Source organism: Azolla caroliniana, unplaced genomic scaffold, assembly GCF_043228905.1.
Source record: "Azolla caroliniana isolate FFs.n. ecotype wild unplaced genomic scaffold, voAzoCaro1.0.p SCAF_14, whole genome shotgun sequence".
Lineage (NCBI taxonomy): Eukaryota > Viridiplantae > Streptophyta > Polypodiopsida > Salviniales > Salviniaceae > Azolla > Azolla caroliniana.
Window position 1 is genome coordinate 15,525,406 of NW_028230449.1, and position 72,089 is coordinate 15,597,494.

The following is a 72,089-nucleotide window of genomic DNA, read 5'->3' on the forward strand; positions in this document are numbered from 1 at the left end:
TAAAGCCACATATTTCCTCAATGAATTAGATGGGACAGAAATTCGTATCCCAATTGCAGGAAAAAGGATTAAAATATTTAAAAGGAGGGAGTCATTAGAGCCTGAATTTTATGAAGAAGTAGAAGAACTAAAAATCGGAAGAAGTGTTGGATGAACTCTGCACAACCAATGTGCAAGTTCAGAGGGGGTGGGTGTCGTGAAGAATGTGCTTCACGATATAAAAATGAGCTTAAATGTTGTATTTAATAATATTTGAGAGACTTGAACCCACATCCTTATATACGATGTACAATGTACATACCACTAGGCTAGGCTATTTATTTGTAAAAGTGTGTAATAAATGTGCTTCATGATATAAGAATGAAGCTATATATTGTATTAAGTAAAATTGAGGGACTTGAACCCTCAACCTTGTATACCAAGCACCAAGCATACACCACTAAGCTAGGTTAGTTATTTTAGAATGCATTTTCATCATTATACTTATCCCATACTATTTTCATACATACCCATCATTCATCACATGCAATGCATGTGCGCCAAATGGCGATCATGCATTACATGTAACTCATGCATTGCATGCATGCCATGCTCCCATACATTACCATATGCATGGCAACACTTATATAAGGAGGGGAAAGGGAAAACAAGGGAAGGAATCAAGAGAGAGTGAGAAAATAATACAATCAATTGAAGAAGACTAGCTCATTGGGTGGGTGGAGAACCTCTCGTTTCGAAGTTGAGGTCGAGGGTTCAAATCAAGGGTCGGTATTGAAAAGATTCATCTTGCGATCAAGGATTGTAAAGTTGGTAAAATATTATATTTTTAATATACATCATGTTTATATCATATACTCTTGTTCTTTGAATCATACTTTGTCTCAATCTTCTTTCTAGAATCATACTTTGTCTCAATCTTCTTTCTAGAATCATACTTTGTCTCAATCTTCTTTCTTGAATCATATATTGTCTCTATCTTCTATCTATTCTCGTCTCGTCTCTCTCTCTCTCACACACACACATTACTCGTAACTCTTCTTCTTACTATCCTTAACCATTCTATCATCACCATACAAGCCTTATTAAAAGTTAAGTTCCTTCAACTCCCCTTAACCTTAGTCCCCGCGACTTCGCCGCACGAACCACAACTACCCCGACACATTTGGTGAACCCGACTTGAAAAAAACAAGGTGGTAACGGGGGCATCACGAATGATGGATGTGATCTTGGATGCACACGACTTAGAGGAGTCGATAAGAATAGAAGGTGGTCCGAGGCTCATGATGCTTCCATTTTTAAGGAAGGCCGTCGAAATGATGTTTCATGATGATAAGGATAGAGCAGTGGAGTATCTCAAGTTGGCAAGGCAAATCGAAAGACTATATCCAAAAATTCCGGATTGGTACAAAGCGGTTCTGACGTCAAGATTTGAGCAACAACCTTTTCATGGTTTACTCAACGGTGACGATGATGAAGATGATCTAGATCGGCATAGCTGCGGTCGTGAAGAGACATGTGACGAAGAACAAGGCTTTGAAGAGAGATATCCAGATCAACATGCCTATGGTCATTACGAGGATTGTTGCAAACTCGACAAAGGAGAAACATGTGACGAAGAACGCGATCTTGAAGGGAGAGGTTATGGTTGTCATCATAAAGATCATTGCGCACTTAAGAGAAGAGAGAGATGCACTGAAGAAGGATGTGATCGTGAAGAGACATGTGATGAAGAACATGGGCTCATGAGGGAAGATCGAGAAGGATGCGATCATAAAGACACAAGCAATGGAGAACATCGGTTCGAGGGGAATGACAAAGATACTCAAGAATGCAATCGTGAAAAGACATTTGACAAAGAACGTGGGCTTGAGGAGACAGATCAAGATCTACATGGTCATGACAAAGACAAAGATCATTACAAACTCACAAAGAGTGCTCGAGATCTACAAGGTTATGATCATGTCAAAGATTATTGTAAACACAAGAGGATAAATCAAGGTCGAGCTCTTCATGGTTGTGCTAATGAAAAAGCACTCGATGAAAGTCGTGATGGTGAGAGTAGTTGGGATCAAGAATCTCATGGTCTAAATTTTGATGACAAGTATGATAGGTTTAATGAGAGCCATGAACAAGAGAAGAAGTTAGGAAGAGACGAAAACTTTACATTTAAACATAATGATGGTGATGATAATAATGATACGCATGATTTAGGGCTTGAGGATAGTAAGGGAGAGTGTATTATTGATGGTGAGAGTGAGTGCCATGAGAAGAATGAGGGTTATGATAAAAAGTTATGCAGTTTTTGTGGATATGGTTATGCTAAGGGTAATGATGAGGGTGAGAGTGACGAAAAGGATTTTTGTGTTTTAGGTTGCGTTGGTTTTCTTCGTGATAGATTTTTCACTAAATCAAATGGTGACATTCATGAGGACATCCATTATGAAAATGGAATAGGGTTTTGCGATGATGAGGATGTTCTACAAAAATATGTCCATGATAATGTGGGGTTACATAATGATCACAAGGGTATAAGTAAGGAAAATCTAGAAAATGCAATGATGGTTTGGGATGTGTTTAATGATGATGTTGGTGTTGTGAGTATGTTCAAGAAGGATGAGTTTAGGGTAAATGAGATTGAATATGACGGTTATCTCGTGATAAATGATTTGATGATTAAAGATGTAGTTAACTCCAAGGATGATTATAATGATGATGTAAGTATAATTAACATTGAGATTGGTATCAAAGAAGATGATATGATGTTAAAATGGATGGTTATTACTTATAAAGAAGAAAGGAAAGAAGTGATTATAAGGACTACCCAAGGGAAGGAAGGGAAAGATGCATCAAGATGGTGGGATGTTCAATTAAACATAGGAGGTTGTATTGCCAACATTTCCATTGCCCATCTCAAAGAAAAAGATTGGCTAATTAGAAGAAGCACCCGGTTTTTAGATTCGTTTCGACAAGACATATCGACAACACCCCAAGAAGATCAAAGAAGAAGGTTGGGTATTGGTCTACAACAAGAAGGTGGTTCGGATCATATGTGGAGCTAGACAGATCAAGGTTGGCCAAACCCATTACGGGGAAAAGAGTAAAAGACCTTCAAGAAAAAACAAGGCGAGGGTTCCCGAACTCGATGATCTCAACAATGAAGATAGTAAGGCGTAACCCACAAACATGAGCGAGGTCAACGAGGACATGGAGGAATCTCACACCGTGGCCGAAATCTCACATTCTCTTCTTAGCACGTACTAGAGGACATGCGGTTTGGTGGGGGTGGATGTTGTGAAGATTTTCGGCAACGGTGTGAAAATCCCATGGAACGAGGAAAATCGAGAAGGTGCAATATGCACATGTATGAAAGGGGTGATGGTTAATGTGCACATGTAATCCTTCTCGAATCCTTCCGGTTGCTGCATGTAGATCTCTTCTTCGAGGTCACCGTGAAGGAATGCCGTCTTCACGTCCATCTGTTCTACCTCGAGGTCCATGCTTGCCGCTATGCTCAGCACCGTCCGGATGGAGGTCATCTTCACTACCGGGGCAAATATCTCGTCGAAGTCGACGCCCTTCTTCTGCTGAAACCCCTTCACCACGATCCTGGCTTTGTATCTCGGGGGGTTTCCGGCATCTCCCGGTTTCAGCTTGAACACCCACTTGTTTCGAAGTGCCCGCTTTCCTTTCGGCAACTCCACAAGTTCATATGTGTGGTTCTCATGCAGGGAATCCATCTCGTCCTGCATGGCACTCAACCACCTGCGGCTCTGGGTGTCATGCTTTGCTTCTTCAAAGCTCTCCGGCTCCCCCTCGTCGGTTAGTAGCACGTGCTCTGGTTCCGGAAATCTCCGGGGGGCCCTTCTCTCTCTTAGAGGATATCTCCGTTCCGGAGCTTCGGTAACCGGCTCCTGCGTTTCTTCTTCATCCGAATCCATTTCGGGATCGGGGCCGGTTCCGGTATCATTTTCATCTTCCTCGGCCGGTTCTGTTTCTTCACCGTCTTCGGCCGGATCTTCGAGTGTTAACCGGTCCCTTGCCGGTTGGGACTGCTCCTCGTAGAGTTTATCCTCACCGGTCGACTTGGAGCTCTTCATCTTCTTCTCCGACTCCCAGTCGACGAGTGTCTTGTTCTCCATGAAGATGATATCATGACTCCGGAATATCTTCTTGTCGACCGGGTCCCATACTCGGTAGCCGAACTCGTCATCGCCGTAACCGAGGAATATGCATGGCCGGGTCTTTGGATCTAGCTTTCCTCTCCGGTCCTTTGCCACATGCACGTCTGCGAGACACCCGAACACCTTCAGATGCCGGTAGGATACTTCCCTACCGGTCCACACTCTCTGCGGCGTGTCTCCGTCCAAAGGTACTGAGGGTGATCTGTTTATCACGTATGTCGCCGTCGACATCGCCTCAGCCCAAAACCCTTTGGGTAATTCTGCATGCGCCAGCATACTCCGGACCCTCTCCATTATGGTCCGGTTCATCCTCTCGGCCAGCCCGTTCAGTTCCGGCGTCTTCGGCACAGTAAACTCGAGCCGGATTCCCTTCGAGCGGCAGTACTCCGCGAACTGCCCCCGGTATTCCCCTCCGTTATCCGCTCGTATCGCTTTCAGCTTCTTGCCGGATTCCCTTTCCACTCTCGCGTGGAGTTCTTTGAAGACGCACAACACTTGGTCCTTTGTCTTCAGCGGTGCCGTCCACAGTTTTCGGCTATGATCATCTATGAATGTTACGAAGTACTGAGCTCCGCCATGTGACTTCGTTTCTACCTGACACACATCAGTGTGCACCAACTCCAATGGTGCGCTACGTCTCGTCGGTGGCCTTGAGTGGAAGGAGGTTCGGTTCTGCTTACCGGCCAGGCAATCAGTGCACTTCTCCAGGTGCACATGCTTCACTGGAATAAGGTTGTCTTCTGCAAGCCTCTTCATCCCCTTCTCACTCATGTGGCACAGTCTCTTGTGCCACAGCTCACCGGCAGTGTCGGCTGCCACGTTCAACTCTTCCGGACACAACCAGGCATTCATAAGGTACAGTGTGTTGACTTTCCGGGCCTGAGCCACTATCAGGCTCCCCTTGCTGAACTTCATTACGCCGTTCCGGATGCTACCTGTGTAGCCTTCATCGTCTAGCCTCCCGGCCGAAATCAGGTTCAATCGAACCTCCGGAACGTGTCAGACATCCTTCAGCAGCATTTTGCATCCGGTCGAGGTTGTCAACCACACGTCTCCTATGCCGGCAATCCGGCACGTACCTTCATTTCCCATCCGAACACAGCCATGCTCACCGGCTGTGTAGGATGAGAAGTATCTTCTCTCCGGGGTCAGGTGGAACGATGCTCCGGAATCGACCACCCAGGTCGTCTCATCGCCGGCAATGTTTAGTTCACCTTCTTCGGTGATGAGCATGATTTCTTCCTCACTTGCCGCGAGTGCCGTCGTTCCTTTCCGGTCCTGCCCTCGCCGATCCGGACCTCTCCGGTCCGTGGCTCCCCGGTATGCACCGTTTCTCTCCGGTGACTTCTTCGAATCGGTGTCGTCGGCTCCGTTGTCCTTTCGGTAATGCCGACAATTCTTCCGGAAGTGCCCCGGCTTCCCACAGTGGAAGCATGTGGGTCTTCCTCTTGACTGCGACCGGGTCCCCGACTTCTCCCGTCTTTGCGGACTCCGGTTCCATTGTCTTCCCCGTTCCGATTCGGTAAGCAGCGCCTTCGAGTCGGAGGCCGGTTCTTTATCTCTCCGACGCGCTTCTTCGTTCAAAATACTTGTCTTTACCGTTTGTAGGGACAAGTTATCTTCCGTGCAGGAGGTGCTGAGAGTCACCACCAAGTTCTCCCAGCTTTCCGGCAATGTACACATCAGAATGATGGCTTGCATTGCATCCTCCAGCGGGAACTTGATCGCCGCAAGCTGGTTCACGAATCCCATGAACGTGCTTACGTGTTCCACCATACTCTCGCCGTCCCGGTACTTGAGGTTCACTATCTTCCTCATCAGGGAGGTCCGGTTCAACGCATTCTTCCTCTCGTAGAGGCCCGACAGCTTCCGCCACATCTCATATGCGTTGATATCGTTCGCCACATGTTGTAGAACGCTCACGTCGACGTATTGCCGAATGGTTGCAACGGCTTTCCGGTTCAGAAGCCTCCATTCCGACTCAAGTACCCCCTTCGGTATTTCCGACCTGTCAATCGGTTCGTACAGGTCCCGAACAATCAGAAGATCCTCCATCTTGATCTTCCAGTCGGCGTAATTCTGCGCATTCAGCACCATCATCCCCGGCTGCCCGCTGCCGCCGCCTTCCATTTTCTGCAGCAGCCTGCTCTGATACCAAATTGATGGAAAAATCGACACTTTCCAAACTCCACCTCTCGGCCACAACCAAGGAAACACACGAATCGTTGTTGCAGAAAATGGGAAATGCAAAAGTAAATAAGTGGACACACGATTTAACGTGGAAAACCCTGTACGGGAAAAACCACGGGAGTACAAGACTCCGAACCAAAACTATGCACAGAGAAATATACAATGGCGAGCTGCAAGGCGACGACCTTGAGCTCGCTGTCCTCGCCACAGGCGGCGGAATTACACAGAGGCGTCGACCTCTTCCTCTCTCACGCTCTATCTCTCTCACGGCTGCTCTCTCTCTCTCTCACGGCTGCTCTCTCTCTTCACTCCTCTTGAGTGGAAAAACAGAAAAATGAGTAGCAACATTAAAACTGTTTGCCCTAAGTCATATTTATACACATATGACTTTAGGGCTATTTACAACTATAGCCTCAAGGGCCCTTGGCAAACATATTCACAGATATGTCCCCGCATCCGGATCTCTCTCCGGGTACATTCGTCATCCGGCTCCGAAGCCGGGGTCTTCATCATCCGGTTCCGAAACCGCAACCGGGCTTGTCGTCATTCATCTCCAACATCCGACCATCCCATCCGGAAAGGGACCGTAAACCCAACAGAGATATATCATCCCCTCAGCCAGACCAATCGGCATCTTTCCTGAGGACCAAATCTCTTGGAACCCGACTTCCAAGGACGGGATAACACATTCCCAATGAATCTCAAAGAAATCTCGTGAGAGACCATCGGGACCGGGGCATGCACCCCTTCGCAATCCCCTAAGTGCCTCCGAGAGCTCTAAACGAGAGATGGGACTATCGAGCACAACTTCCATCTCTTGGGTTACCTTGGGGTGAATGCAAGACATCACTCGATCAGCCAGCTCCGAGTTTTGCCGCACATGCATAGGTGCGAGGAGGTCACGATAGTATTGTGTTGCCATTTCCAGAACCTCAGTCTTGTCCTCCGTTATTGAGCCGTCTGGTTTTCGCAGCCCGTGTATACGTCCACCACCACCCTTGGGTGCCTTGTAGTGAAAGAAATGTCGGTTGACCTTGTCGTCTTTTCTAGCCCACCATGCTGCGTTTCTTCGAAACAGCATTCGGTTCTTCTCCAAAGTCCTTTCATGTACCTTCATCTTTGCTTCCTCTAGTTTAGCTCTAGACCATTTGCAACCAGGGTCTACCTGTAACAACCGTTGCGCTGCCGCAACGGCCTTCCTTAATTTTGTTTCAATGGCTCTAACCTGTTGGAGGGCGCGCTTGGTCTCTTGTTGTAAAAAGGAGGAGGAGAGGGCCAATTTTTTCTGCAGATCTTCGCTGGCTGATTTACTGCCCATGGTGTCTTGCCATATACTCTGTAAACCGGCCTTCACCTCTTCACTCTTCATGATCTTTATGGGGATCTTTACATTGAGACTGCCCTTGCTATCGATGGGTGGGTTAAGGTCTAGTCTCACCGGCTGATGATCTGAAAAGGTAAGGCCTGCCAAGATAGCAAAGGAGCCCCCGAGCTCTTCGAGGGATGAGCTGATGTATATGCGGTCTAGCCGTGCAAGACTACCGCCCCTAGCATTCCCGGCGGCTCTAGAAAAGTGCAGCGAATGAGAGCTTCGCCTAAGGGAAGAGCCCCATGTATCCTTCACCCCGATTTTGCCAATTAGGAAAGCCCATGAATCCAGCTCCGCACCATAAATAGGCCTCTCGGTCCCTCCTTTCCTATCTCCCATGTGTTCAGTCATGTTGAAATCACCTGCCATTACCCAAGCCTCGACATTAGGTAATGTTGTCGCTAGCATCCTCCAAAAGATTGCTCTCTCGGGGGCTGAGTTAGGGGCATAAATGTTTAGCACCCCAATCTGTAGGCGATTCCATTTCAGAAGCACGTATAAGGCCCGACCCTCCACCAGCGTGCCAGATGATGTTACTTCGTATCGGGCCTTATCGCTGATCGAGATGCAGACCCCTCCTCTTCGGTGGAGGTCACCCTGCGCAGCCGACCACCATGTGGTCCACCCACCCGACAAGGGGTTTACTAAGCTTTGAGTTCGCTCTTGCGAGAGGTGGTGTTCCTGCAAAAGCAATATGTCAATATGGCCCCCTATATTAAGGGGATTCAACTCCTCCTGAAGTCTTCTACACTCTTGGTGTTGTCGGCCTCCACCAAGGTCCTGTACATTCCACGTTAGGATCCTCATCCGAAAACGGTGACGTTGGCGCCCATGTTCGGGCCGATCCCCATGTCATGGGGCAAACTAACACCTGTTTCGGGGGGTATGGTCTCCACTGCAGGCTGCAAATCCCCTACAAGATTCTCAGCCGGTCGTTCCCGACCCGCTTCAAATAGATCCCGCGATACATTTGTGCTCCGAAGCGGTGGCACAACTTGCACCCCTCTATCTAACAGAGTCGTCGCCAAACCAGGTGTTGGTCTTCCTATCTTACCCTTTTCTTTGTCCTTGAGCTTGCCCGTCCGGATCCACGATTTCACTAATCTGAGGCCACTACCACATTCACGTTCCAACGGGAGGGGGGGCTGTGCCAACTTCTCTTCCGGGGTGGACGGTACAAGTTGGGGTTGCATCTCCATCGGGGTGGAGAACACGAGTTCGGGCTCCCGCGGGGGAAGGCATGAGGAGTCGCACGGGGACAACATTGCTGCCAGCGCTGCTGGGTCGCCATCCCCTAACCCTTGAAGAAGTGTAAATCTGTTGGAAGCTCTCACCTGTAGGTCGGGTGCCTTGGCACTCCCGGAGAGGATCTTTACTCGTTTCAAGGGTTGCTCGTCCACGCTTGCTGGTGACAAGGTGGCAGGACTTCTTTCAAGGGGGAGGTCATGAAAAAGGGCGGGAGAGGAGGCACCTAGGCCTCCAAGTTTCCCCTTCTTCTTAACGGGTAGCCAAGGAGCTTCTTCACCCTTGGTTGTCCCGACTTTGCCCGAGGGTCGTGGTCCCGAGCTTCCCTTTCCAATCTTACGAGGACACTCCTTAGCTAGGTGTCCTGTCTGTTTGCAAATGAAACACTGCCCCGGGAGTCCCTCAAAAACCACTTTTACCACTGTGAGGCCTAACTCCTCAGAGTAGAGTCTAATCCTTGATGGAAGTCCATGGAGGGAAGGCACCAAGATACGCAACCTGGGCACCTCCGCGACTGTGTCTGCCATTGACGCTTTTTGAGGGCATATCATCCCTACTTGTTCGCCAAAAAGAGGGAGCAGATGGTACAAATGTGGAGGGAGGCCAGGAAATGTTGCGGTGATCACCCTAGGGTTGTTGAGTTTCCGTAACTCTTCGATCGGGTTGAACCCTGGTGACCATGGTTGGAGCAACACCTTGCCGTACTTCAGTTCGAGTACCTTGAGCTCGACCAATGGCTGCGCCAGCGAGTCATTACCTAATTCAATGTGGAAGAAGTTTTTCCCTAAACCCATGACACTCTTGATTACCGGCATGTTCTCCAACATAGCCACCTGAAACATGTCCCGAACCATGCCCCGACTTGGTCTACCTGCCAAAAACCTACATACGAAGGAGGTACGCCGTAGGCGTTCGATTTCTTCCGCTAAGACACGGTTAGCCTCGGGGGACAGGGTAATGGCGAGATCTGATCCACCTTCTTCATCGAGCAAATTGGGCGCTGGTGGAAGCTCGATTCCTCCCATCGTAGCGAGTTATGTGTCTTGCGAGCCTAGGTTGTATGTGTTGTTCTTCCCTTCCCCCTTTGTTTTGTGTTTTTTTAATGTGTTACTTTGCGTTTTCTGGTTGGGGGAGGGAGGGAGGATTGTGTGTGAGAGTACCTGGACAGCAATTGGCGTTGTGCTCCGCCTCTTACTCTGTTGGACAGCGTGCGTGTTCCTCAGTGTGCACCTACTCCTGCTCCTGCACGCCTTTTTCTGCTGCTCCCACTCCGCGCTCTGCTGCGTTTGCTCCCGCCAACGCTCTGCTGCTTATTACCTGCAGTTCTCCAGTGTGACGGCCTGGACAGCAGTTGGTGCCTCTTGCTCTGTTGGGCAGCGCGCGCGTTCCTCAGCGTGCACCTGCTCCTGCTCCTGCACGCCATGTCTGCGCGCCTTGTTCCGCTGCGTTTGCTCCCGCCATCGCTACCTCACTATTATCTCTAACAATGATATATAAATATATTATTATATTATATATACATTTCATAGTACATACATTATACATATATGATATATTTATATGATAATATGTCACACATATATACTATGTATGACATGGAAAATAGAATTTTAGTATGTCATTTGACATGTATAACTTTTAGGGGCTTTTCACATGAAAATGGAAATTGAAACTTTGTATGTCACTTGACGGGCATTTTTACAAAGTGTATGTTTTTGACGGGCAAAATGGCCTTTGACGGGCATGACACCCGTCAAATTTTGCCTTGATTCCATTTTGCAACCTCTTCAATATTTGTTTTGAAGAAAATGGGAACCACATGAATTACATGGAACCATTTGGCCACCCCTAAGCTCTCGGTTAAACTTATCTATGAAAGATGATGCATAGATTTTCTTTATTGTAAGGCATGGGAGGATGGTGATTTACGAAATCTTTGTGGAATTACTTAATGAAATACTTCCACTTAAATATCCTTGTTTTTCATGTGTTTCATGACATTACACATGTATTCCTTATTCGTATAGTAACTATCATATGGTATTGAGCATTGTAATTCTTTGCAAATACAGTTGCTAATGTCTTCTCAATTATTATGTTGCCTTGAAAAACAGTATTGCATTTTGAGTTTTATCATTTGTTTCATTTGGAGGTCAAAGAGGTGGGAGATGTAGTTGAGGTTCAACGTTAAAGAATTTTGGAGTTTGTTGAAGTACAAAGTTTATTTTGCATGCTCAATTATAAGTATATTTGGCAACAACTAAAGAATTTCATAGATGCAAGGTCCCTTGCATGTATAAACAAGAGAGCAATTGTGAGTTTGATTGGCGTCAATGGGGTCAGTCACCGTTTTTACAAGTGACTACTAATCTCTTGTAACTTTGCTACGTTGAATCTCTTTGATGACTATCATTTAAGGTTGAGCAAGAATTGAAGATATGTCACATTGATAATGGATGGTGGGAAATCTTGAGAAGTAGTTGGCATTCTAAAGTTGTAGTTCTAGAGAAGGTCTTCATTTGGAGATATGTATTGATTAAAGGTTGTCTTTGGGATTAACTATAAAGAGAAGTGGACTACCAACTTGCAATTAATGCTTTTACATTGTTCAAGTGGAAGATAGTACTTGAGATATGGGAGAACTTTCTAACACTAGTCCACGACCAGTATGACAACGTGCAGGGTTCACCAGAGACTGTGAACAAGAAAAGAAGAAGTTTCTTCACTTATGGAAAAAGTTACCCTTGTTTACAGTGTCAACTCAAGGGTCTCAATGGAACTATCAACTTCTATGGACCTGTTCTTGAATACCAGTGAATCATGGCAGTGCAACAACAAATTCCAACACCTTTTACAAAGTCCTATCTTTGGTCTTACGATTACTGTACATCATTGTACATGAAAAATTGTAAGCTTTTGGGCAGACAAGCTCAAGTTGTAGCATTCAAATGTTTTTTCTTAATACTACTAAAGAAAATCCTTGAGGGAAAAAAAGGAATAAAAAAAAGTGGAAGATAGTACTCATCATTTCATACAATATGTGATTGCTCATAGATATGGGGTTACATTTCTAAGATTTGACAATTTTATTATGTTCTTATTTGACATCAAGATAGTGGGCGTTTACCCAATTCACACTAATTGACCTAAAATGAGAGGTGGATATCATTTTCCTATTTTTGAGCATGTCGAAATCCACTCGGTTGTGATATCACTATAGTGCTTTTCACACACAATTTTTAATATAATTGTGTCTTTTCAACACACACACACACACACACACACACACACACACACAAGATAACATATTCCTACCTAGTTCCTAAAGAATAATAGAGTTATCGTAGCATAACATGATTTGAGCAATACATTATAGTGCGGAAAACTTTATGTTCAAGCTCAACAAGTTTAACAACAATAAATTTGGGCTAAATAAAACACAGATATTGCATGACATTGGAATCAAATTATAGCTAGCTAGACATCCACTTACCTTTTCTGAGCAAGATGTGCTAGAGTTTGTATATTCTTAGATCAAGTGAGGTTTTGCACATTTTTAGATGTACAATAGTCTAAATTTGGCTTTATATTGTTCATTAGAGAGGGATGGGGGGAATAAGAGGATGAATTATATGTTGCATATCATCATCTACAAACCAAGCATAGAAACTTCATTGTACAATCCTTATTAATAGGCAAGCGTAGCCCCACATATTGGCTCACGTGATTCTAAATCTCCACCTTGCCTATACCTTGCAACCTTCCTAACTCAAGATATCAATGCATAACACGTGTTGTCCTAGAACAAGCCCTTCATTATTCATCATTCAAGTCACACATTCATTCCTTCATTATGTTAACCACCTAGCCCTACAAGCATTGAAAAATTACGATGTTATGCACCATGTTATAAATAGCACCACCATATTCCTTGCGCATCATTGGTTTACTATGTCTAAATATGCTTTATGCATTGCACAAAACTAGTTATCTAATGTCTTTGTGGCATCTTCAACCATGATCCAAGTAGTGCACTGAGAAGTTATTCAACTAGTAGATGTATCGCTTTGCAAGACCGGCATTAAGAATGGCGACATTTAAAATGTGCTTTTTGAAATGCAAATATATTGCACAAGAATTCATACATGCAATACATATCCAGAGTATAATCTAAAAAGGATACCTAAACATAATCTAAAATGGTTTATAATCTAAGAATAAACACTACACAGCTTAAGGATTGTGCCACCTTATACTTTAGTAAAAACATACACAACTTACAGATTGTGCCACCTTATACCTTAGTAAAAATATATGAGGGTGTTTAAGACCAATGCATATGATTCATGAAGTCATATAGTTGTGAGAAATCCCTTGTGAAAAAAGAACAAGTAAAATGAAGTAAAAAAGAACAAACACAACTATTTATGATAGGATTTGAATATTTGCATTGTTGATAGGGCTTTAAACTTCTCTAAATTAAGCCTTTAACATACTAAAAAGCTACATCAATTAAGTATCAGAGTCCTAACCAATTCATGACCATGACCATGAGAAAATTTATGTTCATACATGACCATTTTAAACAACCCTTGGTGATGATATTTCCTCCACTTGTCATATTATGCATTTCTTAAAATGCTCAAGTGAAGGGTAAAGGAAGCACATGCATGGATAAGTGATATGTTTAATCATGCATTGCAACATGGCATGTCATATGATTGGACTACAAATTGGATCAAACCTTTATATAAAGGTGGAGATGGAAATAATGTAGTTAACTATCGAACCATCATGGTTGGCTCGCTATATGCGGATGTAGTACCTTTTACAAATACTTCAAGAGATGTACAAAAGCTTATGAAGGCATTGCAAAAATTGTGCATGAATACTAAATTAAGCTTCAACAACTCTAAAACAAAGATTATGCTTGTGATGAGCCAAAAAAAGAAAGATAAACCATGCATTATGTACAATAATGAGCCGCTTGAATGTATGGAAAGCTTCAAATATCTTGGTCTTGAAGTTCTTTTTAAATCATAGATGGAATGAATGTGCTACACACCGCTATCGCGAAGTTTCACACGTGTGTTACTTGGGCGGGACCATGGGGGTCTTGGACTAGGGAGTACTAAAGGGATAGAGAAGACCCGAGGTTTGCTTTACGACAATACTACTTCCCAACCCCTTCTCGAGCAAGGGCTCGTTGCCCCTTTTTGTGAGGCTGGTGACTTTCGTTGATCACGACTCGTCGATTTTTCGAGATCACCGCACAAGCCAAGTGATCAAATGGGTACAAACAAAGATGAGCACGCAAGATGAATGCACAAGGGGACGATAACACAAACATGAATGCCCATAAGTCTTTATGAGGAGGAGAGGTGCATGGGCACGCTCGAACGCTCCCTTCTCACAAGATGTTGAACGTACAAGGAAGACACAAAACACACGCACAAATGCTCGTACGCCTTTATGAGGAGGAGAGGTGCATGGGCAAGCCTGAATGCTCCCTCATCACAAGATGATCGAACATACAAGGAAGACACAAACACACGCACAAATGCTCGTACATCTTTATGAGGAGGAGAGGAGCATGGGCACACCCGAATGCTCCCTTCTCACAAGATGTTGAATGTACAAGGAAGACACAAACACATGCACAAATGCTTGTACGTCTTTATGAGGAGGAGAGGTGCATGGGCACGCCCGAAATACTCCCTTGTCACAAGACGACCGAACGTACAAGGAAGACATAAACACACACACACAATGCTCATATGCCTTTATGAGGAGGAGAGGTGCATGGGCAAGCCCGAACGCTCCCTCGTCACAAGACGACCGAACGTACAAGGAAGACACAAACACACGCACAAAATGCTCGTACGCCTTTATGAGGAGGAGAGGTGCATGGGCACGCTCGAACGCTCCCTTCTCACAAGATGTCGAACATACAAGGAAGACACAAAACACACGCACAAATGCTCGTACGCCTTTATGAGGAGGAGAGGTGGATGGGCAAGCCTGAATGCTCCCTCGTCACAAGACGATCGAACATACAAGGAAGACACAAACACACGCACAAATGCTCGTACATCTTTATGAGGAGGAGAGGTGCATGGGCACACCCGAACGCTCCCTTCTCACAAGATGTTGAATGTACAAGGAAGACACAAACACACACACAAATGCTTGTACGTCTTTATGAGGAGGAGAGGTGCATGGGCACGCCCGAAATACTCCCTTGTCACAAGACGACCGAACGTACAAGGAAGACATAAACACACACACACAATGCTCGTATGCCTTTATGAGGAGGAGAGGTGCATGGGCAAGCCCGAACGCTCCCTCGTCACAAGATGACCGAACGTACAAGGAAGACACAAACACACGCACAAATGCTCGTACGCCTTTATGAGGAGAGGTGCATGGGCACGCCCGAAATGCTCCCTCGTCACAAGAAGACCGAACGTACAAGGAAGACACAAACACACGCACAAAATGCTCGTACGCCTTTATGAGGAGGAGAGGTGCATGGGCACACCTGAAACGCTCCCTCGTCACAAGATGTCGAACGTACAAGGAAGACACAAAACACACGCACAAATGCTCGTACGCCTTTATGAGGAGGAGAGGTGCATGGGCAAGCCTGAATGCTCCCTCGTCACAAGACGATCGAACATACAAGGAAGACACAAACACACGCACAAAATGCTCGTACGCCTTTATGAGGAGGAGAGGTGCATGGGCACGCCCAAAACGCTCCCTCGTCACAAGACAACCGAACGTACAAGGAAGACACAAACACACGCACAAATGCTCGTACGCCTTTATGAGGAGGAGAGGTGCATGGGCACACCTGAAACGCTCCCTCGTCACAAGACGGCCGAACATACAAGTGGACGAGAACAAAGAAAGAAAGAAAGAAAGAAAGAAAGAAAAACACGAATGATATTGGCCAAAGAAATAAATACGTGTTCGATTCTAACGCAAGAGGACCCTTTATAAAATAGGGTTTGATTACAATGTGGCAACTTCTAGTTAACCACAGATCAACAAAACATAAATACTAAATGCCCTTAGAGATGAGCAAATCCGAACACGATGAAGACGAACACACAAGCACCACAAAAATGCCAACCCCAACGAACCATGACCACCCGAACGGCGAGCACATGGGCTCGCAACGATGAACGGGGCTTGCAACGTCGAACCAACGAAGCTCGGGCTCACGAGCACTTCGAGTGCCAACTCGAAGAAGACGAGCACGTGGCGATGAGGGGATGAAGAGAAGTGGTGAAGAAGAAGATGAAGAGCTCCGAAGGAAAAATGGCGATGTCTCTTCCTCCCAAAACGTCCTCCAAAATGAGACCCCCTCGACCTCCTTTTATGGGAAAAAAAGAAAGGGGGTCGCCAATTTTGTTTTCAATGAAAAAGGAAAATTCCTTAAATCACATTGCATTGTAAGATTGGATTTGAACCAATTACCTCTAGCTAGAAGTCAATGTGACTATCCTCTAGCCAATTAACTCTCTCTCATATTACATATAATTCTATATCTACAAATTCATAGCATGTCTCCCCTCTACTTTTTATCTCTCCTCTCTCTTACTTTTTACACGAGCTTCTATACCTCCTTTCCACCCTTTCTTTTCCCTTTTCTTTTGCATGTGCACCATTAATTGCCTTTGTGTGCACACACATTGCACATGCACATTTTGACCCCCCCTTTCGCCAGTTTTTCCCACTCTCGAGCGCGCCACATCACGACATCCACCCCCACCAAACCGCACATCCTCTGGTATGTACCAAGAATGGCGGGTTGAGGGTGGTCAATAGTTCATTTCCTCCTCCTCATTGACCTCGTGGCTTGTTGTTTGCTCGCTTTATCTTCGTCAAGGTCATCGAGGTTTGGCTCCCTGTCGTGGCATTATCATTTGCACTCGTTACCACATACGACCCGAACCATCGCTTTGTGAATTTCCGCATTGAGCTATGTTGATTGTCGAGACTGCTTCATACACAATCACCTAGTCTCCTTCTTTGATTTTCTGAGGGCATAGTCAGTGTGTCTTGTTGAACTGGGCTTTGTTACTTAGCCTAGCTGCTTCTAACCTCTTCTTTTGCCAACTCCAAGTCTTTGGGTCTTCTCTCAAGTTGCCTTATCCTTGTTGCTAGAAGCTCTTCTTGACTCATCTCGTTTTCCCACGGCATCGCTACCCATGACGTGATCGTGTCTTCAATGGGCATGACTGGCTTTTGTCCGTACATGAGTTCAGTTGGCATGAAACTTGTAATTGAGCTATGAGTTGTTCTGTCGGCCCACAAGGCATAAGGTAATAACCGAGCCCAGTTCCTAACTTGCCTATCACAAGCTCTTACATGGTTTTTACAATAGGCTCGTGTTCGCGTTCTATCTTTCCATTAGCCTCTGGGTTATCGACGGTCGTTAGAGAGAGAGCTTCATTCCAAGTCGTTCAAAGAGCTCTATAGCTTCGTGAGCGTTCAACTCTCCTATGTCGGCCACTATCTTTCCCACACATCTGTACTGGCAAATGACATCCTCAAGTAAGAATTTACACACCCCCATCGTCGTTTTGTTTGCTAAGGCTTGCCCTTCTACCTGGTTTGTTAGGTCTTCTCTTGCTAGCACCAAATATTTCTTTTGGCCCACTCCCATCGGCATCGAAACCAAATCTACCATCCATTTGAAGTGTATGGTGAGTGGGTAGGTCGGGTGCAACTCTTCCCTATGGCGTATGTTTGAGTGTATCTGGCAGCTTTCACACGTCCCCACGAAATGGGCGACATCCTTGTACATTCCCGGCCACCAATACTTCTCCTTTAACTTCTCGAATGTTGCCCACGTTCCTCTATGGCCCGCACACTAGTCCACTAGTCCACTAACCACTAGTCCATTAACTCTCTCTTATATAATATATAATTCTATCTCTAGAAATTCATAGCCTGTCTCCCTTCTACTTTTTATCTCTCCTCTCTCTTACTTTTTACACGAGCTTCTATACCTCTCCACCCTTTCTTTTGCATGTGCACAATTAATTGCCTTTGTGTCCACACATTGCACATGCACATTTTGACCCATCCTTTTGCCGGTTTTTCCCACTCTCGAGCACGCCACATCACGACACCGCTTAGAGGCGGGAATGAGAGCATATTATGCATTTGAGAACACATGTAATCATGGATATATTGAGTGTTGGGTCCTCAAGAAATACCTTTTCGACACTTTGGTGAAACCAATGCTTCTTTATGGGGTGGAAGTATGGGGTGGTAGGATCCCTAAATCCATTTAGAAAGAGTTTGAAAATATCCAAAAACATTTTATTATAAAGTTTCTACAAGTTAAGAAACAAACGCCATACACCCTCTTTCTCCTCAAGACGAGATCACTTCCCATTGAGATCATGGGAATACATGCTTAAGGTTCAAAGAAGCCCCTCACATCGACTTTCTAGAATCATTGTCATGGGTAGCAACCAAAAAGATCCAAAAGACGCATAAAAGGTTGGACGCAAGATATGGAAAAATGGTTTGGTAGATAGGATGCAATATACTTGCGTCATGATGTATCACAAGATTCCTTTGTAGAGGCCTTTTTGGAATGCCAATGTATCATGACATGGGACAAATGTGGAGGCACACGCTTCACAAATTATATTATACATGTTGCACAACTATAAGACCATATTTTTTGTGGAATACGAAAACCGTACACATCAATACATGTTAGAGTGCATCCTATTGTCTACCATTCGAACCATTGCTTCCATGCAACTTAGCTCACATGCATTGCAATGTGAGACAAGGCATTGGTGAACAATTGATGAGAGTGGTTGACTATTCACACTTAGCCCAAAACAAGTTCAAATGCCTGAGTATCACATTAAAATACAATGTTTTGCCTTTAATCATATTTGACCATGCTTTCCACACATCTTTAGCAAAGCCCAATCCTTGCACACATTTCTCTCACAACCACAATGTGTAACCTCAATTGTAACATTCATTGGTGAAGTTCTTAAACATAAAGAGTCACTATTCACTTTCATATGTATTACGAGAAATGTAATAGTTTTGGTCTAATAAGTCATATTTGATCTCTAGGGACAATAATAAAATCTATCTACCTATTTCTTAACATAAGTAGTTTAAAATATAATTTGTCATAACTAACAAGACAATAAGACACTTCAACAATGAGATTATGAAGTTTCTCCACCAAATCAAAGATATACTTATTAGTATTAACAAGACACAAATCCTAAACTTGTTGCTAAGTTTTCCTAGTGTTTTAAAGTGACTTGCAAATTGTTGTATATATACATTGTGGTTAACACGAAAAATAAGGTTCAGAATTCCAAGGAAAACTCTCAATAGCATGTACATACTTTATAATCAGCAAAAATTCCATAAAAGCAAAATCATATTTAGTCAAAAATTTCCACAATAAAGCATTCTTGAGTGAAACACATGATATAGATGGTCATCCACATATGTGAATTATAGCTTTTGATGTCTAAACATTTCCTTGGTGGTCCTAGGTATTTATGATGAGATATATCTGGCTTATTCTATTAGTTTACATTTTTCTGTTTTTAGTTTACCTAAAGTGTACATCTTTATCAGAGTGAAGGCTGTAAGAACCCCATCAAAAATATAAGATCAAGATGTTATTTTTGACTTGCTGTTTTGCTACTAGCAGAGGTTAACTCGTATAGAGTTGTCAGTGCTTCAGATACATTCCTCGATATGCGATCGTGTATCGGCTCCTAAAAGAAAGAAAAGGCAAAGAAATGCAGAAGTCAGCATCTAGATATAGGAAAGGATTGATTTAGCAATGCATGTTGAAAAATCAAAACCAACAGAACCTTTGTCTCATGAAATTCAAGCTTTTTTCCTGTAATGGTGTCATGCAACAATATATATCTGCATCAAAGCTCCATAGGTAAATATACATACCTTGCAGAGAAACATTACCATTATCTAACAGAAAAACATGTGTACTACAAGATTGTACAATTAATCCTAGGTTCTTTTGTCTACAAAATTATCATCAGTATAATGCCTCCAGTGCAATTGAATGTGATAAAAACTCGCCAAGCTTGTTGATGTTTGCTAGTATTACAAACTAGTAACCAAGTGACTGAAGGAGTTTCCTGGATGTATGGATCAATGCACCTGTTGGGAATAAAGGGCCATCGTGCCTTTTATTAGTGCACGAGTGTGAACGCACTCGTACCACTCTTTTGACTTGTACATACATAATATCTAAAAACCAAAAAAAGAGGACAGCGTGCATCTCTCTCTCTCCCTTTGTCTCTCACTCAAACTCTCTCCCTCTCTGTTTTTGACCTAAACCCTAATCCTCGTGCAGCCATCAAACTGGTATCAAAGCTGAGTTTCGGGTTTCTTGCAGAGCTGAGTTTAGGTTTCCTTGTAGAGCTGAGTTTAGGGTTTTTTGTAGAGCAGAGTTTAGAGTTTTTTGCAGAGTAGAGTTTAGGGTTTTCTGCAAAGCTGAGTTTAGGGTTTTCTGCAGAGCTGAGTTTAAGGTTTTTTGCAGAGCAGGTCACGTTTTCTGCAAAGGAGGTTTGGTCCTCCGTTTGGGCTAAGAAATCATGACTAGCAATAGTGACAGTAGCCACCTTATGCACATCAAGAAGCTTGAGGGTGCACATAACTTTGCAGTTTGGAAAAAGCAGTGCTACAACATCCTGTTGCAAAAGAAGCATGCAAAGCATATAAAAGTCAAAGGGTAAAGCCTACAGATATGGACCAAGATGATTGGCTAGAGTTGAACGAGCTTGCACGCTCGACTATTGAGTTATCAATCTCTAATGCCTTACTTTATAATATCGAAGGTTTGGACTCCGCCTATTCTATATGGACTAGACTAGAGGAACTGTATGCCCAAAAGACGGCGGCTAGCAAAGTTTATTAGCTTAAGAAACTTATGGATTTGTGTATAACAGAGGGCACACCCATGTCAACTCACCTCAGTGAGTTCAATTCCATTTTCAGCCAGATGGTTGCCTTGAAACGTGATTGTTTCAAATGGAAGAAAGAGAAAGGAAAGGCCAAGAAGAAAGATGATTTCATAGAAGAAAAGAGAGACATGCAACCTAGAAAAGGCAATACTAAAATTGAAGAGTTGAATGTAGTCACTCATGATAGTGATAGTGGAAATGATGTACTCTTTGTTTCATCATGCCATAGAGAACATGCTTCACTTGCAGATACGGATGGTGACATGCACACTTGGATACTCGATTCCGGTGCTTCTTTTCACGCCACCCCTCATCGTGAGTGGTTTTCAGATTACACAGGGGGTCGACACAGTGTTGTCCATCTTGGGGACAACTATGCATGTGAAATTGCAAGTATTGGCACTGTGCAATTACAGTTTCAGCATGGTTCTGCTTTCACACTTCATCATGTACGGCATGTACCTCAGCTCGAGAAGAGCTTGATTAGCACAGGACAGCTAGATGATGATGGATTTCACACAACCTTTGGTGATGGGAAATGGAAGATTTGTAAGGGATCTAGAGTTGTTGCCAAGGGTAGTAAAAGTGATACTTTGTATCCTCTCCATGTATCTAGTGTGAGTGATCATGTTGTTGCCATAACCGAGCAGCCTAGTTTTTCATTATGGCATGGCCGGTTGGGACACATGAGTATTGTCTCGTTTGGGTTACTTGTCATGTCTTCGTTATGCTGATTTTGAACATTGTGATCATTGCATTTCTGGTAAACATGTACAAACATCTCATAAAAAGTTTCTTTCGCTGAAGTCGTCCCCGCTTGAATTAGTACATTCAGATGTATGTCAGATGCCGGGGCTATCATTAGGGGGAAACAAATACTTAGTCACTTTTGTCGACGATGCTACACAGAAGGTATGGGTTTACCCTATTCGTAGCAAGGATGAAGTGCTCGACAAATTTCGAACATTTTTGGCATTAGTTGAGAATCAAATTGATAAGACACTTAAGTGTCTTCGCTTTGACAATGGTGGGGAATATGTGTCCAAGGCTTTTCAAGCATTTTGTGACAGAGTGTTCAGAAGGAACTCATTGCCCCTTATAATCCACCCCAAAATGGAGTTGCAGAGTGTATGAATCCGACTATTCAAGATAAGGTCCGTACTATGCTGTCTCATGCTGCGTTACCCCATGGTTTTTGGGCAGAGGCTGTTATGACAGCTGTTCACTTGATTAATCGGTCACCTAACAGGTCTTTGGGAGGGGGAATACCCCAAGAAGCGTGGTCGGGCAAGCCACCGTCATATGCACTTGAGAGTGTTTGGCCGTGAGGCTTTTGTGCAGATTCGTAAAGAACAACGTAACAAACTTGAGCCAAAGTCGTGCAAATATATTTTCCTAGGATACGGTAACGACGGTGAAATGGGGTATAGATTGTGGGATCCCGAGAAAAGAAAAATAGTACGCAGCAATGATGCTATCTTCCGGGAAAATCGCATGCATAAACAACCCGAAAAGACTGAGGAAGCACGTAGGGTTGTATTCCGAGAAGAAATACCTTTTAGACAGGAAAATGTGCCTGCTGTACAGCAGCAAACACCTGCTGTAAACTTACCTGCAAATGGAGAAAATGAGGTTGGAAATGATCAGCCAGCCTTTGCCAATAATGATGAGCCACCAAATGTGCAGGAACAGCTAGAACAGCAAGCTGTGAATGCTGATTTGCAGGCTGAAATGCCTGGACTGCAAATTGAAAATGATGATTTGCAGGCTCAACAGCTACCAAACAATGAGCATTGGGTTAGGAGATCGTCTACAGTTACTAGACAGCCTGACAGATTTGTTCCTGATGCAAACAATGTGGCTGATTATGTCATGGTAACTGATTGTGGCGAACCGACTTGCTTCAAGGAAGCAACGGACAGACAGGACAATAAGAAATGGTATAAAGCCATGCTGTCAGAGATGGAATCTCTTGAGAAAAATGACACTTGGGATTTGGAGCAGTTGCCTAAAGGGCAGAAAACACTTCCATGCAAATGGGTTTATAAAATGAAGGTCATTTCTGATTCCTCGCCAAAGTACACAGCAAGATTGGTTGCAAAAGGATACAAGCAGGAATATGGAGTTGATTTTGATGAGATCTTCTCGTCTGTGGTCAAGATGACTACATTAAGAATCATTTTGGGCTTAGTTGCAGCTGAAGATATGGAGCTCATACAGATGGATGTGAAGACCGCCTTTTTACATGGCGATCTGCATGAAGACATATATATGCAGTAGCTTGAAGGTTTTTTGGCTAAAGGCAAATAGAAGATGGTTTGTAAGCTCAAAAGGAGTTTGTATGGGTTGAAACAAGCACCAAGAGAATGGTATCATAAATTTGATGCATTTATGCAGTCTCAAGGTTTTCGTAGAAGTCAAGTGGACCACTGCTTGTACACCAAGAAGGCAGGAGATGGCAGCCTGATTATCTTGGTTTTGTATGTTGATGATATGTTGATTGCTGGCAAGGATATTCATGCCTTGGATTCATTGAAGCAAAGCCTTCATGGCAGCTTTGATATGAAGGATCTTGGTGATGCAAATCACATCCTTGGCATGGGAATACTCCGAAACCGATCGAAAGGGGTACTCTTTTTATCTCAGCAGGAGTATATCTCTAAGGTTTTGCAGCGTTTCAATATGGAAGGGGGGGAAACAATTGGGGTTCCATTGCCTCCATATTTGAAACTCAGTGCAGAAGACAGCCCTACATCTGATGATGAGAAGGCTGAAATGGCTAAGGTTCCATATGCTTCTGCCGTTGGCAGTTTGATATATGCGATGGTTGCTACACGGAAGGTATGGGTTTACCCTATTCGTAGCAAGGATGAAGTGCTCAACAAGTTTCGAACATTTTTGAAATTAGTTGAGAATCAAATTGATAAGACACTTAAGTGTCTTTGCTCTGACAACTAATCCTCGTGCTGCCGTCAGCAGCAACCAATACTGCAACTGAGATCCATGGAAATTCTCCATGGGCTAGATCATGATTGTTATTTTACTATCTCATAGTTCAATACTCCTATTTACCAATTTTCATTATCATGTTCATAAGATTAGATTACACAGTATTTAGTTATTGTATATGAAGGGATTTTACCGCCTTGAAAGCTCTGTTACAAGTTCAACTGGTGCCGCAGGTAATATCTGCAGAAATAAATGACCAAGATCTTATTAAGAGATATTGTTTTCTCCTCATCATTGTAAATCATACTTGAATATTTACATTCATCATTGTGAAGCTTAGAAGTAAAAAATAAAGGTTCAAATACATGAATAAACACATAATGGACTTTCAAGTTTTACAAATAAATGGAGAGATGAGATTACTGTGACCTACTCATATTGAAATTAGAATAAAATCAAGAATATTGAACCAGGCGGAAGAGGAAAGGCCAAGTGGAAAAGGTCTTAAATGATATAAAAAATAGACTTCATCATCTAGGGTGACCAAATTATGGATTACAACCAATTACAACACACGATTCTTTTACTGTTGTGAATTTAACGGGCAATGCGCATGAAGTGGTGAAACATATGAGCTACAAAATAAAATAAACCTCGTCGTATTTGTCCATCTTGACCATCTTGTTCGCAAGTTTTTGGACTATATAGCATTCCATGCACTGGCTGAATTTAATGCATAATGTGGGTTCCTACCTTGTCAGCTTGCAATAGTTGCCCAATAAAGACTTCCCATCTTCTTATGAGTGCTTCGATGATTGACAGCACCCCAGACTCCAATATAAGGTCATTCGTGCAGAATTGGCAGAAGTCCCATGTGAATGGAATTTGGATCCTGTCTTCTATCCTTAACTCTCTCCAAATAAGAAAGAAAGAAAGATATATTAACGTCTTTTAAGGACCAAACAAGAGATTACATCTTAAGTGTTGCTCGTCTTTGAGAACAAAAAAGAAGAAGAAAAAGTATTAAGATGAAAAGAGACGAGGGAATCTGGTTTTTGACACATGTGAGATTCTCAAGTTAGATATATTGTAGTTTTTGTCTTCGAAAGATCTCTAGCATAGGTCGGTCCAGAATTGAAATGTCTACAAAGCGAGGGAAGCACATACGATGGCGGGAGATAATGGCTTTTATCTGTCGATGACAAGGGTGTCGAGGTCATGGTTCATGGGGCCGGGGCCTACATGCACGGCAAATTGCTATTGCCCGATCAATTGTAACCCTTTTGTTATGTCCTGGTCGGGAGCCCATTTGTGTATCCCGTGATTGACTTGTAACATTAGTAGGAGTGATGGGGCTAAAGAAAGTTGTGATTGTTCTTTGTGGATGAGCTTGTGTGGTTGTATTCTTCAACAACTTTTCCCAATGTCTCTTCAGCTCTGGCAAGAAAAGTCCTAGGCACCATTGGTCCTCATATTCCAATACCCTGCATAGTGGGCCAAAGCCTTGTTTAAAGAGGCAATGGTATCTATCTCCCTTTGATTTCATAAAAGACACCACAGTGACAAACATTGTGTTCTTCGGATTCCACTCCCTGATTGGCAATTTCTCTCTTCTAGAGGTAGTTGTGTATATCTGCCTACCTCAATTTGTAACTGATGTGATGAAGTTCGCAGCTGCCCTATCACACTACGCAGCGCATAGGATAGATGTATGTCCATATAAGGTGGCCTAATGATGAATCCATCCTCCGATGTGTGTAAGAAGTGTCTTATAGTGGGCCATCTTTGTACCAAGTAGTATTTTGGGGCTGATCCATGTTATCTTGTTTTCCAAGTTAATAATATCAGTTCGGATCACTCTATTCTTTTCCACTTTGGTCATATTTAGATAAGGACAGTGCATTTATACTCATGTCATGTGATTCGAGCCATTGCTGCATTTCAGCATACCAACAATGAATGTCCCCATTTTCAGCCAATTGTCTTGATGACATGAGTGCCAACCTTGGGTACCTTCGTTTAGGGAGCTCCCAAAGACGTTGGATAAATGTCACTGATCAGAACAATGCCTCGGTGATTATAGGTGTCGCTCCCATCTCTGCCCGAATTATATCGTGGAGCACCGATGCTTTGCTCCTTATCATGCGAGCAATCATTGACACTAAAGGTCTCTCTAAAACTTTCCAATGATTTGCATTGTGAAGACTCAGTCCCCATGTTTCTACTCCATAGAGAAGAGTTGGTATGACAAGTGTATCAAATAACCATAGCTTAGTTCGTGGCTCTTGGAACTACAAATGTGCACATTGTCTCTCGGGAGCACCAAGGGCTGCATATCCACGAGAAAGTCGGGCACAAGCAGCCTCCTGTAAATGTTACTCCTAGGTATTCCACCTTTTCCTCTCCCAAGAAGAATCCCGGTTCTGATCTTGTTACCCAACTTGAGTGGTGTCAATCAACTTTAGTTTTATCCATGTTGATTGACAAACCTTTGTCCGTACAAAATAGTTTTAAGGCATTTAGATGTCTTTGTAATCCCTCTGGAGAGTCCGAAATCAGCACAATATCATCAGCATATAGTAATATATGTATAGCAATACCTGCTAGGCGTGCTCCCAAACCCCCTTGTCTCTCTATGTAATGTGATACCTCATCTATATAGAGACCGAAGAGAGTGAGTGATAGTGGGCATCCTTGCTTCACTCTGATTGTGCTAGTCACTGCCTCTGACAAACCCTTGGAAGACCGCACTTCCTGACACGATGTCGTGTTGTTCCGCTTTCGCGTAGGAAATAAGGCGGGACCACGGGGGCCCTGAACCGAGGAGCAAGAGATAGAAGAAGGCGGAGCGGGAGAAGAGCGCAAGCATAGGGCCGGTTAGGCCCGTTTGCAACTGACAGCACTTGCCAGCTGAATGAACCACTAATGTGTATATGAGCAAGATGCACACTCGCGTAAAAGAGAGACTCACAGAAACACAAAGAGAGAGAGAAACAAGAGATTCGATTCCAATAACAGTAAATGTTACAATGTTTGCAAGATTACAACCGGATAGCCAGCGATAGACCCAACCCAGACAATCACACGCCCATGCACACACACAGTAGAGTCTTTGCCGGAAAGCACACGGGCTTTCCTCGAAGCAGAGGCAACCAACTCAGAAAACCTACAGAAAACAACAATAGAGGAGGAGAGAGCTCGGTTCCCAGTCCGACAACACCTTGTCCTTACCAAAAAGCGATCCCTTTTCCGTCTTCTCCCCTTCCCTTTTATAGGCCACCAAGGAGGGACCGTTACATCCTGGTCACATCACCTTTATTCTCTGTCCCTTTGGACAGAGATCCGCTTCGATTTACTAACCTATTAATATATTCTCCCTAGGATATAGACATCACGCCGGCCTATTCCTAGTTATGTACAGTGTGTTGGGTTGAGTGCAAACGCGTAAGTGCCGTTTCATGCGCCGAATTCCATGATTCCACCTAAGGCCGGTTTTCTCCACGACAATAGATTCATAGAGTGCATCGATTCCCCATTGCATATCTATAGGAACACCAAGGGCTTCTAGGCGCTACATAACCTGAGCATATGGCAATGTCAAAGGCTTTTCAGAAATCCACAAAGTAGCCCTCCTCAATAAGGGCCCGGAGGGTGAATATGTGATCCAAAGTTGTGAAACCCCTTCCGAAAGCCTGCCTGTCCAACTGAATGACAACCATTCCGCTCTGCCCATATACTCAATTCTGATTCTAGAATTGAGACATATAGTTTAGCCAAGTAATGGCCAATCATGATTGTCCTATAGTTGCTTGGCATCATGGGGTCTCCACTCTTGAGGATTGGCACAATGGTATGTTGAGTCCATCTAGTAGGGAAACCTTCACACATGGCTCTATTAAAGATGTGTGCTAGCAATGGGAGCAAGGTGTCACGGGCATAGATAAAGTGCTCACCCACCAATCCATCATGATCTTGGTCCTTCCCAAATTGTAGCCGATCAATGGCATTTCTTACATTTTGTGGAGTGAAAAAGGTTGATTCATGTGGGCATGAGCCATGTGGGTGGGGAAGAGGAGGTTGCCCTAGGATATCATATAGAACCTTTGCATATTCATGCCACACCTGAGGTGAGGTCAGTTGTGTGGTAGTTGGCCTCTCATTAAACATTTTCCATGCTCTTTTACTTTCTTGTCCTAGAAACAAGAGATACAAATGATCTTCAAATTTAGCCAATTACAATCTCTTCTTCTTCCTTATGAGGCGTTGGAAGGTTGCTCTCGCTTGTTTGTGTGTATAGAAAGAAAGAAAGATATATTAACGTCTTCTAAGGCCAAAATTTGGCCCATGAGACAATAAGTGTACAATAAAATAGGGTGTCTACCCAATCATCGAAATACAGATAAAAATATAAATATAAATTAAGCTAAAAGAATTCTAGTATTTGTACAAAACATGTTATGGTGTAACATATTCAATAAAGGAAATGACTTTGTACTAGGCCTAGTTTCATTTCCATCCAAGCCTCTCGAAAAGAAGTGGGGGGTCAAAGGGTTTCAGTGTGGGCGTGACATGTGGTCCCGATGAAGAAGGTACCCCAACCATGGCTTCTAGGTGATGTAGCTCACGTTCCCTTATTTTCTTAATTGCTTCTGCACCACGTCGAGTTGCTTTGAAACCCGGCATCCGAGGGCATTTGGTTCTTATTTGGTTGTATGCTTCATCAAGGAAGAGGCCCAGTGGTGCAAGTTTGTCCACATTCGTCGTCTCCCCCTGACCGTGAAAAACTTCATTTGTTACATGCTGGTGAATATTAGAAACGTTATTGTCAACATTTTGTAGTATATTCTCTCTATGTTGTTTTAGCTCTAAGATATATTTACCTAATTTCTTTATATCTAGAGTATCTAATAGTTTGGGGAGGGTGGGAAAGGTACCGAGTATGTCTGGGTATTTTGCCTTTATCTCGGTGTAAGTTGGACACTTGCATGTAAAGTGGTACTCATCCTCTATCTCTATGTGACATAATCTACATATCTTTTCCTATTCTAGGGACTCCATTAATACGACCATTGTCAATCTCAAGTTGGTGAGATGATATTCTAAGTAGTCCAATGGCAACCCTTAGTGCATTTGGTAAGAATACATCTAGATATTTTGATTGTGTAATAAAACCTAACTTAGAGAAGTGCATGAAGAGTTCTTTATAGTACAACATTTTAGATGTGAGTGGCTCTAATGGGGTGATCCATTTATACCGAGTGTAAATTTGTCATATTTCTTGGCGTATTACTTTATTACGATCCTCATGAGAGATTAAAGTATTATCAATTGTGTGGTTGTACCTAAGGGGAGGTAGATAATTAATGTTTAGACCGTTTGCAAGAAGCCAACTCACCATCATGCCATACCATGAGCTAATATAACCGGACTCACATAGAGATTGAGATGCCTCAAAAACGATCCTCATGAGATATTAAAGTATTATCAATCGCGTGGTTGTACCTAAGGGGAGGTAGATTATTAATGTTTAGACCGTTTTCAAGAAGCCAACTCACCATCATGCCATACCATGAGCTAGTATAACCGGACTCATATAGAGATCGAGATGCCTCAAAAGCTTGATGAGATATCCTATCATGTGGTTGGCTATTTATCCTATGAATAAAGACCGCTCTCTAGGGACTATGTCAAAGGCTTGCCAAAGTCCACAAAACAACAATATATCTTCTTCTTGTGATCCTTTGTCTGGTCAATTAAGCATCTAAGTGTGAAGATATGATCAATACAGTAGACATTCGGTTAAGTGTGCACTTTGAACGCAAGGAAGAAGTGCGCACTTAACCGAGCTGCGCACTTAGGGGTTTTCTGAAACATTTTAGGGTTTTTTGGAAATTTTTAGGGTTTTCTGAAATATTTTCCTTCTGTATGCTAATCATACAATTCTTGATAAGAAAAGTGATAAATTTATGTGATAAATTGACCTAAAACGTTTCTAGTTCCACCATTCATACTTTTCAATTTCTTTCTCTCAAACATTTTAGGGTTTTTGGGAAATTTTTAGGGTTTTCTGAAATATTTTTCCTTCTGTATGCTAATCATACAATTCTTGATAAGAAAAGTGATCAATTTATGTGTTAAATTAACCTAAAATGTTTCTAGTTTCACCATACACACTCTTCAATTTCTTTCTCGATTCTAGATGGTATTTGTCTTTTTGCTACATCTGAGAAATACATCCATTATGCAACAAACCTAATGAGCTTCCTTGGATGCATCATGCGATGGGATTTTTTCTTGCGTTTTCTTCCTAGTAGCAGCAAGTTTGAGGAATTGAAGTACAGATGGAGGAGACAAGAAAAGAGAGAGGGGGAGCAACAGATAAATCACCGACTGCAACTTTTGTCATCTAAACAAGATGCACAGAAAGAGAGAGGGAGGGAGAGAGGCTTTCTTCATGCAAGAAAAGAGCACACACAGATGTGATACAGGCACACACAGAAAGAGAAGGAGAACAGATGGATATGTTGCGCGTGGAGAAGGAGAGCTCACGTTCACAGCCAATTGCTACAAAACTTGACTATTCACGATCATCAAGATTTGTTTTCCATTCTTTGCTTATGTTCTTTAATCAAGAATCAAAATCACAGTTTTGTAATCGTAACACACACACGCACACACACACATGTAGAACACATGACACACATGACATACCCACAGAAACTCCTTTCGTTGTTTTCTTAATGTTTGGACTCGCTCTCGTTACCATAACACTTCTTGGTTCCTGTGTGACTAAACTTGTGGGATGTCCTTGTAATCGTAAACACACACATATGACACACACATAGACATACCCACAGAAGCTCCTTTTGTTGTTTTCTGAATGTTTGGAACATAGTTTTAACTTGGTTTGATGTAATTTCGTCATGAAACAATGTAATTTTTTTGATCCGGATTTTGACCACTAAAAAAAGCGCACTTAATAGAATGGTGCACTTATGTGGGCACGCACTTAACCGAATGTCTACTGTAGTAGAGAAGGCTCGCCCAAATTCAGCATGTTTAGGTGCTCGAAGATTTAAGGTCTTCATATAATTGCTAAGCTCTACTTCCATTATTGCACCATATAATTTAGCGAGTGTATGACCTATCATAATAGTCCTATATGTATTTGGGTCCATGGGGTTTCCTCCTTTATGTATGGGGGGCACTGTGTTCATAGTCCACTGTAGTGGAAAACCCTCGATGAGGGCACGATTGAATATTAGAGTTAGAAAGTGAGCTAGGCACTTTTGCGCATATATGATGTGTTCTGCTCGCAATCATGTGTGGTCCATGAACTTCCTATGTTGTAATTTCTTTATGACTTTGTGACCCTAGAGGTCGTGAAAAGTGTCCCCATGGTAGGGGGTGTAGAAGGCATTGGAATGGGTGGCTGGTTTGGTACTTGGTAAAGTTTCTCTGTATATGTGTGCCAAGTGTTGGGATCCTCGATGGGTGTTTGTGGTCTTGGTTCTCGTAGTCTCTTCCATGTAGTGGCACAATCGCTACTCATGAGCATATGATAGAGTTCCAATATTGGGATGCCTCCCACATTCGTCTCTTACGACATGTCATCTTGCACATTTCTTTGCGAGCTTGTAGTGAGGTGATAGTACCACTGAGGTACGATACTTTAAGTTGTCTATGTAAGTCCCTACAATCCTCATCATACCATCTATTTTGTGGCATGGACCCTACTCTACCTTGATTGGAGTGTTTCGTATATGGGAAACTGCTAATTGTTGCGGAGTGAAGGATGTGTGCAAGTTCCGTAGTAAGGCTTTCTAAAGGCAAGGAGGAATCAAGAGAGGAGAGATGGGCCTGAACATGTCGGGAGTATATGTCAAAGAGCTCATGTGTGAAATGTATTGTGGTGTGATGGCTTGGCTAACTAGAGTTGGTGACGTTGGAGATATCACATTTTAGTTCAAAGTATAAGAAACTATGATCCTCGCCAATAGGACATGGGGCCACCCGGAAGGAGTTAATCATGTGGATAACTTCAAGGCATCCTATTAGATAATCAACTGTGCTTTCCCCTCCTCCATGTGGGAAACATGTGAGCTCTTCCGAGCCTGGCCACTTGGCTAAACCATTATATATGATCATCCGGTGTCGATTGCCAAGTTCGAGTAGATGAAGGCCAAAGCTCATGGCATCCGCACCTTGATCTTTTGATCTATGTGTGGTGCCTATGTCTAAAGGATCGACATTTACCATTTCTAGGTTTCTATCCATCTGAATATTGTGCATTGTCGGGATTGGGTTCTCGCATTGAAATCTCCTACAAGGAATCTACTTCTCCTTGGGAAGAATATCGGATTATGTCATCCGATAAAGGTTCGTATGGAGAAGGCCCATGCGGCACTCCTTCATCAACTAATCTCACCTCTCCAGCCATATTATAACGGGATACTTTCCGGGGAAAGTAACAAATGGCGAAAAATATTGCATGGTCCTTGCTAGTGAGGACTTTCACCCACATAAAACGAGCGTCTGGGTCTGTCCTTAGTATTTCTATCCTATTATGTAGCTCTCTCCGAAATATTATTGCAACACCTCCAAATCCTTTGGTAGTGTGTCGACATGAGGTTTGTCTAAATACGGACTCTCAATGGAATCCTTCGACTCGTGGGACTCCTCTATTTGGGCTTTGGTGTGTTTCTACCAAGAAAAGTATATCTAATACCTTTAATATATCTCCTCTAGGCGACCAGGGTGTGTCTAGAGTGCACCGTTACAATTCCATAAGGTCATCCTAAGTGTATTTTCTGTCACATTGGCCACACGCTGTCAATTAGTAGCGTGATCATTTATTATCATTCGTCCGACTCGATAAAAGGCGCGATGCCCTTCTATACGAGCTTGCATGACTCGTGACATGCAACTTTTGCGGTGCTCAATTTGCATCTTAGTGAGGTCTTCATCCTTACAAGACCCCAAGGAAGGAAACCCAACCTGTAAGGTTGTGACTAAAACATTTTTAAGAAGGAAAAGCATACAGATGAAGGTAGGTCAGCTAAGATTTGAGAGAAGGAAAAAAGAAGGGGTAGCTCCAAGCATGTTGACCTGTTCCACATTGCCTAATGCTTATTCAAAAGGAGGGTTTCATATAGAAACTCCCAATGTATTCACAGAGTTCATGCAATTGAGCTGAAGCTAGATGTTCATTTTAGTTCTCTTATCAATGCACTTTGTAGAAGTGGACTTGTGGACACTACAACAAAAAATTTCAACAACATGACCCAAAAGGAAATTTGTCCAAATGTATGGAGTTCTTCAACTCTAGAATCAATGTCAACGACTGAATCAATAAAATTATAAGGAAACTTCAGAGGTTCCTTCTGTTATTTACCCAACAAAATATCAGCTCCAAAGTTATCATGTGATATTTCAGACTTGTGTTTCAAGGAAACCGTGACATACAGTAGAAAGTTGTGGTAGTAAACTTCCAAGAAGGTAAAGTATGCAGAGGAAGGTAGGAAAACTCAAGGTAGCTAACTATGTAGGTAGAGCTCACACAAAAGAAATCAAAGGATCCAAGAGATATACCTTGCAGAAACAAAACAGATGCACACGGCCTTTTCTAAGAAAGTTGGCCCCATGTTATTTTGGCCTCAATAGCTGACTCTACTTCAGTGTCCCCTGTGTTAGATATAATCAATGATCAGCCCCAAGTTGTAAATCTATCCCCATATGTGCTCTTAGAGTGCACATTTTGTGATAGCGCCCCAAATGAGGAGCGGCTAGTGTGCAACTCGACCATATGGGTCGATAAGGTGTTAATCTAGGAAACCGTAGATGCGTAGGACACAATATATTTAGGAAAGAGAGAAATAGATAAAAGGATTGGCTAATCAAGTCAGCTAGAATATTTTGTGGGCAAGTTACGATGTACTTAGTCTTGAAGTATGCGTCATTGACTTCAAGATAAGTATTATCTAGCACTAGCCTGTACCTAGGGAGTTGGGTCATATTAAATGACAAGTCAGTTGACAGAAAAGGAATATCTCCACTACTGTCAACTGACTTGCACATTTATACTAAGACCAAACATAGATTATAAGTCACTTTTCTCACACAGTGGTCAGATTGATCATTAGTCCCCACTAATTTTGTAGTGAGCCGGTCCATATCCTATCTAAGCTCTAAGGTGTGAGCGCATGGGAAAACTACCATTTTGAACTACTCTCATATGTAATAGAAATTCTGTTTACATATATCCATCTCTGCAGTTGTAACTCTATATACCTATCTACTCGATTCTCAATATTTCTAATATGGTATCAGAGCGAAGAGGTTGATCTAGATTAGGTATATACGGGTAGTTGCTGTCTAGCAATAGAGAGAAATAGAGAGAGAGACAGAGAGAGAGACAGAGTATCAATGGCCTTGTCCACGAATGTTGCAGCTGCTCCATTGCGCATTCGCCCACCTCCATTGTCTGATGGAAAGCTAGATGGAACCAACTACACTCTATGGAAGTTCAAAATGTCTGCCATTTTGGATTCCTACGAGTTGTTGGAAACAATCATGGGACCCACAGGGGGAGACCCTGAGCCCATGGCAACCTTTGACCCTGCACACCCTACCACATCAATTCCTCCAAATGCTGATCTACTTCGAGCCTGGAAGAGAAGGAATGCTGATGCGCTATGTACCATAGTCACTGGTGTATGTGACTCCGTACTAACACTAGTGCAACATACAACTATGGCACATGAAGCTTGGAGCATATTGGCCAGCCAGTATGAGACCAGAAACTATACAAGGATACAAAACCTCGAAAATCAGCTTGCTGCAGAGAAGCTCGCTGATGGAGAGAAAGTAGAATCCTTTGTAAAAAGGATTAAGGATCTTCAAGATCAGCTGGCGGCTGTTGGAGTAGTCGTCTCTCAAGAGGATATGGCTCGTCGGTGCATTCGAGTACTTCCTTTCAAGTATGATGGCATTGTGACAGCATTGAACACTCAGGTTCGACCCACTCCTTTAAAATTTGATGAACTAAGTGCAATGCTGCTTGAAGAGGAGCTTCGGCTGAAGACAAGAGAAGAAAGGGAAGATTCAGCATTTGTCTCTAGGACTAAGGGTGAAGGGGCATCCAATTCAAACAATGCGAATAGGATACCGAAGAAGAAGAAGTTCAATGGATCGTGTTTCTACTGTGACAAGAAGGGTCACACAATCAAGGATTGTCGAAAGAAGATGGCGGATGAGAAGAATGGTTCTAATAAGACTTCTTGGAGAGAGCCCGAGTCCGCTAACAATGTCGTAGATGAACTAGAGTTATGGGTCGCAACTGAAGAAGTGTGTTCTTCAGTTGACACTCAAGTTGTTGATGAGTCTTGGATTCTCGATAGTGGAGCATCCCGACATATGACCAGTAATCGTGACTGGTACAGTTCTTGGACACCTCTACAAGAGCCCATCAATGTTGTGGTCGGGAACAATGCTCGATGTCCGGCCAAAGGAACCGGAACCGTCTCCCTCAAAGCAACGACCGGTGGGACAAAGCATCTCTCTCAAGTGTTGTACGTGCCAGATCTGAAGAAGAATCTACTGTCCATTTCTGCACTGACTGAAAAGGGTCTTGATGTTCGATTCAAGAAGTCGGGTGCAGAAATAACAGATTCTGCTGGCAAGGTTGTAGGAATAGGGGTGAGGCGCAACAATCTCTATGAGCTGAGCGCGTTTACCATTTCTACTGACCACAGCACAAGTACCAACACAAAGCAATGGCATGAGAGATTTGGGCATCTCAACGTTGCTGTGTTGAAGGAGATGAAGAAGTCGAATATGGTAGTTGGGTTGCCAACCCTATCTGACTTAAGTCATGTTTGTGATGCTTGTATGATGGGCAAGCATCAAAGATCAGCCATTCCAAAAGAGAGTCAAAATCGGGCAAAGACTCCTCTACAGCTAATACACATTGACCTCTCTGGAAAAATGGTGACTCCTGCAATGGGTGGATCTCTCTACTATATGCTAATAGTCGACGACTTCAGCAGAAAGATGTGGGTTTACTTCCTTCGGGAGAAGGCTGAAGCTTTTAAAATCTTCAAAAGATGGCATAAGTTTGTCGAGCGAGAGTCTGGAAAGTTAGTGAAGGAGCTACGCTCTGATCGAGGTGGAGAATTCTTATCAATAGAATTCTGTGAGTATTGCAAAGAGCATGGAATTAAGCGCCAACTTACAACTGCCTACACCCCACAACAAAATGGCGTTGTCGAACGTCGAAATCGAACAGTTGTCGAGATGGCTAGGTGTATGTTGAAGGCACAAGCGCTGCCCGACCCATTCTGGGCTGAAGCAGTGAACACAGCAGTTTACATCCTCAATCGGAGCTACACGAAGGCACTTCAAGGGAAAACACCCCAAGAAGCTTATTCAGGCAAGAAACCTTCAGTGCTGCACTTCAGAACCTTTGGGTGTATGTGCTACGCACATATTCCAGATGTGAGCAGAAAGAAGTTGGATGCTAAAAGCAAAAAGTGTATCTTTCTCGGATATAGTGAAGAGTCAAAGGCCTATCGACTCTACGATCCAGAGGCAAGAAAGATATTGACAAGCCGCGATGTGGTGTTCGATGAGGAACAACCACAGCTAGCTGAGAACAACGATTCTCAAGTTATCTCATCAACTGAAGAAGTATTTTACCCAATCCCGACCCATTATCCAAAAAAGGAAGCTGAACCATCTGATGGTAATGGTTCACTAGTTCAGCCTATGCCAGTCCCACATGTAAAGAAAATACCTAAGTGGGCTCAACAACTCTTCAATGATCATACTCCTAAAGTTGAGTTTCCTGAAACTTCAACTGATGGATTACGAAGATCAAGAAGAATACAGGAGCAAGGAAGAACCTCTGACCACATTGTCAACATGGCTCTGATGGTGGACATCATAGGCTCAGTGAGTGAGCCAACCTCGGTGGAGGAAGCTATGGCCGACCCGAAGTGGAAAGAGGCGATGATATCAGAATATGATAGCATCATGAAAAATGACACATGGGAGTTGGTAGAGAGGCCAACAAAGAAGAAGGTGATAGGCACGAAGTGGGTATGGAAAGTAAAGTATAAAGCTGATGGCTCTTTGGAGAAATTCAAGGCCAGGCTAGTAGCGCAAGGATACTCCCAAATTGAAGGGTTCGATGTACAAGAAACATTTGCCCCGACAGCTCGCATGACAACAATTCGAATGGTCATAGCGTTGGCTGCTTCAAGAGGATGGCCGATTTATCAAATGGATGTCAAATCAGCATTTCTGAATGGGCATCTCAAGGAGGAGGTATATGTGACACAACCACCGGGGTTTGAGATACCAAATTCAGAAAACAAAGTTTGTAAGCTGAAGAAGGCACTATATGGTCTAAAGCAAGCACCAAGAGCTTGGAACAAGAGGATAGACAGCTTCTTACGATCAATCGACTTTAAGCAATGTGCTTCGGATGCAAGTATGTATGTCAAAATGAAGGACGGGAAACAAGTCATCATTATCATTTACGTGGATGATCTAGTACTTACTGGTGACCATGAAGAGTGCATTGGCCAAACACAAGAGTGTTTGAAAACTGAGTTTGAAATGACAGACTTGGGGATTCTACACTACTTCCTTGGAATTGAGGTTTGGCAAACCTCGGTCGGCATCTTCATGTCACAAAGAAAGTATGCAACAGAGATCTTGAAGACCTTCGGGATGATGGACAGCAAGTCGAAGTCGACTCCAATGGAGTCAAACTGCAAGCTATCCCAAGAAGACTCATCACCAATGGTTGACATAAGGAAGTATAGACAACTAGTAGGAAGTCTAATTTTCCTATGCAACACTAGGCCGGATATTTGTTTTGCAGTCAATGTGGTGAGTCGATTCAGCAACAAGCCGAAGGAGACTCATTGGAAAGCTGCTCTATGTGTATTAAAGTACATTGTGGGTACTTTAAATTATGGAATCTTCTACAAGCCAACAATTGACCAACTTAGTGGATATTGCGACTCCGATTGGGCTGGAGATAGTGATTCCGGAAAATCAGTTTCTGGATATTGTTTTTCAATAGGATCTGGAGCTGTTTCATGGAGTAGTAAAAAACAACCAACAGTGGCACTATCTTCAACGGAGGCAGAATACAAAGCAGCATGCATAGCGGCATGCGAGGTAGTTTGGCTAAGAAGAATCCTTATGGATGTGGCAGTCCCAATAAGGACGGCAACGGTATTGAGGTGTGACAATCAGAGTTGCATGGCCATTGCCAAGAACCCCGTATTTCATGCACATACTAAACACATAGAGATTCAGTATCACTATGTGCGGGAGCTAATAAATGATGAGATTGTGGAGCTTGAGTACTGTCCAACATCAGAAAATGCTGCAGATATCTTCACAAAGGCGCTTGGAGCAGAACAGTTGCAACAACACCTTCGACGACTAGGTGTTGGCCCAATTCCAAGTGAACTCAATGGGTTGATCATTGAGGGGGCGTGTTAGATATAATCAATGATCAGCCCCAAGTTGTAAATCTATCCCCATATGTGCTCTTAGAGTGCACATTTTGTGATAGCGCCCCAAATGAGGAGCGGCTAGTGTGCAACTCGACCATATGGGTCGATAAGGTGTTAATCTAGGAAACCGTAGATACGTAGGACACAATATATTTAGGAAAGAGAGAAATAGATAAAAGGATTGGCTAATCAAGTCAGCTAGAATATTTTGTGGGCAAGTTACGATGTACTTAGTCTTGAAGTATGCGTCATTGACTTCAAGATAAGTATTATCTAGCACTAGCCTGTACCTAGGGAGTTGGGTCATATTAAATGACAAGTCAGTTGACAGAAAAGGAATATCTCCACTACTGTCAACTGACTTGCACATTTATACTAAGACCAAACATAGATTATAAGTCACTTTTCTCACACAGTGGTCAGATTGATCATTAGTCCCCACTAATTTTGTAGTGAGCCGGTCCATATCCTATCTAAGCTCTAAGGTGTGAGCGCATGGGAAAACTACCATTTTGAACTACTCTCATATGTAATAGAAATTCTGTTTACATATATCCATCTCTGCAGTTGTAACTCTATATACCTATCTACTCGATTCTCAATATTTCTAATACCCTGCCCCTACACAGATTCTAGCATTGGCAATTTGCCAAAAAGGACTAACGGCAAACGCACTCACATCAAAGTGCTTAAAGAGTGGAACATCAAAACCAGAACAAAACAAATTAATGGATTCTTTGTAGCAAGAACATATAAAATGCATGACGGAACAAGAAACAGAATGCATTGTTCCAGGTTGCTTTATCACCTTATCTTTATAGGGATCACATTTACTTCTGAACCACAGACGCAAAAACTCCTGCATATTAATAGAAATGACACAAAGCTGTTAGATTCTTAGACAAAATATGATGAATTATACTAAAGGATTTTACCTTGTCAATGTTTTCTGGTTCTAACCCTTCCTTAAAGTGAGCCTCGTAAGACTCGTTAATCCAGTATCTGCTTGAATCTGGTGTATGAACCTGTGAGTAAATCTTCATACATTGGTTACCATAACCATAATGAAACTCGGTGTTTGTATATTAGAATACAACCTCATGGATAAACGTTGCATGACAAGACTATCATACAATATTCCACATCAAAAGACAACACTAAGGACTTCAATGCCAAAGTTGTTGCTGAAATCGACTTCTAAGAAATCCTAATTCAATGGGTCCTAATATAAAAAGCAACTAATAGAGATGAAGTAATCAATCATGCAATCAGAAAGCATGTAACCCATACTATGGCTTTACCTCATCAATCAGGAGAATGGAACCATCTGGGGCTTTTCCAAACTCATATTTGGTGTCCACTAAAATTAAACCATGCTCCAAAGCAACTTGCTGAAATAATTCAAGACTCAAGAGTCTTAGCTGTAGAGAGCTATACAAAGTCTACATGCAAGGCAAGAGAAGGCACACCATTAACATAAAGAGAAATACCTGTCCAAAAGCAAAAAGAGCCAATGCCTTTTCACGAACATGTTCAAAATCTTCCCTTGTCATCAATCCTTTTTTGACAATCTAATGATAAAACAAGACTCAGTAATAGCACTGCATTGTGTTAATTTTGGAGCGAATTTGAACTTTTCATTGTTCTGCTTCCTTCATAAGTATAGCCTTGGTAGAAAAAACATTGGGTGTAAGAAACTTCCCTTTGTGTTTGAACTGTTTGGTTATATACAGAGAGCAGAAAAACAGAGTTCGAAGGTAGAACAGATAAGAGATTCAAAAGGATATACGCAATTTTGTATTGGTGTGACTGATAAGAAAATGTAAGCAAGAAGTATCTGAGATGAAGGAATATAGACAAAAAGAAAGAAAGATATAGTAATGTCTTTTAAGGGGCCAAAATAGCCTATAAGACCAAACAAGAGACTACATCTTCAATGTTGTCTTGGTTTTGAGAACAAACCAAAATAAATGTTACTCGTAAAAAAGGTAAAAAAAGATAAAAAGAGACTAAAGAATCTTGTTATCAGTACATTACGATTTTCAAGTCAGATATATTGTGATTTTTGTCCTCAAAATATCTCTAGCATAGGTCAATCCAGAATGGAGAGGTCTCCGAAGTGAGGAAAGCACTTGCGATGGTCCATGAAGGTGAGATCATGGTCCATGAAGCCGGGGTCTAAGTGCAGAAAAAATTGTTATCGCTTAATCTACTATAACCCCTTTGTTATATCTAGGTTGGGATCCCATTTGTGTAGCCCTTGATTGACTTGTAGCATGAGCAAAAGTGATGGGACTAAAGAAAGTTGTGATTGTTCTTTGTTCGTGAGCTTGTGTGGCGGTACCGTTGTCCAACAACTTTTCCTTGTGTCTCTTAAGTTATAGAAAGGCGTGCTTAAAGAGGCAATGGTATCTCCTCTTATTTCATGAGAAACACTGCAATGACAAGTACAGTTTTCTTCAAATTCCAATCCCTCCAGACAGTCAGAGATCAGCACAATATCATTAGCATATTGTAATATTTGTATAGCTATACCTGCTGCTAGGCATGCTCTCAAACCCCTGAATCTCTTATGTAATGTGATACCTCATCCATATAGAGACAGAAGAGAGTGGGTGATGGTGTGTAAGGGTTAGGACTGATGTCAATAGGGCTAAGGAATACTCAGGATTCACCCTAGTATAGCCCCTTTAGATGCAATAGTGGAGCTATGGTAGAAAAGATGTATATATATATAGAGAGAGAGGGAGCAATGGTTGAAGGAGCTCACCTTTTAGAAGTGAGATCCAAAAGTTTTTAACTTATGTTTTATATGGCCCATTTAGGGTTTGCCAAGTTCACACTGAACTTGGCCCAAAAATAACAAAAAGGTGATGAGTGACTTTTGGCCTTTATAAATAGGCCTATATATATGTACACACTATAAGGGGTTCGTTTAGGGCCTTTACCCCAACAACCTCCCACTTAAAGGCATAAATGACGCCTTTAAGCTACGTGACTCCCACCATTTGTATACATATCTGATGTTGTGGTTTGGGTAAGCACTTGGTCAGTACATCCGCAGGGTTCTATGATGTGTGAACCTTTATCAATGTGATAAGGCCATCCTCAAGCACTTCTCGAATGAAGGGATATCACACATCAATATGTTTTGTGCGTGCATGAAACATAGCATTCTTTGCCAAACAAATGGCACTCTGGCTATTACAACCAAGAATGGGTGCCTTTTCAGGCAAACCAAAGTCCTAACCATATTGCTTCTTTGGAAGCCTCGGTGGCTGAGATATATTCTGCCTCAGTAGTGGACAAAGCAACAACCTTTTGCAGCCTACTACACCATGATATAGCACCACCTGCAAGTGTGAATACATAGCCACTTGCGGATTTCCGTGTATCCACATCACCTGCCATGTCAACGTCACAGAAACCCTTCAGCTCTAATGGGCCTTTTCCATAACAGAGTCATTTGTTTTTAGTCCCTTTTAAGTACCTCATAATGGACTTTACTGCATTCCAATGTGCCTTGCCCGGATTAACCATGAATTGGCTTACAACTCCCACTGCATAGGCAATATCAGGTCTAGTAGCAACCATAGCATACATAAGTGAACCACAAGCTGATGCGTAAGGTACACCTTGCATGTCACTGATTGCTTCTTGTGTCTTAGGACAATCTTCCTTAGAGACTTAATCATATGGCTGTAATGGCAGTCCTAGAGGCTTTGCGTCAGCCATACAAAATCTGTCCAGCACCTTGTCAATGTATTTTTCTTCAGATAAATACAATGTGTGTTGCTCCCTTTGTCTCCTAATTCTTACTCCAAGTACATGTTCAGCTTCCCCAAGGTCTTTCATTGAAAATGCAGATTTCAGCTGCTTTTTAAGGACATCAACAGTGCTCCTTTTCTTGGCAGCAATGAGATATCATCTACATATAGTACAAGAATGATTGGGTTGCCACTTTCATCTCTTTTAGTATACAAACAGTGATTAGCATGGCTTCTTTTGTACTCATGTTTGAGCATAAAAGCGTAACTTTTTGTACCATTGTCTAGAAGCTTATTTCAACCCATACAAGCTTCTATTGAGCTTGCATACCAATGTTCCTTTCCAGGAATAACAAAGCCCTCAGGCTGTTTCATGTAAAGCTCTTCGTCAATGTCACCATGCAAAAAAGCTGTATGTACATCCATTTGGTCTAATTCCAGATCAAGTGCAGCTACTATAGCAAATAGCACTCGCAACGTGGTCATTTTTACCACAGGAGAAAACACTTCCTGAAAATCTATGCCCTTAGTTTGAGCATATCCTTTTGCAACCAGCCTTGATTTATACTTGGGAACGGTCTTAAATTTATATACCCATTTGTTAGGAATAGCTTTCCTTCCTTTGGGCAGTTCAATCAAGTCCTAAGTATTATTAGAATGCAAAGCCTTAATCTCTTCTTGCATAGCAAGCTCCCATTTATTGTTGTGCTCACATGCCTTTGCCTCTTTATATGTAAGAGGTTCTCCCTCATCGGTCAACATTATGTAGTGCAACGAGGGGTCAAATCTACTCACATTTCGTCTTATACGAGTAGAATGTCTCACCCAATGATCCATATTGTCAGGAAATGGATCAACATCAGGTGACATGTCCAAATCCTCATTGTTAGGCTGCTGTCCATTATTTTCAGCACCATTTTCAGCATTATTATTTGGCTGCATATTCCTTTCAGGATCCTCACCTTGCTGTCCAACATCTTCTGGCTCCAAAACCACTGGATGATCAATATTTTCAGTCCTTTGTGGTGGATCCTGATGGTCAAAACTGGGTCTAACAGGTGGCTGGTCATGCTGAAATCTAACCCTTTCATGGTCATCTTTTGAGGCACAATTGTTTTGAAGCAGTCTTGCCTTATTGAAAACAACATCTCGGCTGTGTATAACCTTCTTGAGTTGGGGTATCCAAATCCTATAACCCATTTCGCCTTCTTCACCATATCCCATGAAGAGGCCCTTAATGGACTTGGCATCAAGTTTGTTTCTCAGCTCAGGCCTTGTTGGGAATAAAGGGCCATCGTGCCTTTTATTAGTGCACGAGTGTGAACGCACTCGTAGCACACTTTTGAGTTGTATATATATAATATCTAAAAACCAAAAAAGAGGTACACTCTTTTGTACCCAAGATAGCGTGCATCTCTCTCTCTCACTCAGACTCTCTCCCTCTCTGTTTTTGACCTAAACCCTAATCCTCGTGCTGCCTTCAAACTGGTATCAGAGCCAAGGTTTAGGGTTTTATGCAGAGAAAAGTTTAGGGTTTTCTGCAGGCAAAGTTTAAGGTTTTTTGCAGAGCAGAGTTTAAGGTTTTCTGCAGAGCAGAGTTTAAGGTTTTCTGCAGAGCAGAGATTAGGGTTTTCTGCAGAGCAGAGTTTAAGGTTTTCTGCAGAGCAGAGATTAGGGTTTTCTGCAAAGCAGAGTTTAGGGTTTTTTGCAGAGCAGGTCACGTTTTCTGCAGTGCAGGTTTGGTCCTCCGTTTGGGCTAAAATCATGACTAGCAGCAGTGAAAGTAGCCACCTTATGCACATCAAGAAGCTTGAGGGTGCACATAACTTTGCGGTTTGGAAAAAGCAGTGCTACAACATCCTGCTGCAAAAGAAGCATGCAAAGCCTATAAAAGTCAAAGGGGTAAAGCCTATAGATATGGACGAAGATGATTGGCAAGAGTTGAATGAGCTTGCACGCTCGACTATTGAGTTGTCGATTTCTGATGCCTTGCTTTTTAATATCGATGGTTTGGACTCCGCCTATTCTATATGGATTAGCCTAGCGGAACTGTATGCCCAAAAGACGGCAGCTAGCAAAGTTTATTGGCTTAAGAAACTTATGGATTTGCGTATGACAAAGGGCACACCCATGTCAACTCACCTGAGTGAGTTCAATTCCATTTTCAGCCAGTTGATTGCCTTGAAATTCATCATTGATGATGATTTTAAGGCCACGTTTTTACTTTGCACCTTGCCAGAAGTTGGGATATTTTCAGGACTGCTATGAGCAATTCAAATGCGACGCTTCTTTATGCCAATGTAGAGAGTCCTCTACTCATGGAAGAGATGAGTCGGCAAATTAATGCATCCAATAAGTCCTCTAGTGCGTTGCATATGAGGGGTACGTCACAACAAAGAGGCAAATCCGATAGTTATGGCCGTAGCAAATCACGTGGTAAAGATGTAGAATGCCATCACTGTGGCAAAAAGGGTCACTTTAAACGTGATTGTTTCAAATGGAAGAAAGAGAAAGGAAAGGCCAAGAAGATAGATGATTTCATAGAAGAAAAGAGAGACATTCAACCGAGGAAAGGCAATACTAAAAATGAAGAGGTGAATGTAGTCACTCATGATAGTGATAGTGGAAATGATGTATTCTTTGTTTCATCATGCCATAGAGAACATGCTTCACTTGCAGATACGGATGGTGACATGCACACTTGGATACTCGATTCCGGTGCTTCTTTTCACGTCACCCCTCATCGTGAGTGGTTTTCAGATTACATAGGGGGTTGACATGGTGTTATCCATCTTGGGGACAACTATGCATGTGAAATTGCAGGTATTGGCACTGTGCAATTACAGTTTCAGCATGGTTCTGCTTTCACACTTCAGCATGTACGGCATGTACCTCAGCTTGAGAAGAGCTTGATTAGCACAGGACAGCTAGATGATGATGGATTTCACAAAACCTTTGGTGATGGGAAATGGAAGATTTGTAAGGGATCTAGAGTTGTTGCCAAGGGTAGTAAAAGTGATACTTTGTATCCTCTCCATGTATCTAGTATGAGTGACCATGTTGTTGCCATAACCGAGCAGCCTAGTGTTTCTTTGTGGCATGGCCGGTTGGGACAGAGGTGTCTCATGCTGCATTACCCCATGGTTTTTGGGCAGAGGCTGTTATGACAGCTGTTCACTTGATTAATCAGTCACCTAACAGGTCTTTGGGAGGGGGAATACCCCAAGAAGCGTGGTCGGGCAAGCCATCTTCATATGCTCACTTGAGAGTGTTTAGTTGTGAGGCTTTTGTGCACATTCGTAAAGAACAACGCAACAAACTTGAGCCAAAGTCCTGCAAATGTATTTTCCTAGGATACGGTGACGAGGGTGAAATGGGGTATAGATTGTGGGATCCCGAGAAAAGAAAAATAGTACGCAGCAATGATGTTATCTTCCGGGAAAATCGCATGCATAAACAACCCGAAAAGACTGAGGAAGTACGTAGGGTTGTATTCCGAGAAGAAATACCTTTTAGACAGGAAAATGTGCCTGCTGTACAGCAGCAAACACCTGCTGTAAAATTACCTGCAAATGCAGAAAATGAGGTTGGAAATGATCAGCCAGTCTTTGCCAATAATGATGAGCCACCAAATGTGCAGGAACAGCTAGAACAGCAAGCTGTGAATGCTGATTTGCAGGCTGAAATGCCTGGACTGCAAATTGAAAATGATGATTTGCAGGCTCAACAGCTACCAAACAATGAGCATTGGGTTAGGAGATCGTCTACAGTTACTAGACAGCCTGACAGATTTGTTCCTGATGCAAACAATGTGGCTGATTATGTCATGGTAACTGATTGTGGCGAACCGACTTGCTTCAAGGAAGCAATGGACAGACAGGACAATAAGAAATGGTATAACGCCATGTTGTCAGAGATGGAATCTCTTGAGAAAAATGATACTTGGGATTTGGTGCAATTGCCTAAAGGGCAGAAAACACTTCCATGCAAATGGGTTTATAAAATGAAGGTCATTTCTGATTCCTCGCCAAAGTACAAAGCAAGATTGGTTGCAAAAGGATACAAGCAGGAATATGGAGTTGATTTTGATGAGATCTTCTCGTCTGTGGTCAAGATGACTACATTAAGAATCATTTTGGGCTTAGTTGCAGCTGAAGATATGGAGCTCATACAGATGGATGTGAAGACCGCCTTTTTACATGGCGATCTGCATGAAGACATATATATGCAGCAGCCTGAAGGTTTTGTCACTAAAGGCAAAGAGAAGATGGTTTGTAAGCTCAAAAGGAGTTTGTATGGGTTGAAACAAGCACCAAGAGAATGGTATCATAAATTTGATGCATTTATGCAGTCTCAAGGTTTTCGTAGAAGTCAAGTGGACCTTTGCTTGTACACCAAGAAGGCAGGAGATGGCAGACTGATTATCTTGGTTTTGTATGTTGATGATATGTTGATTGCTGGCAAGGATGTTCATGCCTTGAATTCATTGAAGCAAAGCCTTCATGGCAGCTTTATATGAAGGATCTTGGTGATGCAAATCACATCCTTGGCATGCGAATACTCCGAAACCGATCGAAAGGGGTACTCTTTCTATCTCAGCAGGAGTATATCTCTAAGGTTTTGCAGCGTTTCAATATGGAAGGGGGGGAAACAATTGGGGTTCCATTGCCTCCATATTTGAAACTCAGTGCAGAAGACAGCCCTACATCTGATGATGAGAAGGCTGAAATGGCTAAGGTTCCATATGCTTCTGCCGTTGGCAGTTTGATATATGCGATGGTTGCTACTCGCCCTAATATTGCCTTTGCAGTGGGAGTGGTTAGTAGGTATATGGCAAATCCCGGCAAAAAGCATTGGGAAGCGGTGAAAGGTATTATGAGATACCTCAAAGACACAAAGGACTTGTGTATTTGCTTTGGAAAGCAAAAGGCATCTGTCGTTGGTTTTACGGATGCGGACTATGCTGGTCACGCAGACTGCAAGAAGTCTACTTCTGGGTATGTGTTTACTTTCACAGGAGGAGCGGTCTCTTGGATCTCCAGACTACAGAAGTGTGTTGCATTGTCTACTACAGAGGCAGAGTATATTGCTGCCACTGAGGCATGCAAAGAGGCTTTATGGCTTTCATATCTAGTGAGAGATCTTGGCATTACAGAGTTACCTATTCTTCATTGTGACAGCCAAAGTGCTATCATGCTAGCTCGAAATCCCATCTTTCATGCAAAGATGAAGCACATAGAGGTGAAGTATCACTTCATCAGAGATGTACTTGACAACAAGAACATTGAACTTGTCAAAGTACATACAAATAATAATCCTGCAGATCTTCTCACGAAGGGTCTTCCAACTAAGCGATTTGCTCATTGCCGACAGATGATGGGAGTTGGATAGATGTATGTATGTAGTTCAGCTTTGTACATACTTGGACTTAGCTGACTTTTTTTTTGTTTTTTTTTCTTCTCACGGCACATTGCCTTTAGGTGGGAGGTTGTTGGGAATAAAGGGCCATTGTGCCTTTTATTAGTGCACGAGTGTGAACGCACTCGTAGCACACTTTTGAGTTGTATATACATAATATCTAAAAACCAAAAAAGAGGTACACTCTTTTGTACCCAAGACAGCGTGCATCTCTCTCTCTCACTCAGACTCTCTCCCTCTCTGTTTTTGACCTAAACCCTAATCCTCGTGCTGCCTTCAGGCCTTATATGTACAAAAGCCTCGCAGCCAAAAACACATAAGTGATCGTATGAAGCAGGTTTGCCATACCAAACCTCTTTAGGGATGTCACCCTTTCAAGACGTGTGAGGGGATCTATTGCATACATGTACTGCAGTTTTCAGTGCCTCTCCTCAAAAGCCATGAGGGAGATTAGCAATGGACAGCATGCATCTCACTCTCTCACAAAGCGTCCTGTTATATCGTTCAGCCACACCATTAGAAGAGGGGCTGTATGGAACAGTAAGCTCCCTCTAATACCAATAATTTCACAAAATTTCTTGAATTCAGCACTTGTATATTCACCACCATTGTCTGTACGCAAACATTTCAGTTTTTTGCCTGTTTGAGTGGTCACAAATGCATAAAAACGCTTAAATGCAGCTAAGGCTTCATCCTTAGATTTAAGCAATTGAACCCAAATTTTTCTAGAGAAATCATCAACAAATGAGATAAAATACATTGCACCCCCCATAGATTTGGTGGGCATGCTACACACATCAGAATGAACAAGATCAAGTACACAAGACTTACGAGACACACCAGAGTAAAAGGAACGCTTCACTTGCTTTCCATATTGGCATTCATTACAAAAATCTAGCTTCGTGCCTTTAGCATCAAGCTTCTTTAGATTACAAAGCCTAGTGAGACCCTTTTGGCTCATATGGCCAAGTCTCTTATGCCACAACTCCATATGGGAGTGAACTTCAGCCAAAGCAATAAATTTGCCCGATATAGCATTTCCATGTAAGCAATAAAGTGTTCCCTTTTTTGTGCCTTTCACAATCAGCCTTGAACCTTTTGTCATTTTCCATGATCCTCTCTCAAAGAGAATGTTATAACCATGCATATCCATTTGCCCCACAGAAAGCAAGCTCTTCTTGATCCTTTGTACATAATGCACATTATGCAAAACCAGCTCATTAGTGCCATCTGTAGAAAAACGCACAGTGCCAATACCCTCAATGGCCATGGCTGCCTGAAGTAAAAGTAAGAAAACACTCCTTGATAGGAGTCACACGAAATGAAGCACCAGAGTCAACTATCCATGTTTGGGCTAATGCATCATTGACAATCAGCAAAGCATCAATAAGATCATTCTTAGTGATGCACATGTCCTCTGAAGGAATATTTAGAGAGGCATCATATGCATAAGTATCATCTGCTGAAAAACTAGCACATAAAATGTCCTCAACATCTGACAACTCCTCTATGACTACATTAGAGGCCAAATTGGCCTTCTCTTCGTCCTTTTGGCTATCATGTGCATTAGTCTTGTCCTTTCTCTTATCTCCAGAATTCCTTTTTCTTTCAAGTTCTGCTTTGTAATAGCGGCAATCAAGTTTCTTGTGGCCTTTCCAGCCACACTGATAGCATGTTACATCATTGCTTTTAACTTTGCTACTATTTCCCCTTTCTTGGCTTTTACTTATGTTCCTATGTGCATAGTTACTTCTTTTATTTGTCCTACCTCTAACCATGTTGGTTGAGTTGCCACCTTCTCCACTTGCTTTTCTCCTGATCTCTTCATTGAGTATGGAGCCCCTAACACCATCAAAGGTCAAGTTGGGGCTATTAGATAATGGGACTACCAATGTCTCCCATGAGTCGGGTAGTGTCATTAACAGGAAAATGTCTTTGAGCTTATCATCAAAAGGAGTCATTCCTGAGCCTTGCAGCTGTGATAAGGTACCTGTAAATAAGGACAAGTGTTCAGTTGCACTCTTGGACTCATCCAATTGCATGCCAACAAGCTTTCGCATTAGGTGTACTTGATTAACAAGTGTACTGTTTTCATATGTAGCCTTCAGCTTTGCCCATATTTTAGAAGCAAATTCCAACCCTTTGAGATCTACCAAGATCTCATCAGAAACAGCCATCTTGATATATATGACAGCCTTTTTGTTTAAAATCTACCATGCATCTTCTAACATGTTCTCTGGTTTTTCTGCCTCCAACGCACTCTCACAATCCTTCAAAAAAAGAATTCCTTGCATTCTTTCTTTCCACAAGTCAAAACCTGTTCCCTCAAATCGCCGAATCTCAAAAAGATTCTTCACTTCTGAGGAGGATGACGCCATAGCTCACAATAAAGAGGTTTGAACACCTGTTCTTTGCTGTACAGCAATTGTGCAGAAGTTCAGAAACCATCGCTCTGATACCAGTTGTAAGGGTTAGGACTGATGTCAATAGGGCTAAGGAATGCTCAGGATTCACCCTAGTATAGGTCCTTTAGATGCAATAGTGGAGCTATGGTAGAAAAGATAGAGACAGAGAGAGAGAGCAATAGTTGGAGGAGCTCACCTTTTAGAAGTGAGATCCAAAAGTTTTTAACTTATGTTTTATATGGCCCATTTAGGGTTTGCCAAGTTCACACTGAACTTGGCCCAAAAATAACAAAAAGGCGATGAGTGACTTTTGGCCTTTATAAATAGGCCTATATATATGTATACACTATAAGGGGGTCATTTAGGGCCTTTACCCCAACATGGTGTGCATCCTTGTTTTTACTCTAATTGTGCTAGCCACAGTCTCTGAGAAACCATTGGAAACCGCACTTTTCCTAGCACAGATTCATGCAGTGCATAGATTCCCCATTGCATATCTATAAGGATACCAAGGGCTTCTAGACATTGCATAAGCCAAGCATGTGGCACAGTGTCAAAGGCTTTTCAAACTTAAACAAAGCAGCAATAAATCCCCTTATTATGAGCTCTGCCATCGTCGTTAAGGGCTTGGGGGTTTAATATGTGATCTAGGTTGTGAACCTTTTCGGGAAGCCTGCATGTCTAGCTGAACTGCAGCCATGACTCTAGGATCGAGCCGTGTAGTTTAACCAAGTAATGGCCAATCATGATTGTCCTGTAGTTGTTTGGCATCATGGGGTCTCCAACCCTTGAGGATTGGCACAATGATATGTTCTGCCCATCTGGTAGCGAAAAATTTACACATAGCTAGCTCTATTAAAGATGTGTGCTAGCAATGGGAACAAGATGTCCTGATAAAGTGTTCACCTACCAATCCATCATGATCTTGGGTCTTCTGAAAATGTACCCAATCAATGACATTTCTTACATTTTGGGAAGTGAAAAGGTGGATACACTTTCTCTTCAAATTTAGGTTAATGGATATTTCCCAAGGAATGGTGTATGACAATTGACCTTCAATGATTTTAATTACAAATACTAGTCTACCTTGATAGAGTTTTAAAAAATAAGTTTGAATAGAATTGAACAAACTTAGCTTGCAAAGGTTACCTCATTTCCAGAAATGGGAACATCATGATCTTTTGCTTTTGTTGTTGGAGTCAAAATATTTTCACTCAATCTTTGATTCTTTACGAGCCCTTCCATTTCAAGTAATAGTGGTAAGTAAAGAAGGACAATTCCACATTCAAATACTCCATATACATTAGTTTAGATACTGTGATATCAAAATGTCCAAATAGAACAATTTGCCAATAGACATAAAGTGGTCATTACAGGTTCCATGTTGAGCTATAATGCTGAAAAACACTTCTATTACAACTTTGCATAACCACATATAATGTAAGGAACGTATGCCATACAAATATCTGCATCCTTACCATCAGGTAAATCATTGCCACAGTAGTTACGCATGCCTTTATTGTAAACAGTCCATAGAGATGTGCTTGTGCTTCCTGTTACGAAACCACGAACTGCCAAAGAGAGGAGACTAATATACATATCAGGTGTATAAAATCCTCAAGGTAGATACAATGCAGCCCTTACTAAGCAAATATACAGAAAGGAACGCACCCACAAACTCTACTGGAAAGACATCGCATCCAATAGCTATAGTAACATTGGGATCAGGAGCTGCTACAACAGCATTTGGAACGATATGTTTGGTCTTATCAAACCACCACAGGCTAGTCTGATTCAAAACCTACAGAAAAAAATGATTTTTTACAATGAAAGAAATAAAAATTCCAATTGTATGAACAGAAGTTGGAATGTTTGAAACATGGAAATGGGGCCTCAATATAAGGAAATATAGACCATAAAAACTGGGCTAAGGAAAGACATAGCAACCTCCCAATCATTTGTCTATTAAAGTATTGTGTATTTAATACTTGCATTCCTTCAATGATTAGTGCATTGAAGCATGTGTATCATGGAAATGACAACTCAATATAAGCACATATAGGTTATATAACTGGGTACAGGAAAATAGATAGAGACCTCCATATCATTTGTACATTTCAGCATTGTGTATTTGATAGGTACATGAATTCCTCCAATGATTAGTGCATTGAAGCATGTGTATCATGGAAATGACAACTCGATATAAGTACATATTGGTTATAAAATTGGGTACAAAAAAATAGATAGCGACATCCATATCATTTGTACATTTCAGCATTGTGTATTTGATAGGTACATGCATTCCACCAATGTATATTTTATTTATGCACGCATTCCTCCATCCCCTCAAACAATTTGATCAATTCATGAGAAGCCAAATTCATTTTCTTACATCAATCAATGTTACCCAGTTCTTGGCAAATAACTTTTTAATGAGCCTAAAAAAAATGCATACCTGTCCTTTGAAAGGAACAGCAGCTAATACTCTATCAAATGCACTCAATCGATCCGTTGACACCAGGATTACATGATGGCCTGCCTCATATATATCTCTTACCTGTAAACAAAACCTTGTGGTATAGATTAATATCCCTTAATTAAATGATGTTTTATTTATCAACACCAAATAAGGGATTCAAACACCAGAATGGTGACAGAAATCGCACATGAAAAAATCTAGGTTAAATGCCCATCATTTGTATATTTCCCTGTATACATTTCTGCAATCTGTGCTCATTTCTCTTTTGTCTTCAATATTTGCAGCCTATGAGCAAATCTAGGACCAAATGTGATGCCCCTTTGATATATACACACATAGATGAACATACCTTGCCTGTGGAGGAGAGACGAAGGCCAGGTACGGTTTGGTGGAGATGAGTTTCCGAGAGGCAGTTGGGAATCTGACTCTCAATGACTTTGGCAGAAAGAGCGGAGCTTCTGAAGATACAGACGGATGTTCTTCTTCTTCCTCCTCCTCCTCCAATCCCTATTCCTCCCATTACTCCTCTGTTAAGATGACTTAGCTGAGAGACAGGTATAGGAAAGCTGGAGGAGGAGGACGAGGGAGCTGCCAGCGCCATCATTACCGCTGCCGCCATCCGCTTACAAGCAAGCTATAGCTAAGTATCAGGATTCAGAACTAGACAGACACTACAGCAAGGAAGCAACACTATCACAAGGGGTACCTCCAGAAATAGAGAAAAGGGTAATTCTGATATTTCAGAGAAAACCATTACAATGAGGAATCGGCAACAGTTCGGTCTAGGCTTAACTGGGTTGGCCTTATCCAAACCAAACTGGTTTAGCCTAAACCGGTTTAGGGGTTCTCAAACCAGGACCAAACCAAACCAATCCCTAAACTGGTTTAGGCTTAATCGGTTTGGGAAACAGTTTGGCCCAAACCGGTTAAGCCGATATAAATTGACAATCCGAAAAGATGAAAATTGTTTGTACATATATTTTCACAACGTTTAGATGCAAGACACATTGCATTTGTAAGATACATTGCATTCACGGCATTTAAATGCAAGACACAGATTACAATTAAAAGAGTTGTATGACACATTGCATTTGAGAAAAATGATGAGTTATCCTCAAAAATGCGAATTAGATTTCAAATATTCTCATCTTTACAAACAGAAAAACAAGACAAATGTCTCTTAGTTTATGAAGAGGAAAACATAAGACACTCGAAATGACATACATCAGTATTCCAAAAATGTATTTCATATACATAAGTACTCCAAAAATGCAAAAAGTCCGAGTACAAGTATATTAGTATTCCAAACTCTGAACATTTTCACTTGTCCAAGAAACATTACCATCTCTACTAGTGAAAGAACCATTACCATTGTCATATATATTTATATCAGATCATCACTTTGAGATGATGAATGCAAAATGTATCATGAAACCATCACACCACCGTATTTGATTGTCTTTAGAGGACAACCACGATGGACCTACATATCACGAGTTATGATTTGCGTAGATGATGCCGTTTATATTCTTTGCAATCTTCTTTTCAGTAAAAAGCAAAAAGAGAACCATATCACAAGATGAAGATATTGGGCCATGTGTGATTTATAATGCGAAGACCCACAAGAAATCCTCACGTCACATATTATGATGATGCACACACATAAATTTAATGTGGAATGTAATGGATGCATCGAGCGAAAGTATGTAAATTTTATTGTTATTACATGGAATACCAAACCAAACTCAGTTGTGAACAAGTTGATTTTCCCCCATTGGTCATTCCTTGCATATTCTTTTCTCATATGGGGAAGTTAATAAAATTGCACTCACTAATAATTACATAACCCATTATCACCGTTTTTCAAAGTCATGCTCCCTCAATCAACATTCTCAAACTTTGAATGAGATGATGCCACTTTATTCGCCATCCAATATAGGGTATGTAGCTTTTAGTTATCAATGTGGTTGTTCTTCCATCGTGACCTAAGTCATTGTCCTACAAACATGAATGTAGTCTTAAAATGTGTTTCAAAGTTCATCTCATTTGTTTCTTTAATTACAATGATTAAGACTGTTACATCTCCATCATGGTTGTGCCAAGGACAATAACTTTTCCTAGTAATCGTAGCTTATTAACCTCATCATTGATCTTTTTTCCGATGTCAAGAAACCTTCTATTTCCACGAGCCTTTAGAATAGAGATGAAAGCTACCACTTCTGGAACAAATCCCTCCACATACATTTGTTGGAAGTAGAGTAAAGCTTCGTCATCTAGCTTGTTTTGAACATATCCAGCAATCAAAGAATTCCATGATACCCATCAAAAACTTCTTGTGCTTTTTCCATATTGCCACACGTGGCATACATGTCCAACAAAGTTGTTTCAAACACAATGTTCTCTTCTAAATAGAATCATGAGTGATGGTACCATGGTAAAGGCACAGAATGTATTCGATAAGCTTCTAGTCATTAATCACATGGTATGTCCAATATGGTTCTGGCGATGAAGCTTTGAAATGCTTGGGTAGATACAAGATGAGGGCATTCACCCCAACTCTATCACTTTCATTTTTGTTGCCAAAGCTTGTGCAAGCATACAATCTCTTGAAAACGGTGAAATGATTCATGACGAGATAGGCAAGTGGGGATTACTGGCAAAACTTGATGTTGTGCTTGGCACTGCATTAGTGGACATGTATGCCAAATGCGGGGCTCTTATAAAAGCACAAGAAGTGTTTGACAAAACTTTTGGAACGGAATGTTATCACTTGGAATGCCCTTGTGGCTGGATATGCACAACATGATCTCGGTCATGAAGTCTTGAAACATTTTGATAAGATGCAAAGTGATGGCATCTCTCTGAATGCGGTCACATTAATTTGTATATTTGAAAGCTTGTGGAAGCATAGGGTTTGCAGATACTACAAATGGGAGAACAGATGCATGCCAAGCCGAAAAGAAGAAGGAAGTAAAGAAGGAGTGTACTTACTAGTAACTACTTGGTATGGTATGCCGTCGGGACTCAGTAGAAGGCGTGCAGGCTGCAGCTCAACAATCGTAGGAGGTGCTATAAGAGGCGATCGTTGCTCCACAGAAGCCGTTGCCGTTCCATGTGCAGGCTCAAGCGCTCTCTCTCTCTCTCTCTCTCTCTCTCTCTCTCTCTCTCTCTCTCTCTCTAGAGGGGATATTAGAAACACACGAGTCGAAGGATTTCGTTGGGAGTCGGCTTTTAGACAAACCTCACGTCGATGCACTACCAGGGAATCTGGAGGTGTCGCAATATTGTTTCGGAGAGAGCTACATAATAGGATAGAAATACTGAGCACAGACCCAGAAGCTCGTTTTATGTGGGTGAAAGTCTCCACAAGCAAGGACAAGGCAGTAATTTTCGCCATTTGTTACTTCCCCCCCAAAGGCTCTCGTTATAATCTGGCTGGCGAGGTGAGATTAGTTGATGACGGAGTGCCACATGGGCCTTCCCCATATGAACCTCTATCGGATGACATAATCCGATATTCTTCCCAGGGCGAAGTATTCCTTGTAGGAGACTTTAATGCGAGAACCCAATCCCGACAATGCACAATATTTCAAATGAATAGAAACCTAGAAATGGTAAATGTCGATCCTTCAGACATAGACACCACACGTAGATCAAAGGATCAAGGTGCAGACGCTACGAGCTTTGGCCATCATTTGCTCGAACTCGGTAGTCAGCACCAGATGGTCATATATAATTAATGGTTTAGCCAAGTGGCCAGGTTCGGAAGAGCTCACATGTTTCCCACATGGAGGAGGGGAAAGCACAATCGATTATCTAATAGGACGCCCTGAAGCTACCCACATGATTAACTCATTCCGAGTGGCCCCATGTCCTATTAGCGCGGACCATAGTTTCTTATACTTCGAGATAAAATGCGATATCTCTAACGTCACCAACTCTAGTCAACCACGCCATGACATCACAATACATTTCACACATGAGCTCTCTGACATATATGCTCGACATGTTCAAGCCCATCTCTCCTCCCTTGATCCCTCCCTACCTTTAGAGAGCCTTAGTACGAAACTCACACACATCCTTCATTCTGCAGTAGTTAGCAGTTTCCCATACACGAAACACTCCAATCAAGGTAAAGTAGGATCTATGCCACAAAATAGATGGTATGATGAGGATTGTAGGTGCTTACATCGACAACTTACAATATCGCAACTCAGTGGTAGTATTACCTTAGTACAAGCTCGTAAAGAAATGCGCAAGATGACATGTCGTAAGAGACGAGCATGGGAGGCATCCCAATATTGGGAACTCTACCACATGCTCATGAGTAGCGATTGTGCCACTGCATGGAAGAGATTACGGGAACCAAGACCACAAACACCCATCGAAGATCCCGAAACTTGGCACACTTATACAGAGAGACTTTACCACATCCCAAACCAACCACCCATTCCAATGCCTTCTACACCCCGACCTACTGTGGGGACACTCTTCACGACCTCTAGGGTCACGAAGGTCATAAAGAAATTACAACATAGGAAGTCCATGGACCACACAGGATTGCGAGCAGAACACATCATATACGCGAGAGAGTGCCTAGCTCCCTTGCTAACTCTAATCTTCAATCGTGCCCTCGCAGAGGGTTTTCCATCACAATGGACCATGAACACAGTGGCCCCCATACATAAAGGGGGGGACCCCATGGACCCAAATACTTATAGGACCATTATGATAGGTCATACCCTTGCTAAATTATATGGTGCAGTAATGGAGGCAGAGCTTAGCGAGTATATGGAGACCTTAAATCTTCGTGCACCTGAATAAGCTAGCTTTAGACGAGCCTTCTCCACTATTGACCATATCTTCACACTTAGATGCTTAATTGACCAGACTAAGGCTCGCAAGAAGAAACTATATTGTTGTTTTGTGGACTTCCGCAAAGCCTTTGACACGGTCCCTAGAGAGCGGTTGTTTGATAGGCTTTAGTGCTTGAGGATATCAGATGACATGGTTTGGGCCATCTACGCACTATATGAACAAGTGTCCGGGTGTGTTCGATGCCCAGGCGGCATATCCGATAGTTTCACTAGCACTATTGGTGTAAAACAAGGTTGCCCCTTATCTCCGACTCTTTTTGGGATCTACATTGATGAGATCACAGATTTTATTGCTCGTAAGGGAGGCAATGGAGTAGTCCTTGGGGATACGCAGGTGCGTATCTTGCTCTATGCAGACAACATAGTTTTGCTCTCTGAATCTGAACACGACCTACAAAGGCACCTTAATGCCTTAGATGACTTTTGCACACAACGAGGATTGGTAGTGAATCTAGGGAAAACTAAAGTCCTTATCTTCCACACGTCGGCCCAAGTTAGAGCTAAGTGTCACCTAACTATCTCCCATAGCCCAGTTGAGGTGGTTGGATCATATGTCTATCTCGGAGTCACTTTCAGTGCCCGCTCAGGTAAATTTTCGATGACACAAGCAACGAAGGATAGACTTACAAGAGGACATGCATCCCTCTCACTCCTCGAGAGACAATGCCACCAAGCATACTTCCAAGAGCCACGAACTAAAGGGTGGCTCTTTGACTCATTAGTGACTCCCTCTCTCATGTATGCATAAGCGGTTTGGGCCCCAGGACTACCATCTTTCATGTGGAAGCAATTAGAGAGACCATTGGTGATGATGTTATCACGCCAACTCTGAAGCAAATCGTCGGTCCCACATGACATTATTAGGGTTGAGTTCACTCTACCCCCTATGTTAGTAGAAGCACTTTTTCAACTGGTAGTCTTTATACACAGGATACATAACCAACCACTTGATAGAATATCCCACCAAGCCTTTAAGGCTTCTCGAGCACTGTATGAGTCCGGCTATACTAGCTCATGGTATGGCATGATGGTGAGTTGGCTTCTTGCCAACGGTCTAGACATTACTAACCTCCCCCCCTTTAAGTACGACCACACGACTGATAACACTTTAATCTCTCATGAGGACCGTAATAAAGTAATACGCCAAGAAATATGGCAAATTTATACTCGGTATAAATGGATCACCCCACTAGAGCCACTCCCATCTAAAATGTCGTACTATAAGGAACACTTTATGCACTTCTCTGAGTTAGGTTTTATCACGTGCCCAAAATATCTAGATGTATTCTTACCACATGCACTAAGGGTTGCCATTGGTCAACTTAGAATATCATCTCACCAACTTGAGATTGAGAATGGACGTACTAATGGAGTCCCTAGGGAGGAAAGGATATGTAGGTTATGCCACATAGAGGTAGAGGATGAGTACCATTTTACATGCAAATGCCCCACCTATTTTCTTTTATTTTAGTTTTGATGATTGGATAAACACTCATTTTTGTTGTAACCTATTTGTCTCATGGGCCAAATTTGGCCTTAGAAGACGTTAATATATCTTTCTTTCTTCTTCTTTCTTTCTTTCTTTCTCTCTGTGGGTATCATAGAACGTAATGTTCGTGTTCGTGCAAGCTTTCAAACGTTTGAAAAGGGAAAAATATGTGTTCCTTTTTTTGTTCTTCTTTTTCATGTGTTTATCACAAATTTAGGTCATCCTAGTGGTAACGACACACACTATTGTTGTCTACGTCTTGGGTTTGAGTCCCAATTTTCTAATCTCTCTCTTGTTAGTACGCCATAGCAAAATTTTATGTTAGTTTTTTCGTTTTTTTTCATTTTTTGTTATTAGAAATGAGCTTAACCTAGTGGTAAGATGCCATGCTATTATTGCTTGTGTCTTGAGTTAAATTCCCAACTTTCTCATATCCTCTTGTTATTGTCATGTTACTTTTTTTTTCTTTGTTTGTTATTAGAAATTAGCTCACCCTAATGGTAAATTTTTATTCTACTACTGCCTATGTCATGTTTTCTTCATATTCTCAAATATACGTTTTATGAGTTTTTGATCGTTTCTTTTTTCTTCTTTTTCTTTCTTTCTTTTTTATTAGAAATTAACTCACCCTAGTGATAAGTTGTTATGTTACTATTGCCTATGTCATATTTTCTTCATATTCTCGAATATATGTTTTATGAGTTTTTGAACATTTGATTATAATTTATAATCACATATTTTGATTCAATCTCTATAGTTCATACTCCTTTTTTAGTAAAGTTCTAAAGTGAGGATGATAGAGATGTCTTGATTCTTAAGAAGCATCCCAAAAGTATGCATGTGATGCAATATTATGCAATATATTGCAACCATACTTATGTTCGTGGTTCACAATGGATTAGAGTCCACTTATTGGGATTGAGAGTGAATCAATATATAATATAGACCATAGTCAATCCAATCCAACTTTGAGATGATTTACCATACACGTTTGATTGAATCATTCTCGAATGCGAATGCACGTATGATACACATGGTTCATTCTATGCTTGGTATGATGAGGAATGTCGTAATACAAGGAGATGCTTGCAACGTGATGTAACTCGGGGCATTTATACACACAACCAAGCGAGAGCAACCTTCCAATGCCTCGTAAGGAAGAAGAAGAGATTGTATTTGGCTAAATTTGAAGATCATTTGTATTGCTTGTTTCTAGGACGAGAGAGTAAAAGAGCATGGAAAATGTTTAATGAGAGGCAACCCACCACACAACTGACCTCACCTCAGGTGTGGCATGAATATGCAAAGGTCCTATATGATATCCCAAGGCAACCTCCTCTTCCCCACCCGAATGCCTCACACCCACATGAATCAACCTTCTTTACACCACAAAATGTAAGAAAGGCCATTGATCGGCTACAATTTGGGAAGGCCCAAGATCATGATGGATTGGTGGGTGAACACTTTATCTATGCCCGTGACACCTTGCTCCCATTGCTAGCACACATCTTTAATAGAGCCGTGTGTGAAGGTTTTCCTACTAGATGGACTCAGCATACCATTGTGCCAATCCTCAAGAGTGGAGACCCCATGATGCCAAGCAACTATAGGACAATCATGATTGGCCATTACTTGGCTAAACTATATGGCTCGATTCTAGAATCAAAATTGAGTATATGGGCAGAGCAAAATGGTTGTCGTTCAATTGGACAGGCAGGCTTTCAGAAGGGGTTCACAACTTTGGATCACATATTCACGCTCTGGGCCCTTATTGAGGAGGGCAAAGCTCACAATAAGAGGATTTATTGCTGCTTTGCCTTTGACATTGTGCCACGTGCTCGGCTTATGCAGTGGCTAGAAGCCCTTGGTGTTCCTATAGATATGCAATGGGGAATCTATGCACTCTATGAATCTGTGTCAGGAAAAGTTCAATCTCCTGAGGGCTTGTCAGAGGCGGTGGCTAGCACAATTGTTGTGAAGCAAGGATGCCCACTATCCCCCACACTCTTCGGTCTCTATATAGATGAGGTATCACAATACATAGAGAGATTTGGTGGTTCCGAAGCACACCTAGCAGGTATAGCTATACAGATATTACTATATGTTGATGATATTGTGCTGATTTCTGACTCTTCGGAGGGACTACAAAGACATCTAAATGCCTTAACACTATTTTGTACAGACAAAGGTTTGTCAATCAACATGAATAAAACTAAAGTGATGGTGTTTAACACCACCCAAGCATGGGTAACAAGATCAGAACCAGAATTCTTCTTGGGAGAGGAAAAGGTGGAATACACACGCTCCTACACATACCTAGGAGTAACATTTACAGGACCTAGGTTCTCCTTATAAGAGGCCGCTTGTGCCCGACTTTCTCGTGGATATGCAGCCCTTGGTGCTCTCGAGAGACAATGTGCACATTTGCAGTTCCAAGAGCCACGGACTAAGCTATGGTTATTTGATACACTTGTCACACCAACTCTTCTCTATGGAGTAGAGACATGGGGACCGAGTCTTACCAAGGCAAATCATTGGAAAGATTTAGAGAGACCTTTAGTGTCAATGATTGCTCGCATGATAAGGAGCAAAGCATCGGTGCCCCACGATATAATCCGTGCAGAGATGGGAGCAACACCTATAATAACCGAGGCATTGTCCCGATCAGTGACATTTATCCAATGTCCTTGGCAGCTCCCTAAATGAAGGTACCTAAGGTTGGCACTTATGTCATCAAGACAACTGGTTGAAAATGGAGACACTCATTGTTGGTATGCTGAAATGCAGCAATGGTTCGAGTAACATGGCATGAGTATAAATGCACTACCCCTGTTCCAATATAGCTTGGACTGTCCCCATCTCAATATGACCAAAGTGGAAAAGAATAGAGTGATCCGAATGGATATTATTAACTTAGAAAACAAGATAACATGGATCAGCCCCAAAATACCACTTGGTACAAAGATGGCCCACTATAAGACACACTTCTTACATGCATCAGAGGATGGATTTGTCATCAGGCCACCTTATATGGACATACATCTATCCTATGCGATGCGTAGTGTGATAGGGTAGCTGTGAACTTCATCACATCAGCTACAGATTGAGGTAGGTAGATATACACGACTACCTCTAGAAGAGAGAATTTGCCAATTGTGTCATCAAGGACTGGAATCTGAAGAATTGTAATGTCTTTTATGAAATTAGAGGGAGATACCATTTAAACAAGGCTTTGGCCCACTACGCAAGGTAATGGAATATGAGGACCAACGATGCCTAGGACTTTTCTTGCTCGAGCTCAAGAGACATCGGGAAAAGTTGTTGAAGAATACAACCACACAAGCTCATCCACAAAGAACAATCACAACTTTCTTTAGCTCCATCACTCCTAATGCTAGAAGTCAACCCCAGGATACAGAAATGGGATCCAGACTAGGATATAACAAAGGGGTTACAATTGATCGGGCAATGGCAATTTGCCATGCACGTAGGCCCCGGCCCCATGGAGCACGACCTCGACACCCTTGTCATCGATAGATAAAAGCCATTATCTCCCGCCATCGTAGGTGCTTCCCTCGCTTCGGAGACATTTCCATTTTGGATCGACCTATGATAGAGATCTTTTGAAGACAAGCTATAATATACCTAACTTGAGAATCTCACATGTGCCAAAAACCAGATTCTCTGGTCTCTTTTCTTTTCATCTTATTTACTTTTATATTTATTGTGTAATATTTACTTTATTTTGATTTGTTCTCAAAGATGAGAAAAAAATTAAGATGTAATATCTTATTTGGTCTTATAGGCCATTTTGGCCTCTTAAAAGACGTTAATATATATTTCTTTCATCTTTCTTTCTCTCTCTCGTTACTAAACATCACATACTGAGAATTTTCTTCTGATGCTCGATTGATCTCGGCGAGAACATTGTTGTGAAAATCCGTCACTTTGTGCGGATCATGAGGCGGAACGACCAAGGTTATGGACCGGAAGGAATTCGGGCTCACACGCACTGAACGAGGAAGGCACGAATATATCAAACGTGTTCGTGTAAAAGGAGAGGTGCACAGGCAAAGCCCAAAATCAACCCCTAGTCACAAGGCGACAAATTTAATTCCTCTAACTTTTGTCTACTTTTGAAAAACCACCTTCGTGAAAGGAGAGGTACATGGGGCAAGTCTGAACGCTCCCTTATCACAAGAAGCCACATGACCACACACAAGGAAAATGCTTGTATACACACATGAAAGACAAAGCGCTCGTTGCTTTGACAAATTGAGGTGCTCGTTGTTAAGGCTCTCTCTCTCTTTCCCTCCCTCTCCCTTTCATAGGTCATATTCATAGAATGAACCATATGTACCATACATGCATACGTTGTCGTGAAGATCCATCACTACGTGACCAGAAGGATTTGAAGTTTGCACTAGCTTTAGTGAGAAAGGATTTAAGATAGATAGAGACAGATTTATTGACATTAAGATTCCAATTTTGAAACAGATTCAGAACGATTGAAATAGAAAGAGAGTTAAGATTGAACTCTTGATTTTAGATTTGAAAGAACAAGATATATCATCAATTGGATAACAAATTTTCTTCTCTTAATTTCTTGATTCTTACATAACTCCCTTTGATCTTTTTCATCCACTCTTTTTTAGATGTTCCCATGCATATGATGCATGTGAGGGTACAAGACATGCATACAATGCATGGAATGCATGTGATGCATGTTTGCCATTTGGCGCTCATGCAATACATGTGATGCATGATAACCAAGTCACTCAATCAAGCTCTAACATGAGAGTTTACATGTGAAAGTATAATGATAGTAAAAACATTTCTAAAGAAATGTCTTGGCTTAGTGGGAAGTTCATTGCCTCCTATCTTGGAGGTGCAAGGTTCAAGCCTTGCTTGCATCCCTTTGATTACAAATTTCTAATAGGTTCTTTAGTCTAGATGAGTTTGTTTGTTTCACACCAAAATTGTTGCGATCAACCTATCCGTTCGTTTCGATTCCGGTTTCGTCGCCATCCGGTGCCGGTGCTAGTGTCGGCTCCGGCTTCGTCGTCGTCGTCGTTCGGTTCTGGGTCCTCCAAAACCATTACAAGTAGTTAAGCCACAGTTTAGCCCAAGAACATTCTACGCACCACACATAAACAAAAAGTAATAACTTCTAGCTCTAGTTATATACTTTGGGAGCCTGACTTGTCCTATCTATGTGGGATATCTCACAGTTTTGTTTTCCTCTTCAAACTTCACACTCACATAACTTGACACTAATTTGTCCATTTTACATGTAGTAAAATGCATTCGGAAGCTCTTGAAGACATCCATCTTTTTGTACCAAGATATAAAATAATATCTTCATTATTATTGTTCCATATTGTGTGTGAATAACCACACTCGATTTTGTAGATTCCATGCAATTTTCACACCGTTGACGAAAATCTTTACGACATCCACGCCCACCAAAACGCACGTCCTCCGGTACGTGCCAAGAAGAGAGAGTGTGAGATTTTGGCTACGGTGATCAATTAGATTCCTCCACGTCCTCGTGTACATAACTCAACTTTGTAGGTTCCGTTCTACCATCTTCATCGTCGAGGTGATCGAGGTTAGGATCCTTGTCTTGTCTTTTCTTGAAAATCTTTACTCTTTTTTCCGGAATGGGTATGGCCAACTTTGATCCATCTAGCTCTGCAAGGTGGTATGTGGCATTGTCGTTGGCACTTATCACTACATACGGTTCGAACCATCTTCTTGCGAACTTCCTTGTTGTACTGTGTTGATTGTCAAGGCTACTATCGTAGAACAATACCCAATCTCCTTCTTCGATCTTCTTGGGACGCAGTTGATGCGTCTTGTCGAACCGAATTTTGTTCTTCACTCGGGCTGCCTCCATCATCTTTCGCGCTTTTTCTAGATCTTCAGGTCTCCTTTCAAGTTGCCTTATCTGTGTTGCTAATAATTCTTCTCGGTTCATCTCGTTCTCCCATGGTATCGCTACCCATGAGGCGATCGTCCTTTCGATGGACATTACCGGCTTTTGTCCATACATAAGCTTCGTTGGCATATACCCTATCACTGAACTATGTGTAGTTTTGTCAGCCCACAAGGCATAGGGCAATAGTCGTGGCCAATTCCCGACTCGACCATTGCATGCTTGTATGATGGCTTTGACGATTGGTCCATGCCCTCACTTGATCTTCCCATTTGCTTCTGGATTGTAGGTAGTCATGAGGGAGAGCTTCACACCTAGTCGTTCGAAGAGCTCCATTGTTTCGTGTGCATCCAACTCCCCTCGGTCGGCTACTATCTTTCCCACACATCCATATCGGCAAACAACCTCTTCGAGTAAAAATTTGCAAACTACCGACATCGTATTATTTATCAAGTCTTTTCTTGCTAGAGCTAAGTACTTCATTTGTCCCACTCCCATTGGCATCGAGACCAGATCCACCATCCATTTGAAGTGTATGGTGAGCGGGTATGTCGGCCGTAGCTCATCACGATGACGTATATTCGAATGCATTTGGCAAGTTTCGCATGTGGATACGAAATGGAGTACATCTTTGTACATGCTTGACCACTAGTACTTCTCCTTCAACTTTTCGAATGTCGCCCATGTACCTCTATGACCTGCCCAAGGACTCTCGTGGAATTCGGTCATCAACGTCACTTGCTCTTCTTTCTTTACCACCACTCGACGTGACATTCCTGTCCTTCTTTTTGGGTGTCGCCAAAGGAATCCTCCCCTCAAGAGGTATTGGTAAGCTTTCTTCCGGATTCGTAGAGTCTCCTCCTTCGTCATTGAAGCATCCGTTGTCATTGTTCTTAAGAATCTGCCGATTAGTAACCACTCTCCTTCATACTCATCCTCGTTAAAGGCATGGAGGGTTAGCATGCCCTTGTCTTCCGCCGATAGTCAAGCCATCTTGAAGAAGTCGAGGGTGACGTCTTCATCTTCCAAAACCATGTCACCTTCATTCTCAAATCTTATCCTCGACAGCATGTCAAGCATGGTGTTCTTCTTCCCTACAATGTGGCGGATCTTTGGGCTTAAAGACTTGATATAGGCGATCCACCTTAGCATAGCTAGATCTAGGGTCACACATCCTGAAGATCATCCTGAGGATTGGGAGACAATCTGTCTCAATTATCACTTCCGACTCGATCAAGTAGGCTTTGTCCATCTTCACTGTAGACTTCCTTCATCTTTTGCCAGCTATCTTCCGATAGCGGAACTGCAACTGGCTTGATCTTCTTATCCACCATTTTATATTTTGTGCTGATGTCAGCTCCCTTCATCAAGATGCTTTGATGATATTCATTGATGATAGCGTACATGTTGATGGAGTTAACCGAAATCACATGTCGATCATGAAGATAGCTCAAGTCCACGACGTCCTCGATTTCGCCGATGGTGTCGTTAAATGAGGCTTCTTCCATAATATGAGTCACGGACTCTTCTTCTTCTATTATTTTTTCTTCTTTTAGCATCTTTTCGAAGTCTTGTATCCGATGCTTGTCCTTTTTGTTGGGTAGTACTAGTTTACATGCGCCACTAGGTGTGACACATGTTGCTTCTCCTTGCAATCCACGCACTCTATTTTCTTGTGGGGACCTGTGATTGCTCGGACTATTTTTGCCCCATGCTTCAATAGTCTGCTCTAAAAATCTGAAGCATCTTCTTCGAGATAATCCCGATTCCTTTCATGGTTGGCACGTACAGTCAAGAATTGTACGACCTTCTTCCCATCAAGACTCCTAACTCGAGCAAATGCCGCATTATTGTCGAAACTTTGGTTTCCATCCATGATGATGTTATGTACGGTTGCCCAAGAATGATGGGATGGGATGCCGAGTCTTAAACAAAAAAATGTTGATCTATCTCGACATCGCCAATTGTGATGGGGATGTTAGGACATGCCCCATACAAGTCTTCAGTAGCTTTCGTAGCAGCACAGATCTTCCACCCATGATTCGTATTTATGGGCCATCTTCCCTTCCTATAGACCTCAGTCGACATAAGGTTGATTTCGGACTCATGGTCTATTAACGCTACAACTGTCTCTTTTCTTTCCCCCAACTTTACTGGCGTCTCCGTCGTTGCTCGCGCCCAATGAGGCCGAGTATAGTGGTTGTCCACCATGTCTTCCTTGACTTCATCTCTTGCCATCGTTATGGCATTCACTTTTGCTTTTAGTGGCTTCTCTTCTTCTTTGTTCGACTGTTGCCTTTTTCTCTTTACGAGGTCCACAATCGTATCATGGAACTCCTTCGTAATGCCGAGCAATTCCCTCAATGACAAGGTCACGTGGCTATCAAGAACACGTTCCTCGAGAATCTTCTTCAAGTCTGTCGTCTGTTCTATGTCTGACTTTAGTTTATAGGTAGGCATAGTTCTTGCCTTCTGAGCGGGGTCTTCGACACCAACCTTCACGGGTCGAACCGTTTCTTCGACTCATTTGCTCGACTCCCCTTTCCGACTCGAGTCTCCTTCCTCCGTTTGTAACGCTCGACTCATTTCTGCATCTTCTTTCTTTTTTGCGTTCCTTGTTTCATGTCTTTTTGATGGGCCTTGCTCTTCTATTCATTTTCTCTTTTCTTCGACGAACACCTCGTGGTTGTCGCACATCACTTTTGCGAGTATGGTGTTGTCATCCACCGGATCCGACCATCCGGTGATACTTTGTATACTTCAGACTGCAAGCTCTACCTCGTTCGAAGTGACTTTTCCCTTCTTCTCATACTCGAGAACGGTAGACCAGAACTTTGTTCCCGTTCTAGCAGCTTCATTTTTATCTTTTCCGACTCTAATTCCAACCGATGCAGCACAGTGCATCGCATCCACATGAGTCGCCTCAACATCTTCCATAGATTTCTTCATCCCCCCTCTTTCGAAATTCACCCATGGGGGTCTTCGAGTTTCAGTCGAGTAGATCATGTTGTCATCCATGTATATGATATTTTGTCGAATGCCCCCTCGAAGGCTCGCGCACTCCCTTCTCATGTGTTCCAAGCTATCACACCACACACACCTAAAGGGTTCTTTTCCTTTCGGGCCCCGACGATTCATGTTCGCTAGTGTGACAGTCTCGAACTTGTTCACCAGTTCTTCGAAGATGTCATCATCAATCTTCTTTTCTTTCAAGCTGCTTTGTTTGGGCGGCTTAACTACTTTCAGTTGTCTTGTTTTCTCCGCGATAGTCAATCCCGCCAAGTCGGTGTCATCAACCCACTGACGACGCTTGTCGAGCCTATTGCATGCTCGCTTCACCGCAACCCAGTCCGCCACAAGCCCGTTATTATAAAATAATATCTTCATTATTATTGTTCCATATTGTGTGTGAATAACCACACTCGATTTTGTAGATTCCATGCAATTTTCACACCATTGGCGAAAATGTTTACGACAACGCATTTGAAAACGATTCAATCAAACGTGTATGGTAAATAATCTCAAAGTTGGATTGGATTTATAAGTTAGAAAAAAAGTAAAGATTGGAATTTCAAAAAATGACTATGGTCTATATTATATATTGATTAAATCAAATGTCAACACAACAGAAAGTTCAAAACTTAGGAATTACTTAACTACGAAACAATAGAAAGCACGAACATAAAAATCAAATAATTCAAAGACATAATTGTATTGATGATGCGCTCATCTTGCAATTATCGTTGTTCTCATCTCGCAACTAGTGAAGGTATTAATTTCTTCACTTTAGAACTTTACAAAAAAATGAGTATGAACTATAGAGATTGAATCAAAATATGTCATTATAAATTATAATCAAACGTTCAAAAACTCATATTCGAGAATATGAAGAAAACATTACACTAACATAAAATTTTACTATGACATGACACTAAAGAGAGAAAGAGAGAGAGGGAGAAAATTGGGATACAAACCCAATATATACACGATAGGAGCACTACAACTCACCACTAAGGTAAGCTAATTTCCTATAACTAAAAAGGAAAAACAAGAAAAAAAATGAACAAGTATCTTTCCCTTTTCAAATGTGTTCATTTTCAAACGTTTGTATGCTTGCACGAACACGTTTATTATGTTCTATGGTGATATTTGACCATCGAAGACGATACCATAATTTCTCACTCTCTCACTCTCTCTCTCTCCCACACTCTCTCTCATGTATAGGGTCTAATTGAGGTGATATTTGACCATCAAAGACGATAATATAATCTATCGAACACGTTTATTATGTTCTATGGTGATATTTGACGTTTATATGTTCTATGCTGATATTTGGCATTTATATGTTCTATGGTGATATTTGACCATCGAATACATGATATTTGACCATCGAAGATGATAATATAATCTCTCTTTCTTTCTTTCTTTTTCTCATAAATGTATGTTTATATTAAAACAATCATGATAATACAAAAAACCTTGCTATCAAAACTACTTCAAAAGTAGCGATGTGGCAAGGGAAACCTTCTAAGGTGTTGCAATACAAAACGACACAAATGTAACTCATATCTAGGGACAAAGTTCCCATACAACATAATTGTGAAAACTGCCAATGGGTTTTGTCACCTTTTCAATGGGTTTTCATTGAAGGTGATAGAGTTTTACCATCTCCAGAATATAAGTTTGTGTTTGATTATTTGAGGTACTTGGGCATGTGGTATATTTGGAACTTGTGGAATGTTTTCTTATTTGATGGGCTTTCTAGGAGTATCTCAAACAGATATGTAGGATAAGAGGAAAGTTAATATAATCTCTCTCTCTCTCTCTCTCTCTCTCTCTCTCTCTCTCTCGTTTGTTATCGTCGTCGTTGCTGATATCGCTGCCGCCTGACATCGCTGTTGTCATCGTTTATCGCCGTGTTGTTTGCTGTTGGTGTTGCCGTTGTTTGGTTTGTAGTTGTTGCCGTTGTTGTCGTTGTCGACCGTTGTTGTCACCTACGCTTCTGACGACGTCGTCGGTTGAGTAAACGAGAGAGTATAAATGTGCTTCTACACTTGTACCTAGCGTGCAAAGCACCGGTGCTCGGCTAAGTTTTCTGTCATTTTTGTCTTTTCTTTCTTTTATCTTTTGAATTACAACATGACTTCTAGACGAAACCATAAGGAAACCCACGAAGAAATTATAAGTAAGGAAGAATTTTTAGATGTCCTTAACCGTTTAGTTAAAATAGAAAAATGGGCGAAAGAGATTGAAGTCGATAAACAAAAAGATAAGGAAGAAAAAGAAGTGCTTATTGCCGAAAAAGTGAAACTTTGTTAAGAAATGGAATGGCAAGAGTGGTTGTAATGTAGCAGAAGGTGAGCATATGTGTGTGTGTGTGTGTATAACAACAGAGAGAGAGAGAGAGAGAGAGAGAGAGAGAGGGAGAGAGAGAGGGAGAGAGAGAGAGAGAGAGAGAGAGAGAGAGAGAGACAAAAGTATATATATGCTATTAACAAAACGAGATACATCCAACAATGACTAAATTACAATGAGTTGGTTTATATACCAACTAAGCTAGGTCAAGCGCCCTTTCTACTATTTACACAACTAGCTTGGAGTGTCCATGAGCTAGTGTGAAACCTATCTATGGGAAGTTGAGTTCGATTCTCAACACGCCTCTTCAAACACAACTTCCATTTGTCGGAAAGTCATTCGGTTCGTACTTTGACTTGTCTAGTCGGCTGTGTTGCGTATTGCCTAGCCTATCCGTGCTGCGTCTGCGTCTGCTGCATCTGCGTTTGCATACTCCCCCTCAAGCTCAACAATGTGGACGTCGTGAGACCAAGATCCGATGCAAATTGCCCAAGCTTGTCGATGCCTAAGGCATTCGTAAAGATATCAATGACTTGTAGGTGCATGCTGATGTGTTGGAGGTCATTTTCTCCGGCCTGGATGCACTCGCGGATGAAGTGGTAGTGCACTTTGATGTGTTTAATCTGCGTGTGAAATACGGGGTTACGCGCGAGGTAGATACTACTCATGTTGTTGGAGTACATGCATATTGGATCTTTGATGGGTACGCCCAGATCTTTTAGCATACACTGTCGCGTTGTTACGCGTGTGCGTATAGAACGAGGCAGGACCACGGGGGACTTGGACCGAGGAATAACCGATCAGGAGTAGGAGCAAGAAAGACAACGGCCGTGCTTCCACACACACACACACACACACACAGATACACAGAAATTGCAACCGAATGAAACAACGGAAACGAGATGAATGCGTATATGTATATATATACTCTGATGAAAAAGGGGTTAGAACCAGTAGGCCGGTGGGCAACAAATCTCCTACGCCTACGCACACGCACTCAGAAGAGCGAGATGGAGACTCTGCCGGAAGCACTTAGACGTTCCGCAGAGCAGAGTCAGCCTCCCGAAAACCTTCACAGAGCAAATACAGAGAAAGACGGAGGAGAAGAGCTCGGTCCCAGTTCGACAACACTTCGTCCTCGACAAAAGCGATCCTTTTTACGATTCCTCTCCCTCTCTTTTATGTTGGGAGACAGGTCCCTCCGGATGGGAAGTGAGAAGAACAATGCTGATGAGCCGGATGGTGAAGACCTGGTGAGAACCGGATGCGGAGTACCCGGCAACGGAAGACCTGGTGAGAACTGGATGTGGAGTACCCGGCAACGGAAGACCCGATGAGAACCGGATGACGAGTACCCGACAAGAGCCGGATGGTGAAGACCCGGTGAGAACTGGATGACGAGTACCCGACATGAGCCGGATGGTGAAGGCCCGGTGAGAACCGGATGTGGAGTACCCGGCAACGGAAGACCCGGTGAGAACCGGATGACGTGCGCCCGGCAAGCGCCGGATGATGCAGGCCCGGTGAGGAGTGCTCACCGGATGAAGGGACATATTCGTAAATATGTTTCTGAGAGTCCATCGTGGCTATATTTGTAAATAGCCGAAAAGTCATATTAGTATAAATATGACTTAGGGCAAACTTTAATGAGAGTTGTTGTCTTTCTTGTTGGTGCAAGATTAGAGCGCGTAATAGTGTACAGAGAGAGAGAGAGAGAGAGAGAGAGAGAGAGAGAGAGAGAGAGAGAGAGAGAGAGAGGAAGAGGTCGTTGCCTCTGTTGTAACCGCCGCCTGTGGCGAAGATCGAGAGCGCGAGGTCGTTGCCTCCGTGAGTTCACTGTTGTAATCATTGTGATATAGTGATAGTTTGGAGTCTGTGGACTTCCGTGGTT

The 72,089-nt window shown here is 42.2% G+C and overlaps 1 protein-coding gene across 2 annotated transcripts; it reads right to left on the reverse strand.

Moving 5' to 3' along the window:
• Positions 1–19,406: 19,406 nt before the first annotated feature.
• Positions 19,407–53,155, reverse strand: LOC147855580 (phosphoribosylaminoimidazole-succinocarboxamide synthase, chloroplastic-like). 2 transcript variants are annotated; one of them, XM_087330684.1, is made up of 12 exons: positions 52,889–53,155; positions 52,516–52,617; positions 51,732–51,861; positions 51,539–51,631; positions 51,210–51,298; positions 39,961–40,041; positions 39,772–39,861; positions 39,406–39,495; positions 39,279–39,329; positions 24,130–24,176; positions 19,872–19,929; positions 19,407–19,772 (listed from the first exon to the last, which is right to left on the reverse strand). In XM_087330684.1, exons 1-12 carry the CDS (start codon positions 53,141–53,143, stop codon positions 19,674–19,676), a joined length of 1,185 nt encoding a protein of 394 aa, XP_087186810.1. In that variant the 5' UTR covers positions 53,144–53,155; the 3' UTR covers positions 19,407–19,673. The 2 variants fall into 2 exon arrangements, with proteins under 2 accessions (XP_087186810.1, XP_087186809.1); XM_087330683.1 differs by having other exon boundaries at positions 51,705–51,861.
• Between the last annotated feature and the right edge of the window lie 18,934 nt (positions 53,156–72,089).

Excerpts from the sequence above, each read along its gene's own strand:
- LOC147855580 (XM_087330683.1), bottom strand. The coding sequence starts at position 53,143 with ATGATGGCGCTGGCAGCTCCCTCGTCCTCCTCCTCCAGCTTTCCTATA. Across the intron at positions 52,618-52,888 it reads GTCTCTCCTCCACAGGCAAG|GTAAGAGATATATATGAGGC; the intron begins GTATGTTCATCT and ends TTTTGTTTACAG. Across the intron at positions 19,773-19,871 it reads TTGAATTTCATGAGACAAAG|GAGCCGATACACGATCGCAT; the intron begins GTTCTGTTGGTT and ends TCTTTCTTTTAG.